Raw genomic sequence first — 72,089 nt, 5'->3', positions numbered from 1 at the left:
TGGGAGCAACGCGGTGGCTTGGCCTGTACGAGGCATGCCGTTATGACCAGTTCTCCATATTCACCATACAAAATGGCTCCTTTATGTGACAATCTTTAGGGTACGGCCACAAGGGACAGATAAGCTATGGATTTTCCATCTCTGAACTGCGGGCGGAAAATCTGCAGCATTTACAGTAGCAGCAAAGTGCTAGAGCTCTTACCGGATCCTATCCGCCAGCTATGTAAGGAATTAGTATGGAATCCAACGCTGAAATAACCGGAGGTGAATTTCACAGCAAAAACCACAACAAATCCACGTGCAAAACAGACGTAGATAAGTTTACTGCAGAACTGTGGCAAAATCTGCAGCAAAAATTCCACCCATTTTAACCATTAAAATACATGACCACCAGGTAGTTTTTTACCAGTTATTGGTTCACTTTTGCTCTGCTCTATTGAGGATAGCCATGGCGAGTGGCTGCAACCTAAAAGCTATGGACACCTTCTGAGGCATTTTTTATTATTACATTTTAGTCGTTATTAAAGGGGTTTTCCTCAGGATAGGTCATCAGTATCTGATCGTGGGGGTTCCCCGCCGATCAGCTGTTCGAGAAGGCAGCATCACTTGCGGTAGCGCTGCGGCCTTCTCGCTGCTTTTCCTAGGCCAAGTGGCGACGCGTTCATCGGTCAGCTCAGTACCATTTAAGTGAATGGGGCTGTGCAAGATACCAAGCTCAACCACCACACAATGTACGGCGCTGTGCTTGGCAAGCACGGAGAAGGCAGCAGTCCTCACAGGAGCGCTGGTGCCTTCACAAACAGTTGATCGGCGGGGGCCCCCGAGTGTCGGACCCCCACCGATCAGATACTGATGACCTATCCGATGATCATCTCAGGATCCCTGCCTGGATGAAAATGGAGATATGTCAGCTCTGAACCCAGACAACCCCTTTAAAGATGTTCAGCTGTTTCTGAGATACAAGGGTTAAAAAAAATAAAAATAATCAGCCTGTTTTCAAACTGTCAGGTTCAGTTTTCTTGAAGCTCTTCAGATGACGGCTCATGAGTAGCTCTTATCCAGAATGAGTCCAATGCCAAACAAATGCCGCTGAAGGTATAAATAGCCTTTACCTGTAGTGCCTATTGAAGCCTGAGGTACTCTGACAACCCCTTCCTGTCTTACCAAAAGCGAAAGCTGTGGCTCTGTCCCTCCACCATGCTTTACACTGCAGCTCTGCCCATTACCACTGTCAGCCAGGCGTACACTTAGACGTGTACCTACCAGATGTTGTGAGTGATGCTGCGCACATCGTGGGACCAGTCCAAGAGCTGCAAACCTTACGGAGAGCGTGTGCGCCAGTTCAGGTGATACCACTTTCTGCAATGCTGGCATTAGACATTTCGCGTAAAAATGTTCATCCCCTTTTACTGTGAGATAGGAGGAAAAGAGGAGACCTCCGCCCCCGAGGACCAGCAGAGCATCCTTCAGCCGGCGCTGAAAAGGAAACAAGATCATTAGCTCATTGAACAAGCTGCGTACCGACAACATGGCGGCTGAGGCTAGACAACGAGTCAGTTTTCCGTAAACCGTTCACTCCTGCCTTTTATTAGCTGACCAGACACCCCTTTAAACTTTCTACAATACGATGGGGGTCATCTATCTAAACCAGAGTTTTCTACCTGCCCACACCACGTCCCCCTTTTTCGGACATGGTGAGGGAAGCAAAAAAACGCTACTTGTGCCAGTTTTCTAGCACTGGGTGTTGATAAATGATCCCTTTTTGTTTCAGTTCCTCACAACTTCTTAAACTTTCTGCTTGTTGTCAGTGAATAGAAACGAAAAAATACCCGTTCTAACACTGGTGCATGGCGTTTAACTCTTTCCCGACGCAGTATTTACCCCGTCTTCCAGGAGCCATAACGTTCTCAATTTCTCCGCTCACATAGCCCTATGAGGGCTTGTCTTTTTTTTTTTGTTATTTTCTCGCCCCTTCTAATGACAACATTTAATATTCTATACTATGTGTTGGTGAGCTGGAAAAAAAATATTCATGCAGTGGAACTGGAAAAAAAAAAAAAAAAACGCAACTGCATCATTGTTTTACAGGTTTCGTTTTTATGGCGTTCACTGTGCGGTAAAATGAAACGTTATTCTGATGGTCAGTACAATTTTATAGCGATACCAAATTTTGATGGCTTTTGTTATCTTTAAACACTTTTAACAATAAGGCGTCATGCACACGAATGCGTGCCTGCCGGGCCCATAATGCACGGGCACTGACCGTAGGGCCGACGCATGTGGATCGCGGACCGATTTACTTCAATGGGGTCTGCGATCCACATCCAACGGTGCATGCACTACTTTTTTCGCGGTGCGGAGGCACGGACAGAAACCCTTCTGGATTGTGGCCCCATTCAAGTGAATTAGCCCACATCCGTGATGCGGGGTGCACGCGGCCATGTGCATGAGGGCTAAAAGTAATCGCCACGTTATGACCCCCATAACTTTTTTTTATAGGTCTGTCTGCGGAGCTACGTGACGGCTCTATTTTTGCAGGGACGAACTCTAGTTTTTATTGATACTATTTGGGGTATGACTTTTTAATCAATTTTTTATATATTTTTTGGGGTGAGGGGGGGGGTGTCCAAAAAAAAAATCCAAAAATGGCGAATTTAGCATTTTCATTTTTTTTTTTGTTAGGGCTCATTCAGACGGCCGTATGCTGTCCGCAAAAATGCGAATCCGTTTTTTTCAGATTAGATGCTGTCCCATTCATTTCTATGGGGCCCTTTTCTTCCATTGCACGGCTCAGCAAAAAAAATGAAACATATGCTATACTTGTCAGTGAAAATCAGGACAGGGACCGCGGGGATCAGAAACTGCTGAAAGCGCAAAAAAACGCAGGTCTGAATTGACCTGCGGTTTGTTGCGATCGCCGACATGGGGGGGGGTCACGAGACCCCCAGCGCATTTAGCCGAGGTGCCTGCTCAATGATTTGAGCAGGCGCCTTGTTCCGATCACAGCCGGCCGGGCGGCAGTGATCGGAACAACACATGACGTACGGTACCGGTACGTCATGTGTCCTGAAGAGTGGCCCTGGAAAAAAAATACTAAAAGTGGCCCCCGTTTTGTAGTCGGGTCCAAATTGATGGAAGGCAGGGCCAGCTATACCATATCGTGGCACGTTACACCGCCCCAACAGAGCCAAATACCACAGTCCATCACAAAATACATCCCCAAAAGATTCCACTGGCCGGCCACGAGGAGGGCCCAGGCGGCCCCATGGATGGATATATATATATATATATATATATATATATATATTCATTCCTTTCCAAGTACACTCAAACAGGGGCCCACATTCTAGTGGTCAATGTATCCCCTATGGATAAGGGGTAAATCGTTGTAATGGGACGACCCCCTTTAAACCATGCCTGTCGGACGTGACCAGAACAGGTTTTCAGATTCTGTATGTAAACTTGTTTCTATTTACTGGCAGCAAGCACAGTTCTTGAAATTGGAGCAAGAAATGGAACACACAGTCGCCCTGATCGATCAAACTGGTGCAAAGGAAAACTGGCTTAGTCGCCCATAGCAACCAATCAGATTCCACGTTTCATATTCCAATGGAGCTCTTAAAAATGAAAGGCAGAATCTGATTGGTTGCTACGGGCTACTAAGACAATTCTGCTTTGCACCAGTATGGATAAATGTTCCCCTGTGTACATAAAAAAAAAAAAAAAAATACCCCTTTATAGAAGACATGTAAAAGGACTACATATCCCAGCATGCACTATCAACCATTACTCCACATGCTATGCTGGAACCAGTATTCCTTAAAAGATGCCAAGTAACTTTTCTAAAGTCAAAATGTGCCTGTTGTAGAAAATGTCACATAACGCTCCTCTATACACTCCGAGAGAGCGCCGTCACGTTACCTTCACATGGGCACCGAGCATCGTCACTTCCGGCAGCCATAGCGCGTCACGTGATCGGATATGCTCCGCGCGCCGCCATTTTTCATGAGGGCAAGGTGATGAGGATACTACGTCTATGGGGCTATTGCATAACTCGTGGTCGGTGTCTGTTTCGCTTGTGGAAGATATTTTCTGTTCATGTCGGCAAAGAAAACACAAATTGAAATCGGAATAAAGATTATAGTTTTATATTACTATTAATAAAAGGCGGGAAAGTCTCAGGTGTTGGAGCCTGCAGTCTTCCTGGGGTGGTTATGACGGAAGTTACTGAATTAGCTGTGGGAAGTAATGATGGGATAAAGTGCTGGGCTGTAAGCTGCTGCTCTCCAGCTATTGAGAGACTACTACTCCCAGCATGCGCCATATTGGGAGTTGAAGACCCACTCAGTATTGCAGTAAAGTGAGGGTCGTTTGTAGAAAAACGGATTTTACTTTTACCTCAGGCATGTTTATGTAAAAATTTACTTACTTTTTTGGTTTAGAAAATAACGTCATTTTCGCTTTAGTTTGTGTTTGTTTTGTGGATAGACCTGTGATTAAAAAAAATGTCGCCGGGTCTATCATACATTGACACCCACCATTGTAATTGTCTTGTCATTTGCATTTTGGGACATATTGAGGAACTTTTCCTGACTTTTTTTGTGGGGGAACAGTAAAACCTTATTACCGCCAATTTTTTTGCCTTATAAATCTTTTGGCGTCCACTGTCTGGTGAGCACAGCGGTACTTTAATTCTGCGGGTCGGTGCGATGATGGCGGTATGATTTCCAGCGTTCACTGTGTGATATGATTGATAGAATAACGTCATTCTGCAGGGCGATGCAATTACACCGATGGCAAACCTTAATATTTAAACTTTTTTCTATTTTTTACTACTTTTGTACAAAAGAAAAAATATCTACTTTTTTGTGTTACCGTATATAAAGAGAGCGATGGCTTTTTATTTTTCCTCAATGGCAAGGTTGCTTTAACACATTGGTGGGCACAGTGCAGACCCTCATGAGTGCCGCCTCACAGTAGTTATGTCCCATTAGTGCCCCCTCACAATAATTATGTCCTCTTAGTGCCCCCTTACAGTTGTTTTGTCCCATTAGTGCCCCGACATTGTAGTTGTGCCACCGTAGTGTTCTCATTAGTCGTTATGCCCTCTTAGGGCCCCCTCACAGTAGTTATGTGACCATAGTGGCCCCCTCACAGTAGTTATGTGACCGTAGTGCCCCCCTCACAGTCGTTATGCCCTCAGTGCCCCCTCACAGTAGTTATGCCCTATTTACAGTACTTATGTCCCATTAATCTTCCCATCACAGTCGTTATGTCCTCTGTGCCCCCTCACAGTAGTTATTCCCTCTTTACAGTAGTTACTTATGTCCCATTAGTGCCCCCCTCACAGTCGTTATGCCCTCTTAGTGCCTTCCTCACAGTCATGCCCTGGGTGCCCCCTCACAGTAGTTATGTCCCAGTAATGCCCCCTCAGTCGTTATGCCCTCTTAGTGCCCCCTCACAGTCGTTATGCCCTCTTAGTGCCCTATTTACAGTAGTTATGCCACCTTACTGCCTTAGACACAGTAGTCATGCCCCCTTAGTGCTCTCCTCACTATAGCCCTGCCCCTAAGTGCTCGACTCGCATGTATCAGCGATAGGTCCCACTTTTTTTGCAGATGGGATGCAAACCAATTCATTTCAATGCGGCCCCAAAAAGATGCGGACAGCACACCGTGCGCTGTCCTTATCCACACGTCTGTTCCTCGGCCCCGCTAAAAACAATAAAACATGTCCTATTCTTGTCAGTTTTGCGGACAAGGCGACGACCTTTCTACAGAAGTTTAAAAATAAATGGCAAAATACACTCGGCCGGGATGCTAGTTTTGCGGACCACAAAATGGATGCGGCTGTGTGCATGAGCCTTTATACTGATTTATAATGCTGTGTAACCCTATTGTATTAGTCACACAGCATTATAAATCTGCATAATGCTGCTCGGTCCTGTCAGAAGAGGGGAAAGGACCTCTTACTGACTCAGGCTGCCAGTTCTTCGCATTCAACTTGCTTGTGCGTGTCTGGCCTAAGGGCATATTCACACGGTCAATTACTCACCCTTATGGCTCAAATCCACGAACGTACTTGCTCAGTGCGCATATTGTGGACCGAAAACGGACGGTCCGCAATATATGGGCACTGGCCATGTGCTCTCCGTATCACGGATGCGGACCCATACACAAGATACAACCGAGAAGACTACAAAGCGCTTCTGATCTGCATTTCCGCACCGCAAAAAACATTTTCTATCTTTAGCTGTATGTTGCGGATCCATACATGGCCGGTACCCGTGCATTGCGGACCGCAATTTGCAGTCCACAGCATGGACACTGAGCAAGTACGCTCGTTGGTATGAGGACTAATTGGGTTTCTGACATGTTTGCACGTGTATATGTCACAGAATTAAGCCGTAATCCATGTGCAGCCACAGGCAATGGATTCTACTTGGTAACTGTGCCCAGAACGCACATGTTAATGTTTTGTGTGACAGATTTCAAATCCACTTGCTGAAAAATGTATGCCATATGCACAGATTCCCATGGGGCGCTTATGTTAAGCGTTTTTTTAATGTCCTCACAGAAGTTAAAATTCCACCGTAAAAAAAAAAAAGTGCCGTCTATGTTCAGAACTACCGTAGCGGCTAAGGCTACTTTCACACTAGCGTTTTTGATGGATCCGGCAGGGTTCAGCAAAAACGCTTCCGTTACTGATAATACAACCATCTGCATCCATTATGAACGGATCCGGTTGTATTATCTTTAACATTGCCAAGACGGATCCGTCATGAGCTCCATTGAAAGTCAATGGGGGACGGATCTGTTTTCTATTGTGGCAGAGAAAACGGATCCGTCCCCATTGACTTGCATTGGGGGTCATGCTGGATCCGTCTTGCTCCGCCTCCCAGGACGGAAAGCAAACTACAACATGTTGCGGTTTGCTCTCCGGTACGGGAACGCAACTAAACGGAACGGATTGCATTTAGGAGCAGTGACGGCCAGTTCGTCTGTGCGCGAGCCGGTCTGAAATGAAATGCGGTCTCCGGGTGCAGGCAGTTCCGAGAACAGCCCGATGAAGGCCCCCGACGGCTGTTCTCAGAACTGCCTGCTCCCGGAGACCGCATTTCCTTTCAGACCGGCTAGCGCACAGGCACAGGTAAGGACTTACCTGTGCCTCGCCGGACTTGTGAGTTAAGATGGCAGCTCGCATGTGTTCGCGAGCGAACTGGCCACCACTGTTTAGGAGCACTCTGTTCTGTTCAGTTACATTTTGTCCCCATTGACAATGAATGGGGACAAAGCTGAAGCGTTTTTTCCCTTCACCCATGACAGCACCACGAGGAGAGGATCCGCCCCACAGACAGGAAACCTGCAGAATAAAAGGGCGGACACTCTCCTCCCAATTCAGTGTGGTTTCCTGTCTCTGGGGAAGCCTGCAGTTTTTCTTTGAGGTTCCTTCCCTCTGGTGGTGCTCCTATGTCGATCCAATGAAGCGAGGTACTAAAACTAGTTGAAAAATCAGTCTTAGTCTCAGTAGCAAAGGCGCAAGAAGGCGAGGGGTTTTACTCTCCCCTGTTTCTAGTAAAAAAAACAAAAAACAGATGGTTCTTTCAGGACAATAATAAACTTGAAGAGACTAAATCTGGAAAAATCAAGACCACATCCCACCAGAAGACCTTTCTCAGATTGATATTAGATTCATGTTGCCAGAGTTGTTTTTTACCACAGAAAAAAGTAATTCTTATCCAGTAAAAACTCAAAAGTCGTTTCCAAATTTCATATTTCCCAAGAAATTGTTCTTTCTACCCTATTTAAAAACCCTGGGTCAGAAGAAGAAAGATCCCTTTACTGCCTAGACGTCAGAAGGGCTTTGATTAATTATCTATCTCGCACTAAAGATTGGCGCAAATCTTCTTCACTCTTTATTCTCTTTCAAGGAGTGACTAAGGGTAATGCGGCCTCCAAAAGTTCCATTGCTAGGTTGATTGTTTCGGCCATATCCTTGTCTTATCTTGCATCCGGGTTATCTCCTACAGTGGGTCTTAAGGCACATTCTACCAGGGCAGTTCCTACCTCCTGGGAGGAAAGATCCCCTGTTCCCATAGAGGATATTTGCAGAGCAGCTACCTGGTCTTCTCCTTCAACCTTTTTAAAACACTATCGGCTTGATTTAAACTCCTCTCCTTCGGGGTCTTCCTTTGGGGAAAAGGTGCTTCTTTCTACTCTCCCACCCTAAAATCTCTTGTGGTGCTGTCATGGGTGAAGGGAAAAATTATGATTACTAACCGGTAATTTGATTTTCCAGAGCCCATGAGAGCACCCTTATATTTCCTCCCTGCTGGGTTTTTTCTGGTTCTCTTATATTCACGAGGGTGTAGCAAAAAAAAAAAACCCAAAAAACGTGTTGTTAAACGAAAATTATTATGGATTATCTAACGTTATATTGGCAGACTTCCTCCGATGCTTGGATATCACACTGAATTGGGAGGAGAGTGTCCGCCCTTTTATTCTGCAGGTTTTCTGTCTCTGGAGGCGGATCCTCTCTCGTGGTGCTGTCATGGGCTCTGGAAAATCAAATTACCGGTCGGTAATCATCATTTTTTTCTGGTATTGAGCCCCTATGATGGATCTCAATACCGGAAAACTAAAACGCTAGTGTTAGGCCTCTTTCACACGGGCGTTGCGGGAAAATGTGCGGGTGCGTTGCGGGAACACCCGCGATTTTTCCGCACGAGTGCAAAACATTGTAATGCGTTTTGCACTCGCGTGAGAAAAATCGCGCGTGTTTGGTACCCAAACCCGAACTTCTTCACAGAAGTTCGGGCTTGGGATCGGTGTTCTGTAGATTGAATTATTTTCCCTTATAACATGGTTATAAGGGAAAATAATAGCATTCTGAATACAAAATGCATAGTAAACTAGCGCTGGAGGGGTTAAAAAAATAAATAAAAAAATTTAACTCACCTTAATCCACTTGCTGGCGCTGCCGGCATCTCGTCTGTCTCCTTCTGTGCTGAGCATTCATTCCAGGACCTTTGATGACGTCACTCCGGTCATCACATGATCCATCACTATGGTAAAAGATCATGTGACGTACCATGTGATGACCGGAGTGACTTCATCAAAGGTCCTGTAACTGTACTTAATGCTCACCACAGGTCCTATTCAACAAAGGAGACAGAAGCAGATGCCGGGCTCCGCGATCAAGTGGATTAAGGTGAGTTAAATATTTTTTTATTTTTTTTTAACCCCTCCAGCGCTAGTTTACTATGCATTCTGGATTCAGAATGCTATTATTTTCCCTTATAACCATGTTATAAGGGAAAATAATAATGATCGGGTCTCCATCCCGATCGTCTCCTAGCAACCGTGCGTGAAAATCGCACCGCATCCGCACTTGCTTGCGGATGCTTGCGATTTTCACGCAACCCTATTCACTTCTATGGGGCCTGCGTTGCGTGAAAAACGCACAAAGAGGAGCATGCTGCGATTTTCACGCAACGCACAAGTGATGCGTGAAAATCACCGCTCATGTGAACACCCCCATAGAATTAAATGGGTCGGTATTCAGTGCGGGTGCAATGCGTTCACCTCCCGCATCGCATCCGCGCGGAATACTCGCTCGTGTGAAAGGGGCCTTAAAGTAGCCTAACGGGGTGGCTGCACATGCGTGCCCGCTCTCTGTTCACTTTGAGGTACCCACACCTATCTGACATTGATGGCATATCGCTAGGATATGACATCGATGTCCCAGGTGGGAGTACCCCATTTAAACCTGCAAAATTCTGTAGAAAAAAATTGCTGTTAAATATACCTTTGTCCCAGATCTAAAGCTAGGATGTTTACTAGATTGTATAAGGGCTCATGCACACGACCGTTCGGTGTTTTGCAGATCCACAAAACACGTATACTGACCGAGTGCCTTCCTATTGAACATCCGGCCCTTAATAGAATAGGCTTATCTTTGTCCGTAACGCGGGCAATGATATATAATTTTGCCGATGGCACACAGTGTGCTGTCCGCATCTTTTGCATTGAAGTGAATAGTTCTGCATCCAACCCGCAAACTATGGATCGGATGCGGACCCACAGTCATGTGCTTGAGCCCTAAATAATATGGTTTTCCAAGAATACTAATTGAATATTCTTATATAATATATCCATGCAATGTCATCTCGAGGAGGGAACCACATGGCGATGGCAACCACACAACAAATAATGTTACAGGGCAACCCCATCGTCGTATGTCAGGTGCTCTCCAGCTAATACTCTTGCAAATTTGAGGCCAGGTAGTCAAATGACAGCAAACATACACCACACACATACAACGCCGTAATGAGAGCCGTGTGTGTACAGAGCCCTGAGCAAACACGCAGCACAAACAAACAGCCCACTGATGAGAACGCGAAGCAAGCACGCGAGGCAAATGTACTGACACTGAGTGATGCTGGTGATAATGACATGTCCTACCTCTTCTCTATCCATCATCTCATTTTCTTTTCTTCCTTCCGTTTCATTCATCTATCTCACATCTATTGCTATTATCTATCTCATATATGTCTATGATTAATTATGTATCTCATACTTACAGTACAGACCAAAAGTTTGGACACACCTTCTCATTCAAAGAGTTTTCTTTATTTTCATGACTATGAAAATTGTAGATTCACACTGAAGACATCAAAACTATGAATTAACACATGTGGAATTATATACATAACAAACAAGTGTGAAACAACTGAAAATATGTCATATTCTAGTTTCTTCAAAGTAGCCACCTTTTGCTTTGATTACTGCTTTGCACACTCTTGGCATTCTCTTGATGAGCTTCAAGAGGTAGTCCCCTGAAATGGTTTTCACTTCACAGGTGTGCCCTGTCAGGTTTAATTAGTGGGATTTCTTGCCTTATAAATGGGGTTGGGACCATCAGTGGCGTTGAGGAGAAGTCAGGTGGATACACAGCTGATAGTCCTACTGAATAGACTGTTAGAATTTGTATTATGGCAAGAAAAAAGCAGCTAAGTAAAGAAAAACTAGTGGCCATCATTACTTTAAGAAATGAAGGTCAGTCAGTCAGCCGAAAAATTTGGAAAACTTTGAAAGTAAGGGCTATTTGACCATGAAGGAGAGTGATGGGGTGCTGCGCCAGATGACCTGGCCTCCACAGTCACCGGACCTGAACCCAATCGAGATGGTTTGGGGTGAGCCTGGCCGCAGAGTGAAGGCAAAAGGGCCAACAAGTGCTAAGCATTTCTGGGAACTCCTTCAAGACTGTTGGATGACCATTTCAGGGGACTACCTCTTGAAGCTCATCAAGAGAATGCCAAGAGTGTGCAAAGCAGTAATCAAAGCAAAAGGTGGCTACTTTGAAGAACCTAGAATATGACATATTTTCAGTTGTTTCACACTTGTTTGTTATGTATATAATTCCACATGTGTTAATTCATAGTTTTGATGCCTTCATAGTCATGAAAATAAAGAAAACTCTTTGAATGAGAAGGTGTGTCCAAACTTTTGGTCTGTACTGTATTTTTTATTTTTAGATTTTAGTGTTACCAAGGGTGACTTCACATCTCGGCTATCTACTAAAATAATAGAAGTGCCGGATAGGGCACAGAACTGAGCTGAATAGACTGCATTAACTGCAATACAATCCGTTCAGGAAAGTCCTGCCTTTTTGATGGAATCTGGGATAGAGGCCCCCCGAACGGAGCCTCCACTGCAGATGTGAAGAAGCCCTTATTTAAAATAAAGATTATTATTACAGTATTCATACAGTGTAGTATATTCTGCAGCACCTTACGATCAGAGGGTACAGAACAAAATCAGATATTACCAAATAACAAACTAATCAGTAAATAAAGATGAAACAAACGGTAAAAGTGCATGTTTTGTACAATGATCCCGCCATATTTTATAGTACACCTATAGCTGCATGTGCCGGTCAACAGCTGTTATCTTTGTACGTACAGATATAAAGTGCATTAGGGTGCAAGGAAGGGGGGAATAGAAAAAAAGGAATCAGATTGGGGTATGTACAGTATGTCATAGACTGAATGGGGTTGACCGGGAGTAAATATTTTTTTCTTTGATTCCCGCAGCCTGCACTGGCTTCAGCGGTGGCCATGCTGGGGAGGATGTAAATGATGGACCAGAAGATGGATACGCAGGATCCGGCACACGAGAACAGAACAGCGGCTGGCAGGTATGTATGGTTGATTCTTTCTCTAGCAGAGGCAAGCTGCTTGCATCTATTAATTATTCCTGGACAACCCCTTTAAAAATGTGCTGCTGGGTCATGCTTTAAAGGAAATTTGTCACATGGGTTACCAATATGAAAGTACAACTATTGCCATGTAGAACAAAATGCCTTATTTCTTGATGTACCCTTCATCCTGCGTTTCTGGCTTTAATTTTCGAGTAAATCCACTTTTTGTATTATGCAAATTAGGCAGTAAGGTGCCCAGAGGGGTGTTATTATCTTTCTAAGGTGCCCAAGAACATCCCCCTCCAGTGCCCTGCCGCCCTCCATCAGAGCCCAAGCACGCCTCTCCAGGGCCGAAACTACACGCCCACACCAGCACTGTTGGCCGCTCCCCCCCGCTACGTCATTCAGGCGTCCTTCCGCCCCCAAATGCATCCTACAACACCCCACATATGCTGCCTACAATGCCGCGAAATCCAGTTGGGGGTGTGTACCTGCACAGACTGACTCTGTCCAATCAGTGCTGCCATTTTCAGACTGTGCAGGGACACCCCTCTAACTGGTTACCTCCCCTCTGTACCCTTACTGCAGACTGCTAGCAATTCATTCATAGCTTCTAGTAGAAATAATAAGGGAATGGCACAACATACAGACATAAGAATATACACTGCTCAAAAAAATAAAGGGAACACAAAAATAACACATCCTAGATCTGAATTAATTAAATATTCTTCTGAAATACTTTGTTCTTTACATAGTTGAATGTGCTGACAACAAAATCACACAAAAAAAAAAATGGAAATCAAATTTTTTAACCCATGGAGGTCTGGATTTGGAGTCACCCTCAAAATTAAAGTGGAAAAACACACTACAGGCTGATCCAACTTTGATGTAATGTCCTTAAAACAAGTCAAAATGAGGCTCAGTAGTGTGTGTGGCCTCCACGTGCCTGTATGACCTCCCTACAACGCCTGTGCATGCTCCTGATGAGGTGGCGGACGGTCTCCTGAGGGATCTCCTCCCAGACCTGGACTAAAGCATATGCCAACTCCTGGACAGTCTGTGGTGCAACGTGACGTTGGTGGATAGAGCGAGACTTGATGTCCCAGATGTGCTCAATTGGATTCAGGTCTGGGGAACGGGCGGGCCAGTCCATAGCATCAATGCCTTCGTCTTGCAGGAACTGCTGACACACTCCAGCCACATGAGGTCTAGCATTGTCTTGCATTAGGAGGAACCCAGGGCCAACCGCACCAGCATATGGTCTCACAGGGGGTCTGAGGATCTCATCTCGGTACCTAATGGCAGTCCGGCTACCTCTGGCGAGCACATGGAGGGCTGTGCGGCCCTCCAAAGAAATGCCACCCCACACCATTACTGACCCAATGACAAACCGGTCATGCTGGAGGATGTTGCAAGCAGCAGAACGTTCTCCACGGCGTCTCCAGACTCTGTCACATCTGTCACATGTGCTCAGTGTGAACCTGCTTTCATCTGTGAAGAGCACAGGGCGCCAGTGGCGAATTTGCCAATCTTGGTGTTTTCTGGCAAATGCCAAACGTCCTGCACGGTGTTGGGCTGTAAGCACAACCCCCACCTGTGGACATCGGGCCCTCATATCACCCTCATGGAGTCTGTTTCTGATCATTTGAGCAGACACATGCACATTTGTGGCCTGCTGGAGATCATTTTGCAGGGCTCTGGCAGTGCTCCTCCTGTTCCTCCTTGCACAAAGGCGGAGGTAGTGGTCCTGCTGCTGGGTTGTTGCCCTCCTACGGCCTCCTCCACGACTCCTGATGTACTGGCCTGTCTCCTGGTAGCGCCTCCATGCTCTGGACACTATGCTGACAGACACAGCAAACCTTCTTGCCACAGCTCGCATTGATGTGCCATCCTGGATAAGCAGCACTACCTGAGCCACTTGTGTGGGTTGTAGACTCCGTCTCATGCTACCACTAGAGTGAAAGCACCGCCAGCATTCAAAAGTGACCAAAACATCAGCCAGGAAGTATAGGAACTGAGAAGTGGTCAGGTCACCACCTGCAGAACCACTCCTTTATTGGGGGTGTCTTGCTAATTGCCTATAATTTCCACCTGTTGTCTATTCCATTTGCACAACAGCATGCGAAATTGATTGTCACTCAGTGTTGCTTCCTAAGTGGACAGTTTGATTTCACAGAAGTGTGATTGACTTTGAGTTACATTGTGTTGTTTAAGTGTTCCCTTTATTTTTTTGAGCAGTGTATATTCCAGAATTATTATTACATGGGGAATGCATGAAGCTATTCAAACAGGCATGTCAGGAGAGGGGATAGGCCCCCCTAAGGCAGCCGTACACTTTCAGTATCTGTCAGCTAAACAACTGTTCAAACAACAGCTATCTCTCCCGGCTCTCCCATACACATACATGTTCAGTTCTGCCAAACGTATTTGTGTAAAAGGATCGGGTGACATCATCCTTTGTGGGCGCACAGATGGGATGGTAGACAGAGACGAGGAAGGTGCAGCACTGTGAGAAGTGGGGTGAGGGTGGTAAGTATAAGTTGTATTCTTTAGAGGATGGACGACCAGAACATTGACCTGCGCAGGCTGAAGTTTTTAGTGCAGTGGCAGGCACGGGGTGGAGGCATAGGTTCAATGGCGGGCACTGAGTGGAGGAAAAGTTTCAGCGGCAGGCACAGGGTGAAGGCATAGGTTTAGTGGCAGGCACGGGGTAGAGGTATTGGTGCAGTGAGTGGCTCAGAGTGGAGGCATTGGTGCACTGGCTGGCGGAGGATAGAGGCATTGGTGCAGTGGCTGGCAGAGCAAGGGGGCATCGTGTAGTGACTGGCACAAAGTGGATGCATTGGTGTAGTGACTGGCACATGGCGGAAGCATCAGTGTAGTGATTCACTCAGGGTGAAGGCATCAGTTTACAGCTTTGCAGGCCAGAAGGAGGGACAAATATGCCAAATATTCAAGGTTATAATAGAGTCTGCCTATTCCACCATGCTATTGATTGGCTGAATTCCTCTTCCCATTATTCACTTCATCAAACAGGGGTTAGCAGAACTGTGGGACCTTCATGCTTTGTTGCATACTCTGTTCTTCCAACTTCCAGGGGCGTGAAACGCTCCACTGTGTTGATGGATAATCTAATTTCCTGGAAAGAGGTGTGAAAGCGCTTTAAAGAGGACCTCTCCCCGCTCCTGACATGCTTGTTTTAATTGCTTCATACAATTCTGGAGCATCTATTCTTATGGCTCTATCTTATGTCATTCCTTTATTATTTCTACTAGAAGATATGAATGAAATGTTAGCAGTCTGCAGTAAGGGTACAGAGGGGTGGAAACAAGTTGAGGGGGTGTGGGGTGTACCTGCACAGACTCCCTTTAACCAGTGCTGCCATTTTCAGACTTGTCACCACCCTTCGGTACCCTTACTGCAGACTTCTAGCAATTCATTCATAACTTCTAGTAGAAATAATAAAGGAATGGCACAACATAGAGCCATAAGAATAGATGCTCCAGAATTGTTACATGGGGAATGCATAAAGCTATTTAAACAGGAATGTCAAGAGCGGAGAGAGGTCCTCTTTAAACTCTCATTTTTCAAAACAAATTCCAATTTGGAGACATCCAGAGTGTCTGGCGGGGAGGGACAATTTTTAGGGAGTGGGAGAAAAAAAGGGATACATGCCGCACTGCAGATGAGAAATGCTCTCCGAGCGGTATGGGATATCAAGTAGGCACTTCTTGCAATTTTACCAATTAAGGTCTTTCTGTAAATCGCACTTAAACAACCCCCGGACATGAAGCACAATTATATACATTTGATGCAATGGTGGCTCCAAGAAACCCTGGACACACACCATTTCCTCTTTTTATTGAGCTTTGCGCAACTACTTCTTGTCAATTCACCCAACAAAGGTCTTAAAAAAATGGGAACAAGTCGGGAAATTCATGAGTGGATATTAGAGGGCTAGGAAAGGGTAAAGAAAAGTGTGATTGGAGAGTGATGGAGGGAAAGACATTTTAAACTGATTCATAGGGCGGTTTATGGTTTTAATTTCCCTCCATCGCCAGCCAACCCAGATAGACTCACCGCCTGTCCAAGATGTAACACATCCTTTACAGATCTGTGGTATGGGATTTGACTATGAGCATAGGTTGATAGATACTAGGACATGGTCATACAATATATATCTTCCCTACGGAACATTACTCTACCTAAAGATTCATTTATTTCGCTACACTATAAGCTGACATGCAGGACTCTCAGATTAGCAAAGTAGGCACAGGCAGGAGCCCGCTCCGCTCGGCTAATCCTGGCATAGCACATGGGTACAGATATACCTTTATTGACAAAAATGTATAATACAGAGCAAGGAAACGGCATGTATTACAATATGTCAGAGCTCATCTGCTCCAAGATTAGCCTACAATTGAGTACAAATAGGTATCAATCATAAAACAATGTACCATATTAAACATTCAGAAGCAAGATCTCAAACATCTTGTTTCATTAGTGGTCATCCATTTTTCCGTTCTTCTGATTCGTCAGAAAACAGATCCTGTAAAAGAAAAAAGAAAAAAAAAAGGATTCTGAGCATCAGTTATACACATGGCATCCATTTGAACCATTTCCATCTGAGATACGTCCTGATATGCCTTCAAAAGTGTGATCATTCTGACCCATGGAATAACCTCTAAAAACTAAGGGGTCCCGGTCGATGTTCCCAGCAGAGCAGCAGCCACTCATGCTGGCTCATTCACTAGAATGAATGGAAGATACAGAAACATCCGAGCTGGTTCCTGGTCTTATAGAGGACTCAGACCTCTACCGATCACTTTTATGTAACATGACTAATTAAAGGGAAGAGACTTCTACAAAATGTTTTAGCCAGGGGCTCCATACATTTCATCCATCTTGTTTATGAGCCATCAAGTAATAAAACATCCATCAGGATTTGGATGAGGTGTGAGAATGAGTGAAACTATGCCCCCTCCCTCTACTTGGTCTGTCCTGATTGCCTCATTTTCATAAATACATCACATTTTTTGGTACCTGACTTCCTGTTCATCTTTTCTCTGTGGGAGTCCTGTAGTCTGGATTAGGATGACTATACTCCAGTATTTCTCTCATTTCTGTATACTTTTATTATTCTATCAGCTGGGTTGTGCCTTAAGATGCCCTGGATCTGGATTTCCATTTTCAGGTTCCTGTTTTCGGTTTGTGGAGCAGAGGAAGCATTTTTGGGGTGCACAAAGGTCCTGTCTAGCCTGCGGCGGGCACCTTGCCAATGTATCTGATGACATCTTGGTGTCTCTGGCACAACAGATAAATCAGTCATCCGGTTGGTGGGTCGAACATGGTGCTCCAGGTGAGAAGATCAAGCTTTATTATGTATATATCGTATGTATTATAGTGATTTAAAAAAAGAAATCCTATGGAGAGCCAACTCTTATTACAGGTTAATTCATGAACTATTGAGATTTATCATGAGGGGAATTTTTTTAAATCTGTTTTTCTTGAGTCTGCTTTGCCATGATTTGTTCTAAATTTAAGAAATGTCGATAAATTTAGCGCACCTAAAAAAAAAACTAAATAAAACATTATTGTCTAGAGATGTCAAAGGGGTATTCTGGTTGTTACAAGTTATCGCCTATCCACAGAATAGGGGACAATTATTAGATCGGTGGGGATCCTACTGTAGGGACCCCCACCAATCATGAGAATGTGGGCCCCTGCAGCCCCCCTGAAAAGAATGGAACGGACGGTCGTACATGTGCGTGGCCACTCCATTTATTACTATGGGAGTTCCGGAGATAGATGAGCGATGTACTGGGCTATCTCCAGAACTCCCATAGAAATTAATGGAGCGGCCGAGCGTGATCCTATAGTTATCCCAATCTTATAATTATCCCCTATTCTGTGGACAGGGGATAACTTGTGACAACTGGAACCCTTTAATCCAGTTATGCCACCCCTTACTAGAGTGAGATTTTGCCTTTTTTTTTTTTACTACCTTTTGAAAAAGAAGCCCTTTCCCACCACTTTTCAAAAGTGTTGTGAGAAGGGTAAAGTAAAAAATGGTGTGCCCCTATGTTTGATACTTCCAGAAAACCATTGTACAGGGCTTCATTCATTCCCCTCACATTTCTATGAAAAACTGAGAAATTGTTGGCAGAAGTAGCCATAGATTATACACCTATAAATAATAGGGCAACACAACATCCAATCGTCACCCGTGCACCATGCCCACTTACATAAGAAAACCCAAAGTTAAAGAATGGCACCGGGATTATAAATATTATAAACTTTATTCAATAATATAAAATACCATCCAGTTTAATAAACAGCAGTGATATATGACATAAATAGATAATACAGGGAAAACCCCGGATGGAATCAATAATTCTGTGTATATTTACTGCACATGAGCCCAAAAAGTCACATTAGCAGCTCAATAATATATAGTGCAAGTGCAGTACATATGAGAATGCTAGTGAAACAAGCATCCATAATACATACTAAGACTAAAATGTGCATACCAAAAACATGAAGTAATAGGGTACCGACTAGGAAGACCCCGCGCCCTGACACGTGTTTGACATAATGCTTCATCAGGGGATGAAACACAAATTTGGTTTGGTGTTTTTTACGTGGTTAAAAACTGTTAGAAAAAGACATGGTGTTTTCATATGACATGACATTTTTTGGGCATACGTTTGGTACGTTTGATACGTTTTTGGGCATCGTAAATCCACATGATGAGGATTGCATTCGGATTTTCCGCACAGATTTGCATGCAGAAAATCCGCACTGTAGGTCATGCACATTGTATTCTATGAGAGTTTGAAATTCTCATGTACATGATGCAGGTTTTTCCATGTAGATTTTGACTTGCGGAAAAATCCACATGCAGTTAATTTTTTATCTCGCCCATTTAGAGTGGCTGCACCCGTGGTGGGTTTCATACTGACCTGGTTACTCCACGGCTGCCTCTGAGTCATTGGGAATCAACATAATTTTGACGGGGCCGCACGTGACCACTGCAGCCATCATTGGCCGCAACGGTGACCTGCGGCATGTGATCTGGTGATTGGCTGCAGCGCTTACGTGACCTCCGTCAACAGGATGTTGATCCCCAGAGACCCGGGAGATGTGGAGGCGGCCGTTGTGTGATGAAGCTAGAACCCAGCAGCGGGGACCATGTCAGTATGAACCCTACTGCAGGTCTGGCCACTAAATGGTCTGATAAAAAAAATTAAAGTCGGATAATACCTTTAATATTTCAATGCAGCTAAAATCTGGAGCTGGCGTTTGTACTGCAAAAAACTGCACTAAAAGTGCAGAAAAACTCAAGCAATAATCTGCGGTATGTGTGTAGGAGCTCTAAAGGAGCTATTTGATCATAGTCATTGAGGCTAAGGATTCTTGACTTTCAGTAACCTTATGACTTCACTTGGTCCCTAAGGGAAGGAAGACATAAGCCACCTTGCAACTTTTGCAAAATTTCCACCACAACATATGATCGAAAGTTGTCCTGTGGCCGATGCCTTTGGGATTTTATGTCATAAGTGACTTCTTAATGGGATTTCAGCTTCCAGTTTGCTCCAGTGAACTTGAGATACAGGATCGGGGAAGGTCCCAGTGGTCAGATCCCATTGAACTGACATTTTTATATGCATATTATAGGCAATATATCATAAATGACTGTAAGACCTCATACACATATTACGGATTTGTGAGGTAGAGATTTTTAATTTGTGAATCTACAAGAAATAAATATTCCCCTGCTCCATTATATACCATATTACAGAGGCATTCCGACAATACAGTGCCAGAAAGATGCATAACCTATGGTGGCACGTTAAGTAATACCGTATAGAAGTAGACTAGGTGGACCAAATGTCTCTAAATAAAACCAGCCACTTTGTGGAAGATTTATCAAAACTGGGGTAAAGTAAAAATGGCTTAGTTGCCTATAGCGACTTCTTTGCAAAATGAAAGTTGAAATCTGATTGGTCGCTATGGGCAACTTAGCCAGTTCTACTTTACACCAGTTTTGATAAATCTCCCCCTTTTTGTCTACATTTATGCCACTTCCGGGTCGTCTTATTTTACAATCAAATTTTGGCACAAAGTGGCTCCTTTAAGTTGTGTCTTTACATTAAGCCCTACCCCCTTTTCTTTAAGCCATTCGCCCATGTCTAAAGAGACGCAAAGGTGTCTAAAACATAAATTAATCTTGTGCACGGCATGTAAGCAACCTTTGACACCCCACCTGCTGCGAAACTACAACTCCCAATATGCACACTTGCTTGGCTGTTCTTAGAAGCCCCATAGAAGTGAATGGAGCATTCCTACAGTAATGGAGGATCCCTGCAGTAATGGTTTGAAGTTGTTAAAAATATCTATATTTCTTCCAGAAACAGCACCATTGTTATTAAAGGGGTATTCTGGTTGGTTAAAGTTATCCCCTATCCACAGACATGTCAAATGGTCGTAACCAAGGTTGTGTTTTCCTCAACAGTGAACATTTCCAAACCTAGAGACACCTTGAAGCAGAAACTATGTCGAGTTTTAACACAAAATGCGGAGATACAGTTTGTGTCATGTCTACAACAAAATGGCTTCATCTGCCAGACAGGTAAAATAAGCAATGATTCGTTTTGTTGTGTCCCTAAAATGCTTTGAAAATCTCAATAAAAACAATCTGATTTAAAAAAAAATAAGCAATGATGACATTAACACATTTCTGATACGTGTTTTGGACACTCCTGTTTAGTTTAGGTTGTCATCACTGCTCTCTTTTTTTGCAGAAGGGTCAAGCTGCAACATGGAGACACATCAAGAGTTCACGTGGTCTACAGTAGAAAGCCATGTGAGTGTGCGACTGTATGTACATATTCACAAAATCTTTTGACTGTGGATTTTCAATCCACAGTGTTTGGCAGTATATGCATTGAAAACAGCATTAAATTTCACAGCGCATTTTTGTTGGCTGAATCTTTTCCTGCTGCTCTCGGTGGAGAGGGATCATCAGGGGAAATATACAAGATGGACACAGTGCTGACATAATCAGTGCCGGTCCATCTGAGAGCTGAGGTGGGGGATTTCTCAAGCACACAGAGGTAATCTTGTGGCCATTTTACATACAAGAGGAGGAAATTGGGAATGGGATGATCCATAGCAGCAATTCACACAGCAAATTGTTATTGTTAACCGAAGGGTCGATTTAACCCAAAAGTCAAAAAATATGTATTTTTGGCTTGCTTACGTTCAGGGACCACGAAGAGAAGGTCCAACTTGTGAAAGGGCTCTATCCTATCCAGATAGATTTTGAGTACACTGACCACACCCAATATGTGAAGTGCTTCCTCCTGGGGGTAGGCATTTGCCGGAAAGACAGAAGAGTGGACTGTCTCCTCGTTCAGATGGAACCAGGAGACCACCTTTGGCAGAAAGGAGAGAATTAGTCTCAGGACGACGATGACCTTGTCCTGATGCAGAATCAGAAAAGGAGGCCTAGTTGAGAGCGCCATGAGCTCAGACACTCGCCATATGGATGTTATGGCCACAAGAAAGGCGACTTACCAATAGACAAGGCTATGAGGATTCTCCCTGAGGGGTTCAAAGGTGGACAGCTGCAGAGAGTCCTGAACTAAAGTGAGGTCACAAGGAGGGGTAGGCTGGCAGCATGGGGGCGCCAGATAGGTAACTCCCTGGGTAGATTTACATACTGCCAAGATGTAAGCCAAACGGAGTTAAAGAAAATGGTAATGGACAATAACTGGCCTTTGAGTGAGCTTAGAGTGGACCCCGGATCAAGCCTTCCTGCAGAAAGGTGAGAAAGTGAGGAATGGAAAAACTAAAAGAATAAAGGTGGTTACCCTCCCACCCTCAAAAGAAAGCTCTCCATGCGGGATAGCATATCTTGGAGGAAGTCGGCTTCCTATCTCCTAGCAGCGTTCAGATCGCTGGGTCTGAAAAAAAAATGCAATCCTGTAAAATGGTGGTTCCAACCACCACGCCGTCAAACAAAGCGTGTCTGAATGTGGATGGAAGAACTGACCTTGGGAGAGGAGATCTTCCCTCGAGGGTAGTCGCCATGGGATGTCTGCTAGCAGAGCCACCAGAACCGTGTGCAACGATCTTCTGGGCTAATCCAGAATGAGGACGATTTCTGGGATGCCCTCTGCTGTGACTTTTTTGAGGACCCTGAGGAACAGTGGCAAGGGAGAAATATGTACCAGAATATGAACCTACATTGGGAAACCACCAGGGCATTGGTGGTAATGCTCAGGGGTCTGGGATCGGGTCAAGAAGCGTGGCACCGTATTGTTCAACCTGGATGCCATGGGGTCAACGTCCGGTGTCCCCCATTTGTTGCAGCCTTCGTCGAAAACATCAGGATGTAGGACAATTCTCTCGGGTCCACGTATTAGGCCCGCTGTCCAGTTGTCCATCGCCGGGATGCGGACTGCTGACCGAGCTGGAATTGCCTTCCTCGCCCACTTGAAAATCTTTGGTTTCTCTTCTGCTCCACTTGGCTGCGAGTTCCACTTTGGTTATTTAGGAAGGACACAACGGTTGCACTGTCGAATTGAATATTGACTGGGCATCCTATCAACAGCCGAGTGCAGTGCCTGAGAGCTAGAAGAATCATCTGGAGCGCCAAGACGTTGATAAGGTGTTGCGCCTTAGCAACGAATAAACTATTATCGGTGACAACAAAAGTAGTGCAAGTACTCCGTCACTGGAAGGGAGTAATGCAACAGGACGTTCAGTAGGAGGTGGTAATACAGTTACTCGACCTGTGACCATGCGACAGGACATATGGTAACCGGTGGTAGGGCAATTACTCCGCCTTTGGAAGGAGGATAATGTGACAGGACTTACAGAATCAAGTGGTAGGGCAATTAATCCACCTATGGATGGAGGGAAATGCAGCAGGATGTCTGGTATCCAGTGCAGAAGTGGGAGGGGGGCTGTTGGTGAAGGAAGTGCGGGTAAAACTATAATAGCTACCGCATTCAGCGCCGGGTAGTGCAATTGGTCTCTGTAAATACTCCACCTGTGCACCAATGCACATACTGGAAAAAGAGGAGGGGTTCGGCCAGTATGGTTCTTCCTGGCAGTACCTGGCACTCATGATGGGGAAGGTGGGCGCAGGGAGCCTGTCTGGAACAGAACCGGATAACGCCAAGAGTTCATTTTTCATTTATTGGAACTCTACATCCCAGCCTCTCTAAGTACAGAGGAAGGAAGGGCTAAACATGGGGGGATTAGGTTGCAAGTAATGGGCCTAGATAGTCTGAGGAGTGGGTGCGGAGCTCAGCTTGCACCTAGAGGAGGGGAGAGTATAGGCACAAGAATTTTGCGCCCAGAAAACACAGGTCCTGTCCCCCAAAACAGCCTGGAAGGCACGGCCTAGGAGGCCTGAAAACCGGAGCCTTGCCTCGAAGCGAGGCCAACTGGAAGGAATGCGGTGGTGGGGTTCTCCAGCAGGGGACAGGCCTAGGAGGTGCCAAAATGTTAAGCAAATCATCACGACCTAGCAGGGAGCAAAGCCAGGGCCTGTAGTAATGTTACCCTCTGAGGAGTCACCAGGATGGAAGCTGCAGGTGTGACGACCGGAGCCAGTCAGGGCTGGGGAATGCGGGCGCAAGATGGTGGAACTGGAGGTCACGTGTGACTGAGAAAGGTAGGAGACACTACAGAGAGTTAATATACAGCGCCTCCCTCCTGACCCTGTCCCTGGGCTTGCTGGGGCCAGTGGTGCAAAGATTGAACTGGCTGGTAAAAGGCGGGGGCAACTTGAAGCGTGCTCGCATACTTACCTATTCCCTGAAAGGATGACGCCATGCCTAGCCTTTGCTCCAGCAGGGTCCTTCTGTCTCCCAAGTGGAGGACCGGTGCAATAGGTAGAGAAGGCCCAAAGCTGGTGGCCGGTGGAGGATTAGTTTAGTGAAAATATTCTGTAGCACTCTACAAGGCACTTTCCTGGTTTAGATCTATATCTCCCAAACTAGACATACAGTAGGTGTTGGAAATACAACTGGACTAGGAAAGTAGGAACAGATGTAATATGTTACATGTGTAAAATTGGTTTCTCTCTTTCCTGCTTATCATAGATCTTTGCCAGAAGGAGAAAACGATCAGTGGACTCTAGTGAGGATGTCCCTGGTAAGACTGTTGTCTGTGACTTACTGTATGTTACCTACAGACCTGTTCTCTCCCAGTGTCCCTATGTGAATTGTCTGTTTCATTCTTTTAGATCTTCTGGACATGGCGCTTCAACTTTCTAATACCAAGACTATTGCAGGAAACAACATAACCGTATGTACCACACATTACTGCTGTGTGAGCTTTTTCCTTTATGCATGATCTTTGTTATTTGGAGTATTAATGCCTTAGAATCCCCACATCTTTTTCAGTTTTATTTTCCAGCAAAAACGTCTTACGGTTTTAGCTGTTGGGGTCCTCACACATGAATTTTACTAATAAAAAAAGCCCACTAGAATATGCTCATGATTTATTTAGGGCACCTGCGTTTTTTGCTGCTGTTTTTTGTGGCCTGCATTTATGTGAACTGCATTTTTTCTCTATAGTGGAAATAAAAAACAGAGCTACTGCATGCTGCATTTTTGAAAAGCAAAAAATGTAACCTAATGTACAAACAACATTAGCAAGAAAAACGCTTGTGCGTCCTGCGTGTCATGTTTCCCATAGACCTTCTGCTATGATTTGGAGCTGGCGTTTTAACTGCTAAAAAGTCTGCAAAAATGCCACTAATAAGGCAAAAGTGCAGAAAAATGGCAACAAAAACCTATGTGTGATAGCGGCCCTAAGCAAGTTGTTGCCCGTCTTTATCAAAGTGATGGGGATTTGATACTGGTTTCTTTAATAGTGGACTTTTAGCCCCATTTTGAATGACATAGATAGGAGTTGGCTAGTGGAACCAATGGGGGAACCAACAAATTTAATCTCTAACCCAAGTGAAGGAAACCACTGCCATCATCAAAGGGCAGAGTGCTTCCTGAATCAGAAGCTTGTATACTCAGAAATGCGTGAGACCATTAATATTGTTGCTAATGCAGCTGAGGTTGTATATGTTTTATATGAGGTTATATGATCGTTAGATATGCTTACAAATATGTACATTAATATTTGTGTTGCATTTATGAAATAGTTAACATTTTTAATGCTGGTATACAGTGATTTTTATATTCTCACAATGCAGGAAACTCTCATACATCTCAACTCTATGATGCAAGATGAAGAGGAGCCAAATAAAACTCAACTGGTGACATGATTATGTCTACATTTAACCCTTATATAGTGTCCATTGCCAATACGTATATCTGTTCACCAATAAAGCATGCTATACTACGCTTTATACAAAGATTGTTGGGTATTTGATATGCCAGTGATTTGTCAGGTGTTTATTTAGCTGAATAAAATGGAGAACCATCCGTGACCTGAGATTTATTGTGTTTGCCGTACAGCTGTTTCTTACAGTCTGCTGATAGACTACAGGGGAGGAATGTAATATAAAATTCACCCCACCGATCAGAACACTACCATGCCTAAAGGAAGATATAAGAATAATAATGTTAGAATATGGAATTGCTATTTATGTAAATAGTTAAGGGGTCTTCTCAAAGTTTTAAGTGATGACCGCTGCATATTCCACTGCATATCCGCTTTGGATTGAGCTGCAAATTCAAAGCAGATTTCACCCTATGCATTACAAAGGGGGATATCTGCAGCGAAAATCTGTGCAGCACTTCACTACGAGGGTCGCCTGTTCCATCGGGCCATGTAAACCTACCTTTAGTATATAGACCATCAATATATGTTTAGCTGAATGAAGGCAATGCAGAACCTTCATTGACCATTCAGAGTTATATATAGATATATATATATATATATATATATATACACACACATATACAGTCAGTACGTGGTTGGCTGTGCCTGGTACAGCAGCTCAACAGCACTAAGCTCCATTCACATGAATTAACTAAACTGCGCTGCCGGGCACAGCCAAACTGTCTGTTGCTTTCCAGTACTGGATATAAATCTGACCAAATGCAGCATCTGCATGGAATTTGCATGTACTCAGTGGGTTTGCTTGTTTTTCCTCTGGGTGCAGTTCCCCCCCCCCACACACCAGAAATATACTAATAGGCTATTTGGCCCAAGCCTAGTTCAGAGATAGGGAAATGAGATTGTGAATCCCGGATGTGCGATGATGCTGCATTTTTATTGCTAAGCAGGGTCATATCTGATGGTGTTTTTATCGGTCCACAGGTAGAGACACTTTCACTGCTGAAACAGCTAAGTGACTCGATGCAGTCTCAAGACATAGCTTCCTCGACTTTACTTGCAAACCTCAACAACATTGTGAACTATGGCATCAACAGTGTCTTACAGTCTTTACTGTCATCCTGTTCTGAAATCTCCTGGAGTGTATCAGAGGTAGATAATAATTATATCCATAATATACCATGTTTTCTTCCTTTTTCTTTTAATTTCTTACCGATAAGTTTGTCTCATCCTGAGGAAAATTACTGGGGCTTGCTAACAATTGCCTTTTATAGGGATTGTCCAGGTCATTTTATTTTTATATTTTTAAAAGAGGCAGCAAATTGATAAAACTTTAAATTCAGTGCCAGCAAAGTATATGAGTTTAGACAAATCTTAGGTGCGGAAATTGATTTGAATTTGCAGCATGTCAATTGTTGCATTATTCTTGTGCAGAATTCACCCTTTTCAGTGGAAGGGTGAGATCTACAGAAAATCTACATCAAATCCGCACAAATAAAATAAATTTTTTCTGCGGTTTTGGTGTAGATTTCTTGTATATTTTCTGCACACAAATCTATACCATGTGCAGGTACCCTAACAGATAGGGAATGTGAACGTCTAGTCCATGAATGTGATGAACCCAAGAGATCTGGGGGACACGTTCCTGAAGAGATGTAGAAGGACATAAATCTATGTTGCACAAAATTCCTGACCTGAGTGTGTCAAGGGTTGTGATAGGCTTGTACTCCCAGACTCTCCTGTCCCTCTGAGAATTGAAAATTTATTTTAGGCCACCTGCTCATGTAGCGGAATACGTGTGTTTTTTCCTTGCGGATTCCCGTGCAGAAAAATTGCAACTTAGTACAGTACCAGCAAAGTTTATGAGATTAAACAAATTTTATGTACACTTTTTGGATGTTTTCCATGCAGAAATTGAACTGGTGTGTGTGTGTCTGTGTGTATATATAGAAAAAGTTAACAAGGCAGCACTCCGGACTTGTAAGTGAAAAACTGATCCTTTTATTACACCATATGCAACGTTTCTGCTCATCTCATCTCATTGGAGCCTTTGTCAAGCAGACTGCTTGACAAAGGATTCAATGAGATGAGCTGAAACGTTGCATATGGTGTAATAAAAGGATCCGTTTTTCACTTACAAGTCCGGAGTGCTGCCTTGTTACCTTTTTCTATTAACTTGAGGATTTTTGTCCTGAATCCATATCAAGGATTGTGTGTGCTGCTATTGTACCTTACTTTTTTTAAATATATATATATATTGTGACACAGTGAGAGGTTTGGTCTGGGAAAACAGGTATTTTCCTCCCAGCATGTGCTGCTGGGCTGATTTACAGCCAGGTGAGGTCAAATACCGGACCGGATTTTAAATGCCGGTCCGGGTTTTGGCAGCACCTGGCTGTCCTTAAATAGGCAGCTGGGTTCAGAAGCCATGTCTCTGTGTTGGGATCTGGGAGCCTTGTGTCTGGATGGAGGCTTGCTACCTGTTTGGTGTGAAAACAGGTTGGTGCTGCTATGAGCAAGGACTCTTTGAATTACCACCAACACCACAAGGTGACTTTTTGCTTGTTTATGACTGCTTGTTTTGTCACTTGCCTAAAGTGTGAATAAAACACTGAACTGTTTGATCCAAAGAACTTGTTGTTGCCTCTATACTGCGTCCGCTAATCCTGTATACTAGAGCGAGTCCCCACAATATATATATATATATATATATAGACAAAAATCGGACTGCACTCCAAGCAACTCTTCAGAAAATGTGTTTATTCACCCATTTGGTGGCAAAAGCGACGTTTCGGCTCAAGCATGAGCCTTTCTCAAGCATGCTTGAGAAAGGCTCATGCTTGAGCCGAAACGTCGCTTTTGCCACCAAATGGGTGAATAAACACATTTTCTGAAGAGTTGCTTGGAGTGCAGTCCGATTTTTGTCCTCTATAAGTGGGTAAGCACCTTTTACCGTACTTGGACATTGCACCCGTCCCCTTTTTTTCCATACCTCCTAGGGTGGTGCTGCCAGTGGTTTTTTTCTTTATATATATATATATATATATATATATATATCTTCAGATACTGTGTTATACCATACTTGAGTAGTTTGGAAAGCTTGGTATTTTGTCATCATCTTTAGCCATTAAAAGCATTAAAAGGTATCTCAGTTTATATTTACTGGCTAACACTGTACAAAGATATTTTTTACATTAACACCTCGTCACCTTTTGTTCTTGTATTTTCAGAGACAGTCCATGATAAACTTTTCTCTTGGAGTTTTGGATGATCAACTGGCCATGTTGTCGAATCTAAGTCGGGAGCTGTCATTGCAGACACCAATGTTCTCAGTACGTTTGAAGAGGTTAGTCCTGGTACAGCCTCTATTCATGAATATTAGCATCAGAGGGCCATTTTGGCGTATTGAAAAGCAGACAGACATAGGTATATTATTACTTTTAATGGTAGTTATTTAATCATATTATATCCTTTATTATAGTGGATTTTTGGAATGACTGGATTGTCAGATGCCTGATTTATAAACATTTATCACTTTGGCTGTGCTTTAAACTTAAATTAAATTAACTTTAACCTTTTTCCTCCAGTGTGAATACATCAGAGACCAATAAATATGCCCTGTCCTGTACAAATCCAGTGACGAAAGTAGTATTCCCATCTCAAGCTGCATTGGGTTCGGTGCTTCAGTCTCTCCAGTCTGTTAAGGTTCAGGTAAGAAGATTCTTTCTTGAAGTAATGTTATTCTCTGTTTCTGAAGAGGTCCTCCTTATTTACATGTCTCCTTGGCCTTAGAGAGCATGGTTGGTTTTTGCACATGTGGTTCCTGAGCTCAGGAAATGCAAATACAAAGACTGGCTAAATACAGTGAATGTATATGAGCTGAACCTGCCAATTGTCTCTGGACCGAGTCCGACTGACCATGTGATATGCCTAGTGGCCTCTCCTGGTGGCAGAAGTTGGAGGAGATAAAAGTTAGGCTGTTGGATTTCAATATGCCCGATCCATTTGTTTTTGGAGAGACAAACTGTTGCCTGGCTGCAGCTTATGCCTCTCTTCACATTCAGAACACATGTACACTTGGCCGAGTACAGTTGCACGTGTATGGAGAAGGGTAATAGCTGTTGGAGCAACAGGTATCTCGCCTCTGTAGCCCATTGACTATAATGGGGATCCAGCTGCTCTCCTACATAAATGCCACAATCCAGGCGGAAAAAAACTGTTGCGTGCAGCTCGAATCCCAGCATTTGTGTCGTGGAGTGGCCGGATTCCCGACTGCTCCCATTATAGTCTATGAGGTCCGGCAGACAGGCAGCACTATCCGGCTATGTCTGATCCAGAGACCTACGGCAGGCTGTTACTTTGCTGGAAGAGCCTGTCGGATTGCTTTAGCTCTAATGTGGAACTAGCCTTAGATAACGCTCTCTGATATCTTTAAGATTTACAGATTTCATCAAGCTGCAAAATATTTCTTGAAGTGATTTATTATATAGATTAAAGAGCATTTTCATCTTGAATCAACCCATGTAGGATCTGTCACCTAGACTGCTGAATGTCTGGTCTGTGAGTGAGTTCAGACATGACAGATTTGTTGTGGATCTGCACATTTAAAAGCATCACCCACATGTAGTGGAAAATTAATATGTAGTAGACTTTAATATCCTCAGCCTGATTATTCTATATCACAGATTTTCACAGTGAATTTTACCCTTCCACGGTATGAGGTTGAAATCCATGGTAAATTCACAGCACAATCTGCATGTAACCCATGTGGATTTTGATGCAGAATTTTCCATGGATTTCTGGGACCATACCCTTAATATAAGCAGTAATGGTTATCACTAGATAGGTTCCGGAAAATCAACTCCATTTTCAGGGAACGGGTATGGAGAAGAGGTCACCCTAGAAACTTTACAGCATGCAAAATCAGCGGGTGGTCTGGCACTGCCCAATCCCTGGATATATTACTTGGCTGCACAATGTCAACACTTCAGGGGTTGGATAGATTCGGTCACAACTGACATGGCTGGCCAAATATTACGCCATAAAATGGATGGGAGGGAGCTCCTGTGGGTGCTAGAGGGGCCTGGAATACCGCTAGTGGATGAACGTAATCCACTGGTGTAGCTGATGAGGAAAGTATGGGAAAAGTCTAAACAATTGAGAGGAGCTATCGGAGTCACAGAGTTTACTCCCTTATGGAGTAACCACATGCTTCCTCAAATTCTCCTTTCGAAGGGCTTCCATACTTGGCAAAACAAAGGAGTGACCAGATTGGGCAACATGTTAGACAAGGGGGTGCTTAGAACATTTACTAACCTACAGGAGATCTATAGTCTACCAAGAGGTAGCTTCTATCAATAATTGCAAATAAGACATGCTTTTAACGCTATGGATAAAAATAGTAGTGTTGTGATCCGTAGAGATGCCACCTTACAGTTAATGGTCAGGAGAGGAGAGGGACTAATATCCACAATTTTATCAAATGCTCTTAGATAAATTCCTGGAGTTACATCCATTATCCAGAATGAGAGGGTGGGAGAAAGCTGTAGGTGAGATACCCAAAGAACAATGGGAAGACATGCTAGAGGCCATACCAAAAACGCCACTGAGTGAAAGGGGGAAATTATCGCAATTATTTATCATACATAGGGTTTACAAAACCCCAGTGTTTTTACATCGTATAGGTATCAGAGCAGATGCAAAATGTCCAAGATGTCAGATGGAGCCAGCAGATTTATTACACATGCTGTGGCAGTGCCCAAGACTGGATAGTTTTTGGCCGGGTGTAATAGAACTAATTCAAAGAGCCTTCTTAATACGAGTCCCTCGGGAGCCTAAAATATGTATCTTGGGATATACGACTGAGATTGGAGAGGATGAGACAGATAGGATAGCAGTAGGAAGGCTATTATATGTAGCCAGGAAACTTTGGATTCAAGCATGTCTCCCGGGGTTGGAAGAGTTCAGAAATAAAGTAAACACGATGCTGATGTATGAGAAAATGGTTTTCTTGAAACGGGGTTGTCCTCATAAATTTGAAAAGCTCTGGAATCGATGGCTTAGCAATATTGGTTAATTCTCAAATGGTCGGTCAATGCTGAAGCGTGGGGGAGGATGTTCGGGCGCTTTGGGAGATGGGCTTTAGGGTACTGCTATAATATATTTGTATCTGTTTACAATGTCTGAAGGAAGTTTATTCTTTGTAATCGTATGAAAACAATACGTAGACAGAATTTGTACTTGACTGTATAAAAGGTGCTTTAATGGTATTAATTTCAGTAATGCAACTTAAAAGGTGAAACTAATATATGAGATGGACTCATTACATGCAAAGCGAGATATTTCAAACCTTTTTTTGTTATAATTTGGATGATTCTGGCTTACAGTTTATGAAACCCCAAAGTCACAATTTTAAGGTCCCCTTTGCTCAGGGGGTATGGATTAATTAGCTGACTAGAGTGTGACACTTTGAGACTAGAATATTGAACCTTTTCCCAAAATTCTAATTTTAAGCTGCATGAATGCAATTCCTTTCAATTTGCATTACTGAAATAAATGGTCTTTTGCACTATATTCTAATTTTTCGAGTTTCACCTGTATCTCATCTCCCTGGACATGGTCTGGAAGAGGGATACTTGAAATAACTGCAAAAAAATAAGGTTTTGAGGGCATCATTTTTATGTCCACATTGTATTAATATGTCTACAGAGATCATGTTCACATTTCTAGAAGATTTCTGCCTTTTTAGAAAAGTTAATCATTTACAGGTTATTACTATTGATAATGGTCTCTGTCCTTATTCTTTATTTTTACAGTTGATGGGTTTCTCTCAGAACCCATTTATTAAGGACTCCTCATTCAAGATCAGTGGCACTGTGGCCAGCCTGAGTGTCCTGAGTGAAAAACAAGAGCTTTCCCTGCAGAACTTGTCAGACACTTTTCAGGTCGGTCAATCTGGATCCTTTAGGCCTCATTACATGTTATGTATTTACGGTATATGCAGATTCCACATTTAAAATCTGCAAAGTGCCGTGAATATATATGTGAATGCTATTCGCACATAGCATATCTTTTTCCTCTGGGTTTTAATAGGGTAATCCAGGTTTTTACCATTGATGGCCTACTGCAGGGCTGCTCTTATTGAAATTAATCTGAGCAGCTTTGTTGCAACCTGCTTTATCCACTACACAATGGGCAAGCGGAGGGCTCAGTGTTGAGCGAATTGAGCTTCGGATCCTAGATCTGAAGTCGATTCACTCAAAACTTAATTTTAATGCTGTACAGAGACCTGTCTCCATACAGCTTTAAAATGTATGGGCTACGGCGAGGTGAGCAGAGTTATCACCGAAGTCTCGCGAGACTTTGCTGAATAACTTCGTCATCGATTTTTAAACTTTAAAACCATTTTAAAACATGGATCCAAAGTTGGCTTTGGTACCAGCTTGTACCTTGGTACCAAAGCTGGCTTCGGAGCCATGTTTTAAAGTTGGAAAATCAAATCCCGAAGTTATTCACCAAAGTACCGCAAGACTTTTGAATGGAGTCCATACATTTGAATGCTGTACGGAAATGAATCTCCGTACAGCATTCAAAAGACGTTTTGAACTAATCGACTTCAGATCTAGGATGCAAAACTCGATTCGCTCAACCCTAGAGGAGGTACTGGAGAACAGCTAATCAGCGAGGTGCAGTGTGTCTGCTCCTGCCAATCAGATACTGATGTCCTATCCTGATCATATCCCATCAATTATAAAACGCCGATCTTAATAAATGTGCTGTGCAGCGTTGTCTCCTGCCTGTGCCTGCTTCACTCAAATAAGACCAGCAAGCAGCGGTGTAACTAGAACTGACCCCACAGCACATTTTTGAACAGAGTCTGTGTAGTCTTCACTTCCTGCAGCTAGACAAAATATTTATTTTAGATGTCTGTCCATTTGTATATCATGTCACTGTATAATAATGTTGAGAGGGCCCTGACAATAAAATCTTTCAGTCTTCCTCCTAGGCCGGCCTCTTCTTAGTTCGGGTCCTGTAGCAGCCGGTTCCTTTGCTTCCACTATAGCTACACTCTTGGTCCAACTTTTTTCACTCCAAGGTTAAATCCACTTATAGCAGATATGCTGCAGATTTTCTGTCCAGATTTCCACAGTATATTACAGTAGCAGCAAAGTTGATAATATATTAGCAAATTTCATCAGCATGCTGCAAAATGGTATCCACACAGGAATTGACAAGAGGTGCGGATTTTGAATCTACAGCATATCATTTTATTCTGTGGATTGTATAGGGTCCATGCGTTAAACATGGATTTTGCTGCAGAATCACCATGGAATTTGTAGTGAAATCTGCAATACAACTGAGGCTGACATTTTGTTGGCTGAATCAATACAGAGTTTTTGCAGCAGTTCTGAAGCTATCACAGGGAAAGAACTTCTAAACTGTGAATATATACCTTACGACAGGGATCCTCAAACTGCGGCCCCCCAGCTGTTTCAAAACTACAACTCCCAGCATGCCTGAACAGCTTACAGGTATCGGCCTACACCAGGGCATTGTGGGAGTTGTAGTTTTACAACAGCTGGAGGGCCGCAGTTTGAGGATGCCTGCCCTACGATGTTAGATCGATAGTTTGTGAATTGATATTGCCATGCCTTTAGTATCAGAATTCTAAACAAATTATTTTATAACTTAATAATAACTATCTTTTGATAACAGATATTTCTCCCACGTACTGCAAGCTCGGGAAGTCAACCAAATGTGATCCAGACTTCTGCAGATAAAGCTTTACAACTATCTTTAAAGGTTACCCCCTCAGAAAGCACCTTGGTTATTATTGTCTCGGTTGATCGTGGCGTGCATCTGGAGTTGTACCATGGATTAAAATTAATGTTAACAGCACAAACAGTAACACAAGGCAATCTAGGTATGAGTGACTTGTTATCAGATAAAACATTTTTCGTTTCAAAGTAGAATATATGTATATGCCTAGACTTCCATTCTGTGTCTACAGAGAATAGTATTTTTTATACAGAAAGGAATCTTCTTCTCACTTGTGTCATTGGGGGACACAGAAGACCATGGGTATAGCTGTTGCCACTAGGAGGCGACACTAAGCAAAAAAGTGTTAGCTCCTTCTCTCAGCTATACCCCTCCTTCAGACACTGAGCTAATCAGTTTTAGCTCCATGTCCGTAGGAGGCAGACATTTTTTATGCACGTCTGCCAAAGCTTTTTTCCTTTTTGTTTTATTTTTCAGGTTCAGGCTGCAGGTGGGCTCTCACCACCTGTTTTTCCCACACTTAAAGGGGGAGACCAGCGGGTCCTCAAGCCTGCTGCTCGTTCCCCACCTCTGGAAGACAAGGAGGAACAGTGGATCTCAAATTCGCTGTTACCCGCCAGCTACAGTGTCACCTTGGCTACTACTTCTAGAAGTCCCCCCTGTTACTTGTGTAGCCGCCCTCTCCAGGGGGCAGCACACTGAGGAAGGTGACACTGCTGGAATCAGGGTAAGCAGAAACCGTCTGGGTAAGTATATTACCTACCTCCCCTGCTGGCATCCCCTGTGCCTGAGACCCCCTTCTCCTGTTTTCTCTAAGTGAACACAGGAATATATGTTGTATCTGGTGATTCACCACCTCGATCCCACCTCCGGTCACCGACCCCATCCACAGCCTGCGGGCCAGTCCCTGCAATCGCATGTCTTCTTGGGCGGCCGCTGCTTTTCTACTTGGGGCATCAGTACACCCGCTCCCGTCCTCCTTGTTTCCCAGTGCACTCTGCTCCCTCCCAACATCGCCGCCCCAACCGGAAGTCCTACTAGGCCTCATCTCCCAACGTGTTTCGGGGACGGGACCTGTATTTTCAGAGCGCGAAAAATTTGCGCCCATGCCTTTGCCCCACCAGCTGCCCAATAAGCCACGCCCCTGCCTTCTACTTAACACCTTCCTTGCCTCAGTACTACAGTGCTGTGGAAAGTGCTTTCTGGGGTTTCTGCTGAGGCTTACAGTGCTGGTCATTAGTACAGACTGATGTGGGTTCAGTTCCCCTAGCTCTGTTTTGTTAGAATTGAGCTGTATGTAAAAAATATATATATATATATATATATATATATATATATATATATATATATATATTTATATATTATTAACCCTTGGAGCTATCTGCTCCTTCTGGACCTAGTTCCCACGCAATTCTGTAGGCAGAATTTATTAACCCTACCGCTGGATACATACGTCCTATAATGTAATCGGAATCCTGGCACTACCGCTGGATACATACGTCCTATAGTGTAAGCGGAATCCTGGCACTACCGCTGGATACCGCACTCCCTGTAGCTTACCCTCCTTCTATAGGCGGAGTAGTTACACTACCACTGAATTCCGTGAGTCCTGTCACATTCCCTTCCCTCCATAGGCAGAATATGTGCGCTCACCACTGGACCATGTACATTCTGTAGCATACCCTCCTTCCATAGGCGGAGTAATTGCCCTTGCACTGGATGCCGTACAGCCTGTAGCATTTCTCTCCTTCCATAGGCGGAGTAATTGCCCTTGCACTGGATACCGTACAGCCTGTAGCATTACCCTCCTTCCATAGGTGGAGTAATTGTCCTTGTACTGGATGCCGTACAGCCTGTAGTGCTATCCTCCTTCCTAGGCGGTGTACTTGCTCTGACACGGGATACTGTACATCCCATTGCATTATCCTTCTTCCATAGGCAGCGTAATAGCACTACCACTGGATACTGTACAGCCTGTGCCATTACCCTCCTTCCGTAGGACGAGTAATTGCACCCCCACTGGGTTCTGTACGGCCTGTAGCATTGCCCTTCTCCCTTAGACAGAGTAATTGCACTTCCACTGGGTACTGTACGGCCTTAGCACTATCCTCTTTCCATGGGTAGAGTAGTAATCTACTATCGGCGGAGAGTTTACATCCTCTTGGTTCCTATACGTCTGGTAGCATTGCCCTCTTTCCATGGGCGGAATATTTATACCACCACTGGATACCGTACATCCGGTAGCATAACCCTCCTTCCAGAGGCAGCGTAGTTGCACTACCACTGGATGCTATGCTTGCGGTAGCATTACCCTCATTCCGTAGTGGGAGTATTTGCACTTACTCTGGGTACTGTACATTCTGTAGCATTACCCTCCTTCTATAGAGTAATTGCACTACCACTGGATCCTGTACGGACTATCGCATTACCCTTCTTCCTTAGATAGAGTAATTGCATTTCCACCGGATACTATATGTCCTGTTACATTGCTTCCTATGCAGGCGGAGTGATTGCACTAATGCTGGATATCATCTGTCCTGTCGGTTTTACCCCTTATATAGGTGGTTTAGTTGCACCGCAGTCGCATACTGTAGCCAGTGGCGACTAGGAACAATATATGGGGGGGCACATAAGATACCACAGTCAAAAATGGGGGGGCACTAATAATTTTCACCACTTAATCATACTACTGAAAAAAACAAAATAAGTATATATAAATAAGATTACAAAATACGAGAGTATTGCGGTATGCAGGGATATCTTTTTATTGTACTAACCTAATACTTAAAAGACAAGCTTTCAAGAGTTTTTCTTTCTTCCTCGGTATTGCTTCAGACCTGAGAAAGCGAGAAACACTCTTGAAAACTTTTCTTTTATAGTTTAAAGCAGTTACAGTGAACACCAGGGCTGTGTAAATAATCCCATATGTTAAACATGTCACTAAAGAAGACCAATGAACAGACGCTCACAGGCTTATTCACAAAAGGGTGAAGAGTTTGGAGAAGGGAACAATCTAGGACAACATAACTGAATAGGAAAGTGAGCTGAATTGCAGAATTTTTTTCAAATCAGCTATGTTGTCCTATATTGTTCACTTCTCCTGACTTCTCCAATTGCCCCCTGTAGCGACGCCTATGCCTGTAGCATTATCCTCCTTTTACAGAGTAATTGCACTGGATCCTGGACCGCCATTACCCTCCTTCCTTAGGCAGAGTATTGCACTTCCACCGGATACCATACGTCCTGTTGCATTAACCCCTCCGCAGGCGGAGTAATTGCTCTCATACTGGATATCATCTGTCCTGTCGGCTTTCCCCCTCAGGGCTCCAGATGGCGACCAAAATGGTCGCAAATGCGACCTAGAATTGCTAAATGGCGACAAGACTTTGTAGTCTTGTCGCCATTTGCGCCTAGACCTCTGCTGCTTTCACATTACTGACATGACATGCGCTGCTGTCAGCGCGCGCCATGTTCTTCTCAACAGCACAGGGAAGAAGTAAGCAGTCCCTCCCCCCTGCACCGCTGCCACCAATGGGCTGATAGCAGGGAGGAGGAGGGGAGGGGCTATGGCCACTGCTCCACCAATAAATATAGTTTATGCTTAATACAAACGCAGGCTGCCATGCGGGTGCCGGACATATCCCATACCCGGCACCCAGCCTCTATGACTGCGCGATGCGATCCGCCGGTATTAACCCCCCAGGTGCGGCACCTGAGGGGTTAATAGCGGCGGATCGCAGCGCGCAGTCATAGAGGCTGGGTGCCGGGTATGGGATATGGCCGGCACCCGCAGCGCAGCCTGTGTTTGTATTAAGCATAAACTATATTCACTGGTGGCGCAGTGCACCGAACCCCCCCCCCCCCCCCACAACCCCAGTATTATAAAGTAAAATCATTGGTGGCGCAGTGCGCCCCCCCCCCCCCCAAAGTTTTATAATCATTGGTGGTACAGTGTGCCCCCCCCCCTAAGTATTATCATTGGTGGTGCAGTGTGCCCCCATCCCCCAAGTATTATCATTAGTGGCAGTTCCGATTGGAGCCCTAGCAGTGTAAGCCTGGGGCTCCGATCGGTTATCATGGCAGCCAGGACGCTATTGAAGCCCTGGCTGCTATGGTAATCTCTCTGCTGCTGTGTGCACAAAGCACAGAGCTGCAGGTAGAGTGTGAGGTCATATTTACCCTGATAGAGCTCTATCAGGGTGAATAGGACAAGGGATGAAAGATCCCAGGTTCTAGCCCCTAAGGGGGTAAATAGGTATTAAATAAAAAGTGGGGGGGAAAAAAAGGTTAAAAAAAACAAACACCAAAATATTAAGTATAAATCACCCCCTTGCCCAATTCTACATATAAAATATATAAACAATAAAAAAAATTACATATCGCCACGCCCGAAAAAGTGCGAACTATTAAAATATTAAAAAATACCTCCTATGCGGTGAACGCCGTAACAGAAAAAAAACAAAAGACGTGCAATTTGCCATTTTTTTGTCACCTTGTCCCAACAAAAATTAGGTTAGGACTGTTCTATTATGGCCCAAACGTTCCATAAAATCTGGAATGCACATGGCTTTTTTGGTGTTATTTTTTTCACGTGGTATCGAGTATCGCAATACTTTTTTATGGTATCGAAATCGAGTCAAAATTTTGGTATCGTGACAACCCTAGGTAAGACGTGTGTTTTAATTTTTTTTTTATTATACCGTAATTATATGTATTTTAAGTTTGGCGACTAAAAATTTTAGTTTGGCGACTAAATTTTTCAGGTTAGGAGCTAATGGCTCCTTGATATTTTTTTTAGTCTGGAGCCCTGCCCCTTCTATTGGGGGATTAGTTGCACCACAATTGCATGCTATAGATCCTGTAGCATTACCCTCCCCCCATTGACGGAGTAGTTGCACAACCAGTAGTGCTTGCACTACCAGTGGACCCTGTACATCTGTTCGGTTCCCCTCTTTCCGTCAGCGGAGTAATTCCACTACCACTGGAAACTGTTCCTCCTATTACATTATCAATCTTTCTTGGGTAGAGTAATTGCTTCAACATTGTCTACTGCGACCACTCTCATTTGTTCCTTGTTGCATGGCATCCCGTTCCATGGGTGGCCTATTGGCTAGACACAGTACCTACAATCGCTGTATCCCCCGTCATATTTTGTCACTACTGCCTGATACTGTGACTGCTATATCTGTTTCTAGGAAAGATGGGTGGCTATCAGATTGGTTCTCCTTATATAGCCCACTGACTCCACCTGTGTTAATCGGAGTTGCCATTCAGGTCTCCAGCGATGCTGGATACTTGTAGGTGCCATATTGGTTTTTAGCCGGACTTTCCAGAAACCAATATAACACACACAAATTGCACAAATTTATCAACTGCACAGATGATGGCAACTCAAGGACTTACATTTAAAGAGGAGCTTTCCCCTCTCCTTACAGGCCTGTTTTAATATCTCCATACTTTCCACGTGTAATAACGATTATGGAGCATCTATTCTTATGACTCTATGTTATGCCATTCCTTTATTATTCTTACTAGAAGTTATGAATGAATTGCTAGCAGTCTGCAGTAAGGGTACAGGGGGCGGTAACCAGTTGGAGGTGTGTCCCTGCACAGTCTCACTCTATCCAATCAGTGCTGCCATTTTCAGACTGTGCAGGGACACACCCCCAACTGGTTACCTCTCCTCTGTACCCTTACTGCAGACTGCTAGCAATTCATTCATAACTTCTAGCTGAAATAATAAAGAAACAGCACAACATTGAGCCATAAGAAAAGATGCTCCAGAATTGCTATTACGTGGGGAATGCGTGAAGCTATTAAAACCGGCATGTCAGGAGCAGTGGGAGGTCCTCTATAAGGATGGATTCACACAGAACCAAGAAGCATTTTTTGCACCACATTTATTGCTGGTTTTATGTACATATTTTTTTTTTTTAATGCTGTTGTGGTCAGATGTAACTTTAAAGTCTGTAGCAAATTATTGAAGACCCTACATAAACAGCATTTTTAATTTCAGTATTTTAGGGGTTTGGGGTCTTTTTTTTTTTTTTTTTTTTTTTTCAAGCTTCAGTATGCTCTGGGTGTGTTGTTTTTCCTTATACTTTCCCATATGCTTCTTTACTGGGCTTCAAAAATCCCAATAAAAATTTTGAATGTTACAAAATAAAAATGCCACCAAGAACGCTTGATCTGACATGGAGTGCACAGAGACATGACTTTGTCCTCTGTCCCATCTGATCTGACATGGAGTGCACAGAGACACGACTTTGTCCTCTGTCCCATCTGATCTGACATGGAGTGCACAGAGACACGACTTTGTCCTCTGTCCCATCTGATCTGACATGGAGTGTACAGAGACACGACTTTGTTCTCTATCCCATCTGATCTGACATGGAGTGCACAGAGACACGACTTTGTCCTCTGTCCCATCTGATCTGACATGGAGTACACAGAGACACGACTTTGTCCTCTGTCCCATCTGATCTGACATGGAGTGCACAGAGACACGACTCTGTCCTCTGTCCCATCTGATCTGACATGGAGTGCACAGAGACACGACTTTGTTCTCTGTCCCATCTGATCTGACATGGAGTGCACAGAGACACGACTTTGTCCTCTGTCCCATCTGATCTGACATGGAGTGCACAGAGACACGACTTTGTCCTCTGTCCCATCTGATCTGACATGGAGTGCACAGAGACACGACTTTGTCCTCTGTCCCATCTGATCTGACATGGAGTACACAGAGACACGACTTTGTCCTCTGTCCCATCTGATCTGACATGGAGTGCACAGAGACACGACTTTGTCCTCTGTCCCATCTGATCTGACATGGAGTGCACAGAGACACGACTTTGTTCTCTGTCCCATCTGATCTGACATGGAGTGCACAGAGACACGACTTTGTCCTCTGTCCCATCTGATCTGACATGGAGTGCACAGAGACACGACTCTGTCCTCTGTCCCATCTGATCTGACATGGAGTGCACAGAGACACGACTTTGTTCTCTGTCCCATCTGATCTGACATGGAGTGCACAGAGACACGACTCTGTTCTCTGTCCCATCTGATCTGACATGGAGTGTACAGAGACACGACTTTGTTCTCTATCCCATCTGATCTGACATGGAGTACACAGAGACACGACTTTGTCCTCTGTCCCATCTGATCTGACATGGAGTGCACAGAGACACGACTTTGTTCTCTATCCCATCTGATCTGACATGGAGTGCACAGAGACACGACTTTGTCCTCTGTCCCATCTGATCTGACATGGAGTACACAGAGAAACGACTTTGTCCTCTGTCCCATCTGATCTGACATGGAGTGCACAGAGACACGACTCTGTCCTCTGTCCCATCTGATCTGACATGGAGTGCACAGAGACACGACTTTGTTCTCTGTCCCATCTGATCTGACATGGAGTGTACAGAGACACGACTTTGTTCTCTATCCCATCTGATCTGACATGGAGTGCACAGAGACACGACTTTGTCCTCTGTCCCATCTGATCTGACATGGAGTGCACAGAGACACGACTTTGTCCTCTGTCCCATCTGATCTGACATGGAGTGCACAGAGACACGACTTTGTCCTCTGTCCCATCTGATCTGACATGGAGTGCACAGAGACACGACTTTGTCCTCTGTCCCATCTGATCTGACATGGAGTGCACAGAGACACGACTTTGTCCTCTGTCCCATCTGATCTGACATGGAGTGCACAGAGACACGACTTTGTTCTCTGTCCCATCTGATCTGACATGGAGTGTACAGAGACACGACTTTGTCCTCTGTCCCATCTGATCTGACATGGAGTGCACAGAGACACGACTCTGTCCTCTGTCCCATCTGATCTGACATGGAGTGCACAGAGACACGACTTTGTTCTCTGTCCCATCTGATCTGACATGGAGTGCACAGAGACACGACTCTGTCCTCTGTCCCATCTGATCTGACATGGAGTGCACAGAGACACGACTTTGTCCTCTGTCCCATCTGATCTGACATGGAGTGCACAGAGACACGACTTTGTCCTCTGTCCCATCTGATCTGACATGGAGTGCACAGAGACACGACTTTGTCCTCTGTCCCATCTGATCTGACATGGAGTGCACAGAGACACGACTTTGTCCTCTGTCCCATCTGATCTGACATGGAGTACACAGAGACACGACTTTGTCCTCTGTCCCATCTGATCTGACATGGAGTGCACAGAGACACTGCATGCATGGCAGGACAGTTACTGAGGCGGCCATCATCACCTCGCAAGTATCATGCACATGACCTATTAATTAGAATAGGACACCTGCATGATACTTGCTGGGCATCAAGCCCTTGCCTTACTAAATATCCCTCTTGACATGTAGAAGCATCTCCATGCCTAATTTCAGGTCGGTCAAGAGAAGAGGGGCTGAGGATTTGTTTAAAAAAATTAATAAAATGATGTAAGATGCAATACCACACTGATCCCCGACCACTCCCATTCCATTGGTCACTGCTTCCTGGTCCCATCTGAATATACAAGATATGCTAGCTAATGTCCACAGTGATGACCTCCATCAGCCAGTGATTGGCTAAGCAGGTGTTTCCTGCATGTCGAGAAAGGATATAAACCAACAAGGACCTCACAAGCATTGGAGCAGGAGTGAGGTGAGCATGCCTTCTTATTTTTATTTTTTTACATTTAACCCACTCTGAGCTCCTTTCCACATATTTCCCTGCTGGATAATCCATTTAATTGTGCAAAACAAATAAAAATGACAACGTTGTTTGTATACCTGTGATAGAAACATATGACAAATGACTTTGTCTCTAGATTCCTACACATGGATTTTGACACCGGATATGATCTCGGACCCCACAGCTCTTCAGGTATTTTTGGTGTCCCCATCAAATACCTCTAGCCTACCGACTCTGCAACTCCAAGCCTCTGCGTTCGCAATACAATGTGCATACTGGAATCCAAATCTTCAGAAGTGGAGCCCTGATGGCTGCAAGGTAACTACCAGCATGCACAATATAAATACAGCAACATAGCCGAAAATTGCAGAAAGCAAGACAGAAAATTAAAACAAAATATAAAATAAAATGTTTAGGAGGAAATAAAAAAAGTACTGTTCACACTTGTCTTTTGAATGATGGTATATGGGCCATAGACGCTTGTAACTGGCATACCATGATGGCTAATGTAATGCTGTTTGGTTCTCACGGATGCCGTAGGTACACCAGGCCACAATTGTCTGTCCTTGGAAATTATTTAGTAATACTCTTTAACTGTTAGACTGAATTAGACGCAATTTGTAGTAGGATTTAATCTCTGCATATCTCTTCTGTACAGGTTGGACCTCAGTCTACCTTAACGAATGTGCAGTGCCTGTGTAATCACTTGTCAGTCTTCGGTTCATCATTCCTAGTTTTACCAGTGCAGATCGATGTCACTCGTACGGCAGAGTATTTCTCTAAGATCTCGGAGAATCCAGTCATTGTTGTCTTAGTGGCATGCTTTTACTTCTGCTACATCCTCACTGTCTTGTGGGCAAGACGCATGGATCTAAGAGACCAAATGCAGGTGATTGAAACATTATATATTCTGGAAATCTCCACTTATTATTCGGTTCATATAATTCTTTCATAACATGTCCCCAACTATCTCAGAGATGCTATTACATTTTGCTTTGCAGCTAAAAATTATTTTGATATTCCTAATGAATAGATCTGTGGAACATACAGTATATTCATCTATGATATTACTGCCACAATGTATGCAGAGATATATTGTATACACAGTGGTCCAGATTTACAAATTTTATAGATTGTGTAAGCCTAGTCAAGCTTTTTAGGTTTATCGCAGAGGATTGATGATATTTCTGGTGCAGGGATAAACACTTTTCCCTGACTTTATACTAACTATTGTTTGGCTTACTTTGAGGTAGATTTTATACATTAGAATTGTGGCTCAATTTTGGAGCAAATGGTGCATCTTAACCTCTTCCCAACCTCTGCTGTACATGTAGTAAATGCTGGTCTAGACAGCCTGTCTAAGGTCACTCCATTTTTAGGATTGGTAAATCTGCTCAGTGTGTAGTGCAACTGTGGGTTTCCATGCTTTCCAGAAGGTGAAGTGAAAATACCTGGGGTAAATAGTGACTGAAATGTAAGGCAGCTCAGATCTGCTGTAGAAGTCATTCTGGCACCGTAGGCTACTGTGGAGCCTAGTATCTTTTAGAAAACATGGCGCACCGCCCTCGGCACGCACCATATTCTCATCAGCCGGCACAGTGGAAAAGGAGGTAGTCACTCCATCCCCACTGTGATGTGGCCGCCACTGCCACTAATGAAATGATTAAGGGGAGGGGGCTGTGAAGCTGCCGCTGGCCACCAATAAATATAATACTGAGGAGGGGGGCCTGTGGCCACTGCGCCACTAATGAATATAATTAACCCCTAAATACAAATGTACACGGCGGGTGCATGAGGCCGACACTCGGCCTCAATGACTGAGAACGGCGATCCCGCTGAACCCCGTCAATTAACCCCACAAGTGCTGCACCTGAGGGGTTAATTGACTGGTTCGCCGTTCTCTGTCATTGAGGTCGGGGATAAACTGCCACGTACATTTGTATTTATGGCTTAATTATATTCATTGGAGGCGCAGTGGTCAACAGACCACCCCCCCCAGTATCATAATCATTAGTGGTGCAGTGCCCCCCCCCTCAGTATTATATTAATAGGTGGTGCAGTGGCCACAGGGCTCCCCACCCTCCTAAGTATTATATTCATTGGTGGTGCAGTGGACAAAGGGCCCCCACCCTAATTATTTTCATTGGTGGCAGCTTCTGAACGCAGCCCCAGCAGTGAAATCATGGGGCTCCAATCGGTTACCATGGCAGCCAGGACGCTACTGAAGCCTTCCATGGCTGCCATAGTAAGCTACCTGCTGCTGTCTGTACAAAGCCCAGGGCAACAGGGACTGTGTAAAGTCCTTAATACCCTAAAAATATTAAAGTTTTAAATATATTAGGTATCGCCGCTTCCAAAAAAGTCAGAGCTATTAAAATATGAAAAAATATCTCATATGCGGTGAACGGTTTAACAGGGGAAAAAAAAAAAAAAACACGCGATTCGCCATTTTTTTGTCACCTTATCCCCCAAAAAATAGGATAGGACTGTTCTATTATGGGCTGGATGTTCCATACAATGCGCAATACACACAGCTTTTTGGGGTATTTTTTTTTCTTTTGCATAGTATCGAATGGTAATTGATACCACGCAATACTTTTTTTATGGTATCAAAATCGAATCAAAATATTGGTATCGTGGCAACCCTAGGCCACACAATCACTTTATTCCAAAAATTAGGAGTGGACCATACAATAAGAAAAAGTATTAAGGACAGATACTACTTATTTTTTTTTTTTTGTAATCCACTACTGGTTTTGGCTTAAAAAAACTGCATAAAAAAACCTTAACGTGTAGCGGGGAGCAGATTCGACATAGACTTTACAGAGAAAGTGGGCTGATGCCTAGAGGGCCACCCAAGGCCTCCACATGGCCACCAGCCAGGTACATAATGATCTGATGCTTTCAGCCCAAGGCCTAAAATGTCCCCCCATATGCCCGGGTCCCCCCAGTACTTAATTTACTCTCCGTCGCTTCTGATGCGGGCACGGCCGCCGCTGCATCTCACTGTTGCGCGGATGAAAACATCCGGTGTGAGGGGGGGAGCCTATAGCAGGCAGCAACGGGGACCAGCCTCCCTAGCACCACCCGCGATTCTAGGGAGGCTCGTCTCCGTCATGGCCTGCCATTAGAACTAAAACAAGAATGTTTGCTTCCTATATTGGTAGCCTAGTGTGTATTGTGCTGTGAAGTCTTATTCACTGAGTCAGTGTTTGGTCAGTGATTGTTAGCCCCCATACAGTAGAAATGTCCCCATAATGCCCATCTTGTATCCCCATACAATAGTAATGCCCTCTCTCTGCCCGTAGTAATAATAGTGATGTCCCCTACTTTCACTCCCTCTGTAATCACAATTGGTGTACCAGTGATTGTTCGCACAAGCCAGGAGTGGAGCCTTCACGGAACTATGACATAATGCAAAAATTTGCAGCTGGTCCCTGTTTTTGTCCTGCGCTTGATTCACAGTCACTGATGGAAATCACTGACCAAACACTGACGTGGTAATTAGACCTAACAGTTTCGTAATGACCTTAGTCATTATGTCTAATATCTTTCTTTTTCATTTCTTTAACCCCAGAATCGAGTGATTGTTCCTCGGGATAGTGATCCTTGTGGATTATACCGTTATCTTGTTACTGTATGCACAGGCCACAGGACGGGGGCAGGGACCAGCGCCAAGGTAAGAATTTTAATATCTCTTTATTAACACAAAAATAAACTATGTTGTGACCTGACATTGACACATTCTCCTTTGTATGCAGGTGTGGCTGTCACTTTGTGGTACAGAAAGTGAGTTTGGCCCCATCCTGCTCTCAGGCACCAGACGTCAGGTGTTCAGAAGCGGTAATACTGATGCCTTTATCCTTTCTGTGCCATTTCCTTTGGGTGAATTGAAAAGCATCACGCTCCGTCATGATGGCACAGGCTGTCAGAAAAGTTGGTAAGATGACAGCCTAAGTTTATAGTTAGAAAAATAGGCCTGTCCATAGATCATATCTGGTCCTACACGACTACTGTACAACAGCCGAATACATAGGAAACCCCACCGGCCCGTTGGAGCCAATGGTTAGACAGTTTTAAAGGCAAGACTGAGATATGACAGACTTGCAACGGTTGATCGCCATGAGTGAGCAGAGTTTTATGCCCCCACTGCATCCATCTTAAAGGGGTTGTCCAGCCCTTTTTATTGGATAGACTATCCCTTAGAAAAGTTTTCCAAACTCTTTAAAGTTAATGCAGATGATCAGCAGTACCACTTGTGGACAGGTGTCACTGTATGTCTGGACGAAAGCAGCCGTTTTCTAATTCTGTACAACGACTGTCACATAATAAAGTCTTTTTTTCTTATTTCTCAAACTTTTACTTCATGTCATAACTTTTATGTCATAGGTACGTTGCTCAGGTTACTGTTCAGGATGTCCTGCTCAAAATGTCCTGGCATTTTCTGTGTAACACTTGGCTCTCCCAGCCACCCAAAGGAGACTCTCTGAGCAAGATCTTCAAAGTTGCCAATGACCAAGAGTTACGGAGTTTTAGGTAATCCTCAGTAACGGAAGATTTTAAACCTCACTTTCATAGTTAAATTAATAACCTTGTCAAAAAGTATTGCATCCAGATTTTGCTTTTTTGTTGACTCTGTTCATCCCTCCACATTAGACTATTAGTGGGTATGGTTGTCATCTCCACAAAGGCTCCATTTCTTCCATGTCAGTACAGAGTGCTACATGAGCAACAAATACGTATTTTAGTAAATGCCAGCAGTCTGCCCCACTAAGCTAAAGATTCATTCATACCTGCGCTTTGTCGCCCCTGTCCTCCACACTGCCTCCAGTGTTTCCATGTTTCTGGTCCCCGCAGTGTTTACACCTGGCACAGCAATGGCTATGGTCACATGCTCTGCTGCAGCCAATGACTGGCTTCACCAGTGACATGGCCACAGCAGTCACGTCACCGCTGAAGCTAGTCATGGGCTGCAGCAGGGCATGTGACCATATCCATGCTGTGCCAGGTGTAAAAACTGCAAAGACCAGAACATAGAGGCAGTGCGGCGAATCGGAGCAGAGGGGAGCCAGTAAGTATGAATCCTTAGCTTAATGGGGCAGGCTGCTGGCGCTTAGTAAAAGGTCACTATTACCAGAGAACCCCTTTAATGTTCTTACACAGTTTACATTAGGGGCCACATCTGAGAGAGAGGGATTGTCCAAGGTGGCCAACACCTTTGAAATTGTATTATAAAGGTTATAATACAGTGCAGTTTGTTGTTTCTCTCCCATCAGGATGCCATCTTGAATTCAGAAAATTATTTAGGATTTTTTTTAGGCTACTTTCACATCTGCCGCAGTGCGATCCGGCCGCCTGTTCAGGCAGAGAATGCCAGGAATCGCCTGGACACAAACCACAGTGTGCAGCGGTTTCTGTCCGGTGACTCTCGGCATATTTGCCAGATTGCGGCTGGATCACCACAGGACCCCATTATAGTTAATGGTGTCAGCAGACATTGTGGTTGCATAGTGCCGTATCCGGAGAATTCTGGCAGGCTGTTCTCTGCCAGAACAGCCTGCCGGAATCCATGCCACAGGTGTGAAACTAGCCTTGATGTATTCATTCATAGCTATTTCTTTTCTGTCTTGCAAGGAATATTTTCTTGAAAAAAACTTTAAGGGGCCTGCGCGATGAACACATCTGGATTTCTATCCTCAATCATCCAGCCCGTAGTGTATTTACACGTGTCCAGAGAGTGTCCTGTTGTATGTGTCTTCTCATGTGTACAGTTGTCATTAACCTCATGTTCTGGGAGTTACCTCAAGCTACTTATCCAGTGCTCATTAGTGTTGGTGAGTAGTTATCTTTTCGCAATCTCCAATTGTATTTATGGAATGCTACTTCCCATCTTGCTCCTAATATTTATTTTTCAGGCGGTTTTACCCTGACATGGAAGGACATTATGATAGCCTTTGAAAGTGCAATTCTCATGTTTCCTGTCAATCTACTCATCATTTACATCTTTCGAAACACTCAGCCCAGGGAAACTAAAAACACAAAGACCAAAGCTAAAAAAGACAAACTAATTCCCAATGCCAAGAAGAGTCCATCCTGCCAGCTAAGTTTCTATACTGTTCTGGAGGTGAGAACTGAGATGATTCTTGCTTCTGGGGGTGGTTAGTAACTTTTTCTTTTAACCGTCAGGCCACAATGTAGTGAGTATGCTGCAGATTTGCTATTTGCTCTTATTTTAACTCTTGCATTCATTACATTTTCTTTATTTTGGTTGCATATTTTTCCTCATCCTGCTTCTTATTTTTAGGACCTGTCGGGAGTAGTGCAGACTCTGAGTCAGACTTCCCGGAATAAGTTAGAAGTAAATCTGGATCAAGAAACAAATAAAAATTTCACTGCTCTACTGCAGAACATCTCACATCTTTTACAAAAACAGCTAACGCCTGGACGTAAGTGCAACACCTCCTTTACTAACTTTTTTAGCCATGCCACATCTGCAGTGAAAAATGAACAATGCTAGTTTGGATGTGACCATAGATTCCACCACCTTTTCCACAGCAGAATAGAGCATGCTGCAAATTTGAAAATCAGCAAAAGGACCTAAATCTGTGAAGAAATTTTTTATGTAATTTTTATTTTATTTTATTGAAGATGACCTTTTGAAGAAGCTGACACAGAGCTTCTTGAAGGCATTTAGTTGGAAAACATAAATTCCACTTTAGGGTTTATATTCAAATGCAGCAGATTTGTTGCAGAAATTTCTGCCAGTGAGAGTCTTTTTTATTTATCTGAATGGTGTTGTTTTGGAAGCAAGCACATGTATTTCTGCTAACTAAATGGGCAGTCTCACAAATTTCAACAGCAAATATGCCTTGTGTGAACTCGACCTAAAGATTCACTACCTTCCCTTTTTAATGTCTCCTATGGTTGCTCTCCAGGACTGTCATCTTCAGTTCCCTTGGCGCAGCTTTCTAGTGATGAATTACATGCCTTGTTTTGTGCACATTATGTGTCCCGAAAGCTTAAGAAGGTGTCTCAAGATGTTCAGCAGCTGGGAAGCCAGCAGGTCCCAGACCAGCAGCAGCATGAGGAGTTCATCGCGCAGTTACATGCTCTGCTGCATGTAATAGACAAATCTGTTCCTCCTTTGCCTGCACAACGGTAAGACACCAGGCTTCTAACAGACAGTCTAAAGTTCTGTGGTTCTTTGACTTTATACTGTGTGTTGAATTGCTGTGCTATAATATCCACGCAGGTCTCAACAAAAGCAGCAAGTGAAAAAGAAGCGACTGCCTTGGTGGTTCCTGTTCATTGGGTGGAGCCTACTGGTCTCCATCAGTGTTGTTTCTACCTACTTCACCATGATGTACGGGTTTCTCTATGGAAAGAACAGTTCTATACGGTGGATTATTTCAATGGCTTTATCTCTATTCCAAAGCATCTTTATTCTGCAGCCACTTAAGGTATGCAAATACATTTCAACTAATATCAAACCTCAGCCAGTCAGACCCCCAGTGATCTGATATTAATGACTTATTTTAAGGACAGGTCATCGACTCATCAATATTAAACTCACAGAAAACCCCTTTAAAATGTTTCTCTGAAATTTCTTGGAAGTCCCTGTCAAAAATGACTGTCTCCTTCCTGTGACTCTCCACCCCCATTAGCCATTAAAAAAACATTTGCTTACTTTCTGCCAGACTTGGCGTCGCCATCTTTTACATAACCGACAGTTTATCTATAACAAGGTCTTAAAAAGCAAAACTACAATTTAAAGGGGTTGTCCCATTGAGACAACTTGATAAGTGTCTGATCAGAGGGAGTACGACCAATGAGGCCCCTTCGAATTACGAAAAGGAGTGCCCGTGTTCCCCTCTTTAAAAGCACAGGCAGGGAGGATGACATTCCTCCGTACGAAGACCTGCGCTCTCACCCGTCGTTGTCTAAACTTTCCACCTTTCATCTGGCCTATTTACTCCAACAAATGAAAAAACACTTAACTAATTTCCCGATTGCACCAGCTCACACCCCATTTGAAAAGTTAGCCTTACAAAAAAAGGAACCAAAGGGTAAAATATCTCAACTATATGATATCCTACTCTCCAATCAGGGATCAGAGACTCCTCTGTTTATTCAGCAGTGGGCAGCAGAACTGAACATTCAATTATCCCCCTTAGAAGTAAAACAAGCGCTCAGAGTGTTTCTCAAGGTGTCCAGGTGCGTCAAGTTGCAAGAAAACAGCTATAAAGTTTTAACAAGATGGTATTACACACCTCAACGACTTCATCGCATGTTTCCTGAGTGTAGCCCTATGTGCTGGTATGTATGCCCATATCTGGTGGGAGTGTACCAAGATAACCTCTTACTGGCAGGAGATTTGTAAGCTTATATCTAGTATATGTAGCTTGAAGTTACCCATTTCCCCTAAAGTTTGCCTCTTAGGAGTTTTAGGAGAAATTAGATGTCCCAAATATAAACGTTCGCTATGTAACACTTTGTTAGCGGCAGCTAGACTTATGTTAGCAATAGCATGGAAACAACCAAACCCACCATCCATTCAAAATTGGATTCTCAAATGCGATCAGCTCTACTGTCTCGAACAAATAGCACACTGGGATGCTCGCACCCCTGTGCAGTTCAAAAATATTTGGAACCCATGGAAAACATTTCGGAATTTCTCCGGGGTATGAGTTCTTACTGTAAAGAGGAACATATTGCGAAAGTGAGCCGCCTCCCTCTCAATAGGTCTTCATCTGTTGTACGCACTCCTATTATTTACTCCTGGTAGGAGTTAGTTTGAGACATTGCATTTTGCGCCTGCCTCGATGGAAATCTGTTCTATACAAAGCTATTCTCCCCCCCCCCCCAGGTCACTTCTTTCCCTCTTGCTTTCTCCCTTTCCTTTTTTCCTTTCCCCCTTCTATGTTTTCTTTTTTATTTTGTGGATGTTTAGTTTATATGGATCTCTAATGGAAGTACTTACGTTTTTTATATTAAGATGGGCAGAGGCGTTATCTTTGATATTATCTTTCTGATGATAATGAATATGTCAATTATCTGTATTTACAATTGCACTTATATAATATACGGTCAGGTTATGTGTATACTTCCAAAAGGTTGAAACACTGTTGACCTTTATGTTTTTACTTCATGTTGAAAACTAATAAAAACAATTTTAAAACAATAAAAGCACAGGCAGACAAGCATACGTGTCTGCTGTTCCATTCAATTCTATTGAACTTCCATAGAGTGCAAGCACTCGGCTATCTCTGGGAGCCCCATAGAGCTGAATGTTGTGGCTGCGCGCATGCGTGACCACTGCTCCATTCAAACAGGGGAGCACGGGCCCTTTCAAAGCCTTTTTTGCATGTAGCAGAAATTTTCCAAGCATATTTGGGCATGCAAAGTGGATTTTGAAATGCATAGTCTGCTCCTTGGTTTGGAGATTTTAAATGGATTGTTTGCATATAAGTACAGTGGGAAATCTAAACTCGGTAATGTAGTGTTGTGGATTTTGCTGTAGATTACCCATGGAATCACAGCCGTGAATTTCCACACCATTGAGTTTTTTCCTTTTTTCAGATTGCACAAAAAAATCCACAGCAACTGCACCATTTCTGCACCAAACTGTGCATGATTCAGTGTGCAGATTTCACTATACATTTTTAAATTTGCTAGTGCTTCCTTTTGAATGGCGCAGCAGGCATGCATGTGTGCTGCTACTCTATTCAGCTCTTTGTTGCTGCCAGAGATAGCCCAGCGCTTGTACTCTGCTTTCTCCTGCAGTGCCATCAAGTTGAATGGGGTGGTAGGCACCCATACAAGTGTGTCGCTGCATTCAAATGGGAAGGGGGGGGGACGCAACTGGTATGGACCCCCACTGATCAGACAAGCCTGTTAAAGTATTTTGTATGTGATTTCCAGGTTGTTGGATTTGCTGTTTTTTTTGCTCTGATCTTAAAGAAGGTAGAAGATGAGGAAGAAATTCTGGAGACAGAACTAGAGATATCAGGTTAGTTTCTTCTATTTTCTTGCTTGATACGTCATAGATTCCTGTTTTTTCCTTAAAATAGTAATAACAAAGTCCAGCATGAATATGGATGTGTTATTTGCCCTTAACTTTGTTCTTTGTCACATATCTGTAGGTTATTTACTATTTGTTTTATACCAATCCCAGAAGCGTCTATACACCTGTAATAATTAATGCTATACATTGCAGATGAGTGTCAGAAAAGTGATGAGACGGCCCTGTGATGGATTTCCTGGATTCTGGCTCTCTGCATTTTATCTTGGTCCATGTACTGGATGTACCCGAATCTACATTAATTTTACTGGGACAAATACATTCTGCAGCATCTTATACAGATTATGTTTATATTTATCATAATGCATTTTATATATATATATATATATATATATATATATATATATATATATTACAGTCCTAAGTAAAATGCATATTTACGTATACCGGTATATACTGTGTATATATATATATATATATATATATATACACATACATATATAGGCAAATTATGGTTATGCCTATAGAAAACCTCAAATGACGCATAAAAAATTTGTATGTTTATGTATTTGTTTTCCCATATTATTTTTTGCAACAACACCAATTACAAATTTTGTTACTGTCTCTTAAACACGTTATTCAATGAAGGATTGCCCCAATTTTCTTTACAAATAGAATATTAATTAACGTTTCTCACTAAAATAAAAAATAAAAATATATAAACTCACCAGCAGATGTTGACTTTCTTCCTGTAATATACTATTCAGCCAGTTCTTTGCATGCTTTTTCCCAGGGAGCATTGCCTACACCAGTTGGATCTCCTCAAGGAGAGCCATTGCCTTTCAAGGATTCAAAGAGCACCAAGAAGCCAGCATTGCACAAGACATAAGATGGTGTATCACTTTTGCCTGGAGTAAACTATAACTCTATTACAAACCTTAACCCTTCTTTTCCATCCCCATCCATGTCACACTTACATTCATCTTGGAAGCTGAGATATGGAGGGATCTGGTGTCCTTACTTTTAGATAATTTTTAGCTTTTTACCCCACTAACCATAACGCAGTGGTCAGGTTTGCTTTTAATTCTGTCTTGAGTTTGTAAGTTCTCCGATAGTTTACATGGAGTTATATTCAGGTTTCCTGTAGGCCTGGAATTCATTAGTCCCCAGTTTGTACTTATTTACGTCTGAGCTTTGTTTTTTTCCTGTAATGATCCCTGCCTTTTATCTACAGTACAATAAAGACATTTTTAGTTAACACAATGATGTAAGCGTGCTCAGGATACACAAGTACATCGTATGTGTATAGAGCATCCACCTGTTTAAGCAGGGTGTGCCGCATCCTATTCAGTCTCATGTTTCGTTCATTTGGGAGAGGGTGGGCAATATGTGTGCACCTGTATCATTTGCTGACTGAAAGTACAACAGCAATTAAATCCCGGTTCTGTGCATGAATGTCAAGAGCTATGTGGACTTTGTGCAGCTTGATCCTTCTCCTTTTGCCTGAGCAGCATGTTAGCGATGCCGTTTGCCCCGGTTCCCAGAAGCATGTGGGAAAAAATTGCATTCAGCTTGTTAATCAAGAGTTGACTTATAATGGAGCTAGGTCTTGGTGCCAGAAACAAGATGGACATTTGGCCCAGATTGGAAACCAGAAGACACTGGAGGAAATATTATTTATAATTAAGGATGAGGGATCTTACTGGATTGAAGTTGTGCCACCGATAATGGACCGGTTGGGTCAAGGTAACCAAAACCGAGGCAGCAAGAACGACCAAGGTAAGCTTGGAGAAAGTAGTTGAAAAAAGGTAAATGGGGCTGATATATTATATAGGAATGTATAGGGTAACATCTGCAGCAAAATCCATGACATATCTGCATGGCTTATGCACACTGTACACTGCCGTAAAGTCCTGCCATACTCTGTTACTCAGGATAGGTCATCAATATCAATAATAAACTATACATGTCTATGCCAGTGACAATTGATCTGTGGGGGTGCTGGCTGTCGGATCTGTCTGAGTTACTAATCCCAGTGACGTAATGGTTGCCTAACTAAACCATTATATACCATACTTTTTTCAGTTAGGTTGTGAGTTTTTGCTCACTGAATTAAAACGTCAGCTGCACAGGTTTTTTATGAAACTAACATTTGAAAACACTATTTTTGTATGTAGTTCATAGATATATTATTGGGTGTAGAAAATACTTCTAATCCTTCTTGCATAACCTGTTGTGTGAGACAGGACCCGCACAAGATCAAGACCAACAAAAAGAGAATGGAGAAGATCAGACCGAAGATGAACAGCAAGACCAAAATGAGGACCAACGCAAACAAAATGATGAAGATGAAGAAGAAGACGAAAATAAAGACCAACTCAAAGAAAAGGATGAAGACCAAAATGAAGACCAACTCAAAGAAAATGATGATCAAGAAGACCAAAATGAAGATCAACTCAAAGAAAAGGATGAAGACCAAGAAGAGGGCCAAACTGAAGAGCAGCTCAGAGAAAATTACAATGATCAAGAAGGCCAAAATGAAGACCAACACAAAGGAAATTATAAAGATCAAGAAGAATACCAAAATGAAGACCATACCGAAGAAAATGACAAAGACCAAGAAGATCAAAGCGATGAACAACACAAAGACAGAGACTATGATCACTACAAGAAGTACAACAGATATCATGGTAAGTGCATAATGATCATCTTAGATGGATTGAGAGCCAACAAATTATGGTAATACCTCGTATGTAGAGGCTCTACATACATAGAGAAGAATGTTGCACTAGTGTAGGTAAGATGAAAAGGGAATTTTCTTCTGCTGACTCAAGGCTCAAGAATTGTTTTTGAGGAGGTAAGGGCTTGGATGTGTGGCCTGAAGGACAGAATGAAAAGTCATCTTCATTTTGCAGGTAAATACAGACGGCTCAAAAGGATGGCACAACAGAGTTCAGGGTGCACTATAATATATAAAGGTGCCCAGGAAAAATGGAGAACAGCTCCAGCATGTGAGGACAAGAGGAGATTCATCTGTTCCTTTGGTAAGTGTCAAATTATATGTGTGTGTGTGGGGGGGGGGGGGGTGAAACAGCATACAGGGAGTGCAGAATTATTAGTCAAGTTGTATTTTTGAGGATTAATTTTATTATTGAACAACAACCATGTTCTCAATGAACCCAAAAAACTCATTAATATCAAAGCTGAATATTTTTGGAAGTAGTTTTTAGTTTGTTTTTAGTTTTAGCTATTTTAGGGGGATATCTGTGTGTGCAGGTGACTATTACTGTGCATAATTATTAGGCAACTTAACAAAAAACAAATATATACCCATTTCAATTATTTATTTTTACCAGTGAAACCAATATAACATCTCAACATTCACAAATATACATTTCTGACATTCAAAAACAAAACAAAAACAAATCAGTGACCAATATAGCCACCTTTCTTTGCAAGGACACTCAAAAGCCTGCCATCCATGGATTCTGTCAGTGTTTTGATCTGTTCACCATCAACATTGCGTGCAGCAGCAACCACAGCCTCCCAGACACTGTTCAGAGAGGTGTACTGTTTTCCCTCCTTGTAAATCTCACATTTGATGATGGACCACAGGTTCTCAATGGGGTTCAGATCAGGTGAACAAGGAGGCCATGTCATTAGATTTTCTTCTTTTATACCCTTTCTTGCCAGCCACGCTGTGGAGTACTTGGACACGTGTGATGGAGCATTGTCCTGCATGAAAATCATGTTTTTCTTGAAGGATGCAGACTTCTTCCTGTACCACTGCTTGAAGAAGGTGTCTTCCAGAAACTGGCAGTAGGACTGGGAGTTGAGCTTGACTCCATCCTCAACCCGAAAAGGCCCCACAAGCTCATCTTTGATGATACCAGCCCAAACCAGTACTCCACCTCCACCTTGCTGGCGTCTGAGTCGGACTGGAGCTCTCTGCCCTTTACCAATCCAGCCACGGGCCCATCCATCTGGCCCATCAAGACTCACTCTCATTTCATCAGTCCATAAAACCTTAGAAAAATCAGTCTTGAGATATTTCTTGTCCCAGTCTTGACGTTTCAGCTTGTGTGTCCTGTTCAGTGGTGGTCGTCTTTCAGCCTTTCTTACCTTGGCCATGTCTCTGAGTATTGCACACCTTGTGCTTTTGGGCACTCCAGTGATGTTGCAGCTCTGAAATATGGCCAAACTGGTGGCAAGTGGCATCTTGGCAGCTGCACGCTTGACTTTTCTCAGTTCATGGGCAGTTATTTTGCGCCTTGGTTTTTCCACACGCTTCTTGCGACCCTGTTGACTATTTTGAATGAAATGCTTGATTGTTCGATGATCACGCTTCAGAAGCTTTGCAATTTTAAGAGTGCTGCATCCCTCTGCAAGATATCTCACTATTTTTGACTTTTCTGAGCCTGTCAAGTCCTTCTTTTGACCCATTTTGCCAAAGGAAAGGAAGTTGCCTAATAATTATGCACACCTGATATAGGGTGTTGATGTCATTAGACCACACCCCTTCTCATTACAGAGATGCACATCACCTTATATGCTTAATTGGTAGTAGGCTTTCGAGCCTATACAGCTTGGAGTAAGACAACATGCATAAAGAGGATGATGTGGTCAAAATACTCATTTGCCTAATAATTCTGCACTCCCTGTATTAGGGATGCTTGCTGAGTTCACTTTGTAGAATAGTTAGAGAACATAGCAGTTTGCAGAAGTATACTCTTCACAAGTAGGTACAAACACTTGATGGTTGCAGGCACAAAGAGGACCAGGCTTGTAATAAGCACTTGAATTTTTCAGAAATTAGCTCTTAAGTTCACATTTGAGTGATCCTTTGCCGGGGTCAGGGGGCCATGTGATACTCCACAGGTCCACTGACAGATTGTGTTCAAAGTTGGTGATGGCTTTTATCCGTCCTACAGTGCCACTGTGAGTTTCTAGAAGGCTACCCTTGCCACAACCTGCCTCTTTGTATAGAAATGCCCTGGGTCCTTATCAACACTAAGTCACAACCTTTCGCAGAATTGCTCCCAGTCAACCTCAGTTGTGTATATGCAAACATGCATGACACCTAAACTGTAATAGCTGTACAGGCTCAGACAGTAGCCTAGTCAATTTAGTGCTTCCTTGCAAAGTACTGCTCAGCCGCGAGCACCGAAAATAACCGAGCATAGCGCTGGGCCTTTTTCGGCAATCCCTTTGAATTGAATGGAAAGCGCACCGCGCAAATATGGCCACCGTTCTATTCGCTTTTATAGGGCTGTCAGAATTTTTTATTTTTCGGAGCTTACATTGGAATGAATGGAGGGTGGCCACGCATGCACGTTGCGCTCACCAGCACTTTGCAGGTTACGTTCTAAGTATAAGTGCGGGTTCTACCTCTTGCGATATGCCCCGGTGTCTGAGGTGAGACGACCTCTTTAACGAGCAGAGACAGGAATAAATTCACACAACTGTAACTTCACACATTTATTACTTAGCTTTGTGTTATGTCCCCTGGACACTCTGTGTCTCTCAGGTACTGCTGGCAATGCTGCCAGTATCTGCTCAGCAAGTTACACACACAGGCCGATGTACTACTTAACCAGAGCAAGGTTTATTACTCAGAACATTATGGCATTCTTACATGGAGGAGTCTTATTCCAAACAGCTTCTGTCCTTATCAGATGTAATCCCTTCTCAGCCTCATGTGTCTGCTTCCAGTTCCCCTCACACACCGTCTGACTTCCTGGTACAGCTCCTCCTCCCCCATCATGCATCAGGAGAAAGAGGCTAAAGGTCACAGTGATCTATCACAACATCACACCTCCTTTCCTTCCCAAAAAAAAAACATAACAAGAGAACAAAATGTTGAACACATAACATAACAAGGCAAGCGAGATCAGTTCAGCAAGTAGTATCTCCAACTCAGTTCTGTGATTTCCGCAGCACTTCATGAGCCCTTTGTCTCTGTTCCCTGACCTCCAATGTGTCCCGTAAGATTTCAGCACTTTGCCAGCGAGGCGTTTGACGTCTTTGACGGGTAGACTTACGCAGAGGCACAGCACCGGGAGGGATAGAGTCAGTCAAGGGTTCTGGAGATGTCAGTGGGCGTCCCACAGACAAATCAGTCTCTGTAACTCCAGGCACATGTCCGGGCTCCTCAGGAATATGGTCACCAACCAGTTCAGGGTTTGGTTGTAAACTTGTGGGATCATGCCAGACACCATGCCATATGTCACCAGCAGAGTTCAGAGTAGACTCTGGTGGGTGGTTAGAAAGAGGGTTCGGTTTTGTCACTAGTGGCCGGCAAATGCGTTTCCTCAATTGTGAAAGGTGTCGCCGAACACAAATGCCTTCCTCCAGGCGGACAAGGTACATTCTTCTGCCAAGAGTTCCATCAATAACGCCCGGAAGCCAAGGAGGCAAAGCTCTGTAATTCCGAGACCATACAAGATCACCGGCACGGAATCCCAGACGGCCCGGCGGAGGAGGTGTTGGTGACTGTTCCTGCGGACGAACTAAATCAAGTTTGGTGCGGAGATGCCTGCCAAACATAAGAAAAGCCGGTGACAGCCCAGTAGTAGCGTGTTTCGTGTTACGGTACATGATCAAGAATTCCAGCAGCTTCTCTTCTGACAGTCCAACCTGGTCCAGAGTGGACAGTAAGTGCTTCTTAAATGTCTGCACAAATCGTTCTGCCAGCCCATTTGAAGCTGGATGATAAGGAGCTGTTTTGTAGTGTTGGACGCCCAAGCCACTAAGGAAGGATTGAAACTCATGCGATGTAAATTGAGTTCCATTGTCGGAGACTATGGCTGTTGGCAAGCCATATTGAGCAAAGAGCTTCCTTAAGACTAGAATGGTAGCAGCTGAGGTAATAGAAGGCATTAGAAAAACCTCCGGCCATTTTGAATGCGCATCTACCACGATCAAATACATTTTACCCTGGATGGGGCCAGCAAAATCAAGATGGAGTCTGGACCACGGTTCTGTTGGCCATGGCCAAGGTTGCAGGGTTCCTCTCTTTTGGGGTCGCTGGGCTTGACAGCACCCAGGACATTGAGCAACATAATCTTCAATTGGTGTATCCATTTGTGGCCACCAAACATAGCTCCGGGCTCGCTGCTTCATGGGCACCACACCAGGATTGTTTACCCTGCAAGGATGATTCGGGCATGCCTCACTGTTCCCAGCCGGTCCACTTACTTCACAGAGCTACTTTACAGGCCTCAGACATAACCTGTGATTCACCAGCGTCTCTATCTGTAACTGAATGGATCTAGTTGACCCTTGGGCTGTCTCTGACAGTCTTGACTAAACCAGTCCATTTGGTCACAGGATTGGAATGAACAGTGTTCTTACCAGGCCATGGGGCAACTAATCTCATGCCATCTGATAGCTCACTTTCATGTCTGAAGTTCTCATGAAGTTTCTCAGTTAGGGCTGAACTAAATATAGTCAACAGGATACTTTCCTCAGCCAGCTCACGCTCTTGATTTGCTATGCCATACTATTCTGAACATCTGGATCCCTGTGAGAATATCAGAAGTTACTCCACAGAATTCACTCGAGTGCACCATTACTTAGATTCCAGCTTACCAATCATTAGTTTCAAGGCACACCAAACCCTGATTTTAAATAGCCTCCCCTAAGCCCCCTCCGACTAACATTGCAGCGCAGCATTTCAGTGGACCAACGCTCTCTCCTGCGAGCCTCAGCCAGGAAAATGATTCATGCTGCCCAATTACTCGGGTAGGACATGGTAGCGGTGCCGAGTACTGTGGTCTACCAGCCAACTTTTACTTGGACCACATGATGCATGAGCAAGGGCAAAACAATACATTAAAGTATAAACACGTTATTTAAATGGAATACACACAGAATATATGCATAACAATTGCAGCATAACAACAATGGACACTTTCTTAAAGGGCAGTACCGACAAGTTCTTTGTCTGCTGAGGAACCGAACAGTGGTCTAGAAGCTAAGTAATGTTATGTCTTTTACATAAGGGGAGGATAATGTTTACCCCCTTACAAGTATTTATGGGTTATGCATTACAAATGATAAGATAATGATTTTAGCAAACCTACATAGAATACAATCACAATTCATAATTTTGCAGCTGGAAAAGTAGAATTTGATCCACAGTGTGTCTGACACTGAACCTGTTAGAGCACTGGATAATTGTAAAAAAGATGAACGATAGTAATCTGTATAATTACTGATATGTTGCATATTATCTGGTCGTCTACATATGTTATTATTGTAATATGCAGTTTATGATTCTTACTCTGGTCTTTGTATTTTTCCTAGATATTCCCAAAAGTAACAAGCACCACATCATTAAGGTGAGATGAGCAAGCACAATACTAGTCTCTTTCTCATTCAGTAAGAAAGTTCTGTTCATCTATTTTATAACAAGTCCCCCTCCGCAGCTATTCTTGCCGCCCTCCGTGCCGTTCAGGGCGTAAAATATTAGCGCCCATATATTCTCCTCCTCCAGGAGCCTGTTGAGCTCCGTCCCCACTTCTTTTTTTAATTAACCACTTCTTTGCCTCGCCACCTAACTGAGGCTGGGGCTTAAGATTTCAATAAATTAATTATTAAATAAATGTATAATTAAAATACAGGTGAAGTAATTGCCTGTCTGCTGGATGCTGTATATGCCGTCAGGTTACCCCTTCATCATGCAGATACTGTACATCCTGTTGCATTTCCCCCTTCCACAGGTGGAGTAATTTCTCTAACACTAGATACTGTGACTACTACCGCATTACTTCCGGCCATAGTGTAATATTGGACGTAGCACTGACTACTATTTTATAACCCCTTCTCAGGTGGAGTATTTGCGTTCAGCCTGAAAACAGTGATGGCAACGCTGTTAGTTCCTTCCTCACATGAGGCATTGGCACTGGGCATTGATCTGTAGTTTCTACCGCATTACCTTCTACTCCATGCAGAGTATCAGCCCTGTAACTGCTACACATCCCTCATCCACATCCCAGAGCCTTCACTCTGGTCCTAAATGTGGTAATTTTTTCAGAATTTCCCTTTCTTGTGGATCTTTTACTCATTTTATGCTACCAATGGGTGCTGCAGCTCCAACAGGTGTTGTCTTTATGCTGGCACTTGGGGCTGTAGCTGACAAGTCCACTCATTCCTGATGGCACTGGTCAACTCCACCACCTCCATCAACAGACGAGGTGTTAGCAATAGCACAGGATGCTGTAGCTGATTATTCTCCTCACTTCTGGTGTTCTCTAGTACGGAGTTCTTCAGCTGGCATAACCTACTAGTTTCTGTGGCACTTGTCTTCCACATTTTTCCTTTCACAAGTGGGACATTGGCGCTCACAGTTTATTTTGTGACAGCATCAGCATTGCCCCTTTTTAGGAGATTGAGTGATTGCACTGACGTCCTGCTGTATCGGACCTACCTATTCAGTGCACATGCTGTAAGACTACATTACTCCCCACAGCAGACTGGTTGCTGTCAGGCCACTTTGTGCATTCCTCTGATAAGCACATTCTCCCCTTCTTCAGGCGGAGGTTGCTACACTATGGCGGTAGATAGTCTGGGGCGAGGCTACACACCTCCGATGTTTCAGGCATCGGCATCACTTGTAACTATCGGCAAGGTATTTTTTCTTCAGCTTTCTATTAGGTCTGCCCGTTCCAGGCAGTTTTTCTGTGGAGTATCAGTGTCACGGTCTCCCCCGTGACAGGGGTCAGAAGATCTAAGAGACTGGCTTCACGTGATGTGATCTGACAGCCTCTGTGGTTTCACTTGTTTCTGTGTTGTTGCTGGGTATGACCACACCTCTTGTCTCAGGTGTAGCTTAAGTGGTCATTCTAACTCCTCTATTTAGTCTGGTCTCACCCATCATGCTATGCGGTTGATAGCTCCTTTCTTTTTTTCAATCAAATTGTTTTTTATTATTCAAATAAAATTGGCATATCACAAGACAATTTGCGTCTACAATTTTTCTGTAATTTTCTCCCCTCCACATCTCATATACACAGAATTGTATAAAAACATTATCTTATGTCCACATATTTGATACATCTTCCACAGTTATTATACATAATGAATATACCAATAAAAAGACAAAACAGTTACAGAGTTATTTGACTATAAAACCCAACATCCCCCACCCCCCCTCTCCCAACTACCAACCCCCCCCCCCCCCCCAAAATCATAGCATGAATTTTCAAGACCTTTTTAGATGACGACATGAGTATGAGACAACCATTCATTCCACAACTTTTCAAACTTCTGAGGGCATCCTCTCCTAACAAACACTCCCCTCTCTAAAGTCAACATATCATGCACCTTTCTCACAAATTCATCCACCGTTGGCGGACTCCCCTGGATCCACCTAAAAGCAATCAACTTCCTGGCCACATACAATAGTCTCCCAACCGCCACTTTGACCGCCTCTCCCCCACCAATCTCCTTCACATATCCCAGCACACATATCTTGGGGTCCTTCTGCACCCTCAATTCCAGGTTACGATTAATCAAAGTCAACACCTCATCCCAAAAACTACTTAGCACTGGACAAGCCCAAAGCATATGAAACAGATCTGCACCTTCCGCCATACATTTTGGACAGTTGTCATCAGTTCTAACCCCAATTTTTCGTAAAAACACTGAAGTTTTGTAGACTCTGTGGATGATAAACAATTGTGACAGCTTGCCCTGTTCACTTACAGACACTCTCGGGACTACCTCCAATATATCTTCCCACTGTTCCTTAGGGATGTCCCCCAGATCCTTTTCCCATTTTCTCATCCTTGTAAGAGGGAATTCTATCAAGAATTTGTCTAAAAGCAGAGTATACACCTGTGAAATCAGACCTCTCTTTCCTCCAGCTGGGAGAACCAGTTTATGGACCACATCTGTTTTTGCAATAATGCAACCCTTCCTTATCGTGACATGATAGGCGTGTCTCAGTTGCAGGTATTGATAGAACCACACTTTAGGAATGTTGAATTCTTGCTGTAGGCCTTGAAATGATTTAAATACATTAGTCTCAATCAATTGACCTATCCTCATTACTCCATGGGATTCCCAATTTCGGACTCCTGATAGAGAAATTAACTCTGGCATCAAGTTATTGTTCCATATTGGGGAAAGCTCTCCTACCCCACCAACTCCCCTGATCAATTTCACCTTTGCCCACACTTTTTTCATAAGCTCTATAAGCGTTACTTTCTCTCTCCCCCCATGCATCCCTGCACCCTCCAGAATACCCATAAGATCCCTACTACCCAACCAGTGTTGCAGTATTTTCCCCGTCACGTCTGGTAGCTGAAATTCCATCCAACCCTTAAAATGTTGACACTGAGAGGCTAAGAAATATATCCAGGCGTTAGGGACAGCCAAGCCACCTTCAGACTTGGGATATTGCAGCGTCTCCAGCTTAATCCTAGCTTGACCATATTTCCAGATAAGATCTCTAAATATCGAATGTATTTTCCTAAATCTCTCAACTGGGATCCATACAGGGGCATTATTCAATATGTATAGCAACTGAGGCATCATTACCATTTTTAGGAGATTCACTCTGCCCACCACCGACAAAAAGAGTCTACTCCATGTCCTTGCCTTCAGCCTAAAGGTATTTAGTAAAGGAGTTAAATTAAGCTCTTCAAAATCTAGCAGTCTAGGTGTTATATATAGCCCCAAATATTAAAATTTGCCCACCCAGGGAATCAAACTATCTGCCTGCACACCAGAGAGTGCCTGTCCGTCTACCGGCATCAGGGCAGACTTCTGCCAATTTATCCGAAGCCCAGAGAAGCCACCAAATTTATCTATTAAAGCCATGGCCGCATCCAGAGAGCCCCCAGTGTCACCCAGAAATAGCATAGTGTCATCAGCATACATTGCCACTTTATTTTGCGTCTCACCATATCTAAACCCCACAATATGAGGTGACAGGCGGATAAGGGCTGCAAGTGGTTCAATTGCTAACGCAAACAACAAGGGTGACAATGGGCACCCCTGTCTGGTGCCTCTGGCCAAAGAGAAGCTATCTGACAGCCCCCCATTAGCTCTGATCCGTGCCTTTGGACTTGAATACAACACTTTCACCCACTGAATAAATCGCGCACCAAAGCCCATGACTCTCAAGGTTTCCCATAGGTAGTTCCATTCAACACTGTCAAACGCCTTGGCGGCGTCTAACGCAAGTAAGGCCCTATCTCCTTCATTATCTGCTGGAATATTCAGACTAGCATATACTCTACGGATATTTATAGCAGTCGACTTCCCAGGCATAAAGCCCGTTTGATCCGGGTGCACTATAGTTAGTATTACCCTGGACAGCCTGTTCGCCAACACTTTCGCCAGGAGCTTCACATCTGCTGTTAATAGCGAAATTGGTCTATAGGAATCAGGAACTTTGGGATCTTTCCCAGGCTTAGGAATAACTACTATGATAGCCTCCTGCATAGAATGTGGTAGCGAACCCGTCTCCAGAGAATATTCAAGAACCTTAAGTAATTCAGGAAGAAGTATCCCTTGCAACTTTTTATACACCTCCACTGGTATGCCGTCTGCCCCCGGCGCCTTACCATTCGCCATCCCCCCAAGAGCTACCTCCAACTCCTCCAGCGTGATCGGCTCTTCCAGTCTCTCTCTATCCTCCTCTGATAACACTGATAGCTGAGCCTCAGCCAGGAAGGCGGACAGGGCCTCCTCCGAGCTAGACGCCTTGGAAGCATAGAGAGAGACATAAAAACCTTTTAGAATATCTAATATCCCTTTTGTATCCTGGCTACTATTCCCATTACCATCCATCAGCTCTTGTATACAAGAAGAACCCCTCTGTGCCTGAGAAACCACTGAAAGCAAATGCCCAACTTTCTCTCCTTCCTCAAAAGATCTTTGGCGGTAAAAACTACGCTTCCTATCCGCAGCCTGTAGTAGGTGACACCTCAGTTGTTCCTGAGCTACCTCCAGCGCCTCACTATTAGCCATGGTGGGGATTCTACCAAACTCTCTTTCAGCCTCAGTTACTTGTACATGAGCTTTAACATCTGCCTCTCTGGATTTAGATTTATTCTTGCTTATTTCTTTGATCAGTACCCCTCTCAAAAACGCTTTCATGGCATCCCAGACTCCGTGAATTGAAGCCGTCCCTCCATTAATAGAAAAGTACTCCCTGACCTCCAAAGTAATCTCAGACAAATCACCAAGTACATTCAACCAATGCGGGTTACATTTCCACAACCTCGGTCCCTGCCCAAGCACGCCCAGGCACAAATCAACCTGCACCAAGGAATGGTCAGACAACGACCGAGGGTGATAGATAACATCTCTTATCAATGGTAGCATAACATCATTAACCAAAGCCAGATCTATACGTGATAATGAATGATGCGTAGCAGATCTACATGAAAACACCCGCTTATCCAGGTTGCGCAGCCTCCAAGCATCAAGTAAACCAGTTTCCCTCATAATATTCTTAAGAGCCACACTCCCCGGTGATCCACTGGCACCTTCTACCCGACATCTATCTATGGAGTCATCCAATGTACAATTGAAGTCCCCCACTAGCAGCCACGGCAGTCCAGGGAAGTCCGCCACAAAGGTCATAATATCCCGTATCAAAGGGGAAGCAAACGGTGGAGGCACATATACTGACACCAACACCACCTGGATCCCATCAATCTTGCACACTACACACACATACCTGCCCTCAGCATCCACACATTGCTTCAAATGTTCATATCTTATACTTTTATGCACAATCATACTAACACCCCTAGAGTGAGAGGAATGGATTGTATGTACCACATGCCCTACCCGATTTTTGTTCAGCCTCTGCACATTATCATTGGACAAATGCGTTTCCTGCAAGCAGCAGATAGCTGGCTGAAACCGACCCAAATATTGAAATATACATTGTCGTTTTCGTGCATCAGCCATTCCCCTCACATTCCAGCTCAACACTTTAATCACCTGTGTCATGATGAAAGATTACAGCATGTTTGAATCTCACACTCCATACTAATGTCACTCATAATTCACGCCCCTCACCCATCTCTGACCCGTCCCCCTAGGGTATAACGTTAAAGTGACATTAGGGTGCAATCCTATGCATATAAAGTGAACACAAACTGCAAACTGTTTCCTTCAAGTGTCCAAGGCCCCACTTCTCAATTGCCGCTCGTGGACGTCCAGCCACTGTGTCGCTTCATCAGGGTCCTCAAAAAATCTGGTGGATCCCAATGCCAATTGGTGGATCTGGTGGATCCCAATGCCACTACTCGCAATCTAGCCGGGAACAACATGGCGTACGTATGTAGCACTCTGAGCCTTTTCTTTATATCTATAAATCTGCTCCTCCTCCACTGCACCTCATTGGAATAATCCGGAAAAATGGACACTCTGACCCCATTCATGACCATCTCATCATTGTCCCTTGACTGGCGTAGGATAGTGTCCCGATCTTTAAAGTGTAAAATCTTCTCCAGTATGGGGCGAGGAGGCCTGCCTGGCGGGAGCGGCCGCGAAGGGACTCTGTGCGCCCGCTCAACCGCGTACAGGGAAGATAGGCCCTTCTCATGGAATAACTGGTGCAACCATTTCTCCACAAACTCTGTAGCATTGGCCCCTTCTGTTTTTTCTGGCATTCCAACAATTCGCAGATTATTTCTCCGCGATCTGTTCTCTAAATCATCCGCTTTGGCGTATAAGGCAGCTATATCTTTCCCATTCATTTTTGACGCCATTTGCAGAGGTTGAATAACGTCTTCCAGTGAGGACACCCTCTTTTCCAAATCTGAAGTACGCTCAGAAATCTTGTGCAGGTCATGCCTGATTATGGACACATCTGATCTCAGGCTGCCAACTTGTACTGCGAGCACTTTAAGGGTACTGTTGCAGCTTGCCACTGCCACCATTATATCTTTCAGTGTGGGCTCCCTTGTAGAATCAACCCGCAGGTCTACTGGAACTATTGCAGGGACCGCATATTTGAGCACCGGCTGACCGGAAAAAAACGGGTCATCACCGTCCATGGATCCGTCCTCCTGATCAGAGGAGGTAGGTATATCAGTCCCTTTATTACTGGCCGAATCGCCCACTCCACCGTCCAGTCTGGCATATTTACTGAGTTTAGCAGCCGCGCTCTGGCTCACCGTCTCCTGCAGAGCCGACCCCTCTCCACTTCCGGCGCCATCTTGGCATTTCTCCATGCGGTCTTGTTTCGCCAGTTTGGACGATTTCCTCAGCATTTTCAGGCTCCGATTTTGTCACCGCAATCACCGGACACCTTCCTCTCCCCAGGTAAAGTAGTTTCAGGCAGTTTGAGTGCGCTTCCACTGTAAATGAGCAGGATTTTAGCAGGAGCAGTGAACCGTGCGTCTTACTCCATGCACTCACAAGCCAATACTCCCAATTCACGATAGCTCCTTTCTGGTTGTGGAAGTGCTGGTGTTTGGTTCTTCTCTGAGTTTCTGCTCGTCCGCGTACTTCGGAGTTAAGTGTCTTTTCCCTATTTAATGTTTGTTGTATTCCCCTATCTTTTGGTACTAGGCCTGAGGGAGTATCCTGTTCCTTCAGCTTGGAAGGAGAAGGTCATCTTTTGTCCTGACACTATTTCCAGGGCCCTTTAGGATCACATAGGGCTCTAGGTTCCTGCGTATGAACATTCCTACCATCAAGGTCTGTTCATACTGATAGAGTCAGAGCTCGGTTTAGGTATTCACTAGGTTGTGACCTTTCCCCTTTCCCTAGTTTCCAGGCCTAGTACCTTTTTTCTTCCCTCTTGTGTTCGGTGTGGAGTTTACTACTACCCACACCACGCCGTGAAAATCAGGCAGTTACTCCCCTCTCTTGGAATATTTACAACAAGGCTCTGCGTGCATCTGCTTATTGCCATTCTCCTTAGGGAGCACCACAGTTTTTTTTAGCTCCTATATTTTTTTTTGCAGCGGTGTACTCTGAGGCTTTTAACTTTGGATATGCTTCCATGAGTGTACTCGTAGTGACATCTCTAGATACTCCTGTCGAGCGTATGTGATCTCTCTCACATGTCCTCGGCTGATTTTTAACAGTGCTCTGTCTCTGCTCTGTTTGCTCAGTCTGACTAGCACTAGTCCTGATATTATCCTGGGTCCACCATCACTCACAGTTGTCCTTTTGTCCAGGGACTGGTGTTGGTGTGGTTACACTTTTATGATGCAATCCGCTCGGCCACATGACTGAATAGGATGTTATTGATCCCCAAGGGCACTGTTTTTCCTATTAGGCTACTCCCCATTTTCTTAAGGTTTTTAGGTCAGTATCACTGATTTGTTTGCATTGTGGTTTTTCATCTCCCTTGGTGATCACTTATCTCTCTCTTGATGAGTGACTATATGCCATGCTTGGTCTTTCCCAAGGGAGTTGGTACTCTCCATTTTTCTTTTATGAATCAACCCACAGATGTTTGCATAATCTACCTGGGAGGTCTCTCCAGGACCTGTCCTCTGCCTTCTCCTCAGTTTATTCCTTCCAGATTTGCCAAGTTTTTCCTATGTTGAAATATCCCTTCCAGGTAGTTACTCATTTGGTAAGGTTTTGTCTAGGTCCACCAGTCGCTAGGTCTACAGACCCATTTCTATTGGGTAGACTTCCCTTGCCTTCTCTCAGGGTCTATTGTCAGGCAAGGCATCCTGGATTTCCAGCCCAGACTTCATCATCGTCCTGCTGAAGTGTGTTTTTTATCTTTCTGGCGGCCAGGCGTACACTTTGGGTTTTTTATTTTTATGGCCCGTATCATTGGGGGACACAGGAGACCATGGGCATAGCTGCTGCTGCCACTAGGAGGGGACACTAGGCAAAAAAAGCTCTTCTAGCTCCTCCTCTCAGCTATATCCCTCCTGCATACACTGAGCTAATCAGTTTTACCTTAGTGTCTGTAGGAGGCAGACCTCCCTGCTTTTCAGGGCGCCTTCTTTTGTTATTTTTTATTTTTTCCCCTTTAGTTACGGGAAAAAGACGCCTGGCCTCTCTGATTACCTGGGAGGAAGGCAGGTGTCGGTTCCCCTCACCGCCCGACCTCCCCCAAGATGGCAAAAGTGGACCAGGGTGGCCCTGCTACCCTGTATCCTGCCAGTCATGGGGTCACCTGAATTTCTGCAGTCCCCCCCCCCCTCCACTCGAGCTTCACTACCACCTCGGTGCTAGTGGTTGAAGAGGTGAGCCCTGCTGGTACACCGAAGGAGGGGGGGGGGGGTGAAGAGAAGAGAATGAAGATGGGGTGAGTATTGTGAACACAGGGTGAGTATAACCCCCTCCATCCACCACCTCCCCCAATCTCTCACCCCCAGCTCCCCTCTCCATTCTTCCCCTCTTCACCCCTCCATTCCCCGGCCAAATGCAGTTTCTTCCCGGCCCCTGTTCTCTCCTTGCGCCCCCCTCTCTCCACCCCATACCTCTGGGGCTGACAAGTACCAATTCCCACTGGTCACATCCCCTCCTGGGGCAACCGCTGCATCCAGCTGCCGGGCGTCGAGGACGCCCGTCCCAGGTCTCCTCAGTCCGGGGTTCGAGAATCCCATGGCCTTCTGTTGCGGCTGGAACAGAAGGAATCCCTGGATTTGCGGCCTACTAGGCCGCAACTTCCATCTTGCAGTTAGGTGGGCGGGGACTGTCCCCCGGTCATGAAATCTTCGCGCCCAGGCGTCCCCCTTCTCCAGGAGCCTGCTGATCTCCGCCCCCGGCCTCTCTGTCCGCGAAAAAGCAAACAAAAAAAAAAACCTTACTTGCCTGCCACCTAAATGAGGCTGGATTCCCTATAACATGGCTATATCGTTTAAAATAACCCCTTCTTGCCTCCAGTTGGGGCTAGGGTTGTCCGTTTTCGGTCCCACCTGTTCTTGGTTCTGACCCATCTCCAGCTCTCTTTCATACAATTGGTTTCGGTTGGCTTCTCCTGGCTGCTTTTGTAAAAACTGATTAGCTCAGTGTCTGCAGGATTTTACAGGTAAGCACAAAAAATCTTTTTTCTCATCCGTCTCATTGGGGGACACAGGCATTGACCATGGGTATAGCTGTTGCCGCTAGGAGGCGGACACTAAGCACACAAAGTGTAAGCTCCTCCCTATTCAGCTATAGCCCTTCCTGCAGGGACCAAGCTAATAAGTTTTAGCTTAGTGTTTGTAGGAGGCAGACCTTCCTGCATTGCAGGTCTGCTGATTTACAAATTTTGTCTCTTTTTTTTCTAGCGGGAAGCTTCAGGCAGTCCGGGTAAAAACTGCCTGCACTCCCACCCAGGAGACCAGGAGGTCATCCAAACCCCCTGCTCGTTCTCTAGAAGAAAAGGAGGACCAGCAAGCGCATCACCACGGCCGCCCCAGCGAAAGTCCCCTCTGTTTCCGGTGTAGCGTCCCTCACCAAGAGGCCGCACACCGAAGGTGGTGATCCGGCTGGAGCCAGGGGAGCAGAACACTTCGGACAGGTGAGTAGGAGACTGCCCACAGTGCCCCCCCTCCAGTACCCTCTTCTCCCCCGTGTGATGGTCCCCATGTGGTCGCCCCGTAATATGGCGCTAATGGGAGCCCGGCGGCTGATTTTCAGCTGGGCGGAGAAACAGGTTCCGGCGCTATCGGCAGTTCTCATTCCAGGCGTAGACAAATGGATCGCAGACTTTCTCAGCCGGGAGCGTTTCGATCCCGGCGAGTGGGATCTTCACCCGCAGGTCTTTTGGGACATCTGCGAGAGGTGGGGTCAGCCGGATGTGGATCTCATGGCCTCACGGTTCAACAACAAGGTCGAGGACTTCGTTGCATGGTCAAGGGACCCCAGGGCCCTGGCATGCGATGCACTGGTGATCCCGTGGAGTCGGTTAACGTTTCCTTACGTGTTCCTGCCTCCTACACTGATTACGCGGCTTCTCAGGAAGATCAGGTCCGAGGGACTGCCCGTCATTCTCGTGGCCCCAGATTGGCTGCGCAGGGTGTGGCACGCATCCCTAGTCGCACTTCTCGCCAACGAACCTTGGCGACTTCCTCTTCGAGAGGACTTCTTGTCGCAGGGGCCGATCTTCCACCCGAATTTAGGGTCACTACATTTAACGGCATGGCTGTTGAAGCCGCCGT

General features: G+C 44.2%; 2 protein-coding genes and 1 long non-coding RNA gene across 3 annotated transcripts in view; 2 read left to right on the top strand and 1 right to left on the bottom strand.

The window, feature by feature from the left end:
* Positions 1 to 3,970, bottom strand: part of DHODH (dihydroorotate dehydrogenase (quinone)) — a 14,358-nt gene extending 10,388 nt beyond the window's left edge. Inside the window, exons 1-2 of the mRNA XM_040410275.1 lie at positions 3,922 to 3,970; positions 1,264 to 1,476 (exon numbers count right to left, since the gene is read on the bottom strand). Of these exons, the coding sequence (XP_040266209.1) occupies positions 1,264 to 1,476; positions 3,922 to 3,942 (234 nt within the window). The 5' untranslated portion in view covers positions 3,943 to 3,970. The remainder of the gene's footprint in view (positions 1 to 1,263; positions 1,477 to 3,921) is intronic.
* Positions 3,971 to 12,088: 8,118 nt separating this feature from the next.
* On the top strand, positions 12,089 to 20,819 carry LOC120980198. Its single transcript, XR_005774488.1, has 3 exons — positions 12,089 to 12,198; positions 17,396 to 17,560; positions 20,717 to 20,819. It is a non-coding gene; the product is annotated as an uncharacterized LOC120980198 (long non-coding RNA).
* A 203-nt stretch (positions 20,820 to 21,022) lies between these two features.
* LOC120980092 (polycystic kidney disease protein 1-like 2) lies at positions 21,023 to 53,228 on the top strand. The gene is made up of 20 exons (XM_040408964.1): positions 21,023 to 21,067; positions 24,321 to 24,372; positions 24,464 to 24,525; positions 26,503 to 26,670; positions 28,749 to 28,864; positions 29,106 to 29,229; positions 32,334 to 32,462; positions 34,234 to 34,344; positions 43,636 to 43,866; positions 46,555 to 46,656; positions 46,739 to 46,917; positions 47,367 to 47,513; positions 47,986 to 48,048; positions 48,612 to 48,811; positions 48,893 to 49,101; positions 49,282 to 49,423; positions 49,913 to 50,135; positions 50,230 to 50,437; positions 52,899 to 52,986; positions 53,194 to 53,228. Exons 1-20 carry the CDS (start codon positions 21,023 to 21,025, stop codon positions 53,226 to 53,228), a joined length of 2,634 nt encoding a protein of 877 aa, XP_040264898.1.
* The last annotated feature ends 18,861 nt before the right edge of the window (positions 53,229 to 72,089 follow it).

The sequence above is a fragment of the Bufo bufo genome, chromosome 10, assembly GCF_905171765.1.
Source record: "Bufo bufo chromosome 10, aBufBuf1.1, whole genome shotgun sequence".
Lineage (NCBI taxonomy): Eukaryota > Metazoa > Chordata > Amphibia > Anura > Bufonidae > Bufo > Bufo bufo.
Note: the sequence above shows the minus strand (reverse complement) of the source record. Positions and strands in the feature narration are given on the sequence as shown.

Bases quoted from the DNA above. Each gene is read 5' to 3' on its own strand.
- LOC120980092 (XM_040408964.1), top strand. From the start codon at position 21,023: ATGGAGACACATCAAGAGTTCACGTGGTCTACAGTAGAAAGCCAT. The intron at 29,230-32,333 runs GTAAGAAGATTC...TTATTTTTACAG, and splicing joins TCCAGTCTGTTAAGGTTCAG to TTGATGGGTTTCTCTCAGAA. The intron at 32,463-34,233 runs GTCGGTCAATCT...TTTTGATAACAG, and splicing joins ACTTGTCAGACACTTTTCAG to ATATTTCTCCCACGTACTGC.